Here is a 72,089-nt window from a genome sequence, read left to right as displayed (position 1 = left end):
ATAGGCTTTAGGCCCATTCGTATTGTTATCCATGTTTAGAATACTTTAGTTTACCAATTCTTGAAATGCCCTCGACTTGTAAAATTACCAAAGTACTCCGATTCTGAAATTACCGTTTTACCCTCGATTCTGAATTACCGTTTTACCCTCGATTTACAGAATTACTATTTTACCCTCGATTTTTAAAATTACCGTTTTACCCTTGATTTACAGAATTACCATTTTACCCTCAGTTTATAGAATTACCGTTTTACCCTCGATTTAAAGAATTACCGTTTTACCCTCAGTTTACAGAATTACTATTTTACCCTCGATTTATAGAATTACCGTTTTACCCTCGATTTGTAAAATTACCATTTTACCCTCGATTTACAGAATTACCGTTTTACCCTCAGTTTACAGATTTACTATTTTACCCTTGATTTATAGAATTACCGTTTTACCCTTGATTTGCAAAATTACCATTTTACCCTCGATTCTGAAATTCTTGTTTTACCCTCGGTTCTGAAATTACTATTTTACCCTCGATTCTGAAATTCTTGTTTTACCCTCGGTTCTGAAATTCTTGTTTTACCCTCGATTTACAGAATTACCATTTTACCCTCGATTTGTAAAATTACCGTTTTACCCTTGATTTATAGAATTACTAGTTTACCCTCAGTTTACAAAATTATCGTTTTACCCTCGATTTACAGAATTACCGTTTTACCCTTGATTGTGAAATTACTGAAATACCCCTGTAGGGTAGAATTTCCAAAATACCCCTATAGGGTAGAATTACTAAAATACCCTTATAGGGTAGAATTACAAAATACCCCGTAGGGTAGAATTATCGAAATACCCTTGTAGGGTAGAAATACCAAATACCCACAGAGGGTAGAATTACCGAGGTACCTTTGTGGGGTAAAATTACCATTTTGCCCCTAGGTGTTAAATGACTGTTTTGCCCTTGTGGGCAAGTGGTGACTTAGACCGTGTGGTTGTGGTTTGATTGTGAATATATCTTTGGTGATATGAATGACTTGACTGTGATTGTTTGATTCAAATATGGGCATGACATTCTGCATACATGACATGCTGCATGGGTTGGGATTTTGTTCTGGTGGCTATGCCATAAATATCTGTTCTGGTGGCTCTGCCACAATATCTGTATCTGGTGACTCTGTCACAATATTTGTTGACCGATCGATGGCTGAGTGCCGATCACGTTACCGAAGGCTGTGTGCCGTTGTTGTGGGCTTCGTGCCGATTATAGACCCGTTATTAATGGCTCTGTGCCAACCTAAATATGGCTTTGTGCCATCTTGACTATGGCTTCGTGCCAAACGTATTTACCTGTAGCTATGTGCCTAACATATTTGTTGACGACTCTATGTCGATCATATTTACCGAAGGCTGTGCGCCAGTTATATTACCGTCACTGATGGCTATGTGCCGAAGTTATTACAGTTATCTATGGCTTTGTGCCACGTATTCTGTTAGGTGGGTTTGCCACATTATCTGATTCTGGTGGCTCTGCCACAATATCTGTATCTGGTGACTCTGTCACGATATCTGTTCTGGCAGCCATGCTACAAATTCTGTGGTGTGTAGCGGATGGGTGGGTCGAGTTGTCTCCCCACATGGTGTAAGGTTGATGCGGGGTGTATCTGGTGGATTGGGTTGGGATTGTATTCACATTACGGTTACGATTACATCACGTATTACGATTACGATTACGATTACATTACTATCGATTCGATTACGATTACATTCGATTACGATTACGATTACGTCACCTAATTCGATTACGATTACGATTACATTACTAATATTGATTACGATTACGATTACATTCGATTACGATTCGATTCTCATTTTGGTTCCAATTCGATAATGTTTCTTCATATGTAATGGGCTAAGGTCCATCTGATACTTGTCTGTTGTAATGGGCTAAGACCCGATTGGTACTGAAATTGTAAGTAAGGTCAGGGCAGGACTTTTAATTCTTTTAGATGATTGACTTCCTTTTTATAGTAGGGATTTCTGCTGAGTTTTAGTAAACTCACCGGTTTATTAACCTTTCGTAATTTCCACCTTAGATGGATCGGGGTTGCTAGGGGCTCGGAGGAAGCCACACACTTGTTTATGTTACTGCTTTGATTATTACCTTTAAATTATTTTATGTGGGTTGTAGTAAAGCCGTTGTAATTTTCTGGATTTCAAATTTGGAATTTTATTTATTGTTCTTATAATTGCTAGTATTAAAACACGATTTTCCAAAGCAACTACTGTTATTCAAAATATCACGTAACTGCAATTGTTTTTAAAGTAAGTTTCTGCAACTACCAAGATTTTTACAAAGTTGTTAAGAATGTTATTCAGCTGAGGTTTTCTAACAAGGTTTAAAAAGGGTATAAGTTTTTAATTATTAAGAAGGGTTTTTTATGGAAACATGGTTTTCGAAAAACACTTCAATGTGACACGCCAAGTTCGAGCCAAACTTTCAGGCCGGGTTTGGGGTGTTACATTTAGTGGTATCAGAGCCTGGGTTACAACAACTCAGCTGTGGATTGGGTTTTCAAAGGTTGAATTTTAGAAAATTATTTTCAACCACGTGGTCTGTTTGAAGTATTTCTCTTAAAAAGTGTGGCACACCGAGTCTCCGGCGCCGAATCCGTAAGTCTTCTGAATACTTTTGTCTATTTAGAAATTGAAATACTATGGATTCCTTAGATATCGGTCTAAATTTAAATTTGGTATTTATTTTATGTGGATGTGATGTTTGGATATAGAAATTGTATATATGTGTGATAAATATGTGTCTACTTCAGTGAATAAGTGTTGTATGTATGAGATGTTTCAAGTTCTAGTTGAAGTGTGACAGTGATAGTAGGATCAGAGTGCGTAGTGGTAGCGTAGTGGGGTAGATGTTACACGACTACCCTGTTAGATGGAAATTTCGAGGACGAAATTTCTTTAAGGGAGGTAGAGTTGTAACACCCTAAATTTGGGCGTAGAAGTTTTGGGCCTTGAGCATGGGAGCGGTTGAAGGCAGCTTATAACATTTTGTTGTGCATGCAAATTTCGTTAATGAAGGCTTATTTTAGTGGTTAAGTGTGTTGAGAAGTGTTGGAGAAGTCCCGGTTTAAACACGGACTCTAGCAAAAATTTGGTTTAAGGTGAATCAAACCACAGGTGTAGTAGGTAGGCCTTAAGAATATTGTTGGAGAAATTGTGACACAAAAGCCTTGTGGCTTAGTGGCAAATGGCGTGTGGAGCATCCGAGGGGAGGCATGGGTTCGAATCCCATAGCAAGCAAAGAGCATTTATTTTGCTAACAGGGGACAAGAGTTGGTGTTGAATTTAAACTCGATGTTGGAGGATCCCACATCGGAAGCTAACATAAGAGTGGATGGGAAGTCGGCTTTAAATAGAGAGAATCATGAGGAGAGTAAAGGTACCTTTCTTGGTGATCCTTTCGCTTTATGGCGTGCTCGTTTGGGTGGGCGTCGGCTAAGAGTGCTCGGGCGTGGATTAACTCCATCTCCAATCGGTGTGTATTTATCACTACTCTTGTTGTTAGATGGCTACTTGGTCGCGATGGGCGAAAGGGGCCATATGGGCCCAATGGGCCTCTGAGCCCAATTGGATAAGTTGTTTGATTGTGTAGTAAATATTGGACTAGGCTAGGTGAATCGCATATCTGTGGCTAGGTTTGGGCTAAAAGGGCCATACGAGCGTATGGGCCCATTTGGGCCGAGAATAGGCTTTAGGCCCATTCGTATTGTTATCCATGTTTAGAATACTTTAGTTTACCAATTACTGAAATGCCCTCGACTTGTAAAATTACCAAAGTACTCTCGATTTACAGAATTACCGTTTTACCCTCGATTTGAAGAATTACTGTTTTACCCTCGATTTTTAAAATTACCGTTTTACCCTTAATTTACAGAATTACCGTTTTACCCTCAGTTTACAGAATTATTGTTTTACCCTCGATTTACAAAATTACCGTTTTACCCTCTGTTTACAGAATTACTATTTTACCCTCGATTTATAGAATTACCGTTTTACCCTCGATTTGTAAAATTACTGTTTTACCCTCAATTTATAGAATTACTGTTTTACCCTCAGTTTACAGATTTACTATTTTACCCTCGATTTATAGAATTACTGTTTTACCCTTGATTTGTAAAATTACCGTTTTACTCTCGATTTACAGAATTACTGTTTTACCCTCAATTTACAGAATTACTATTTTACCCTCGATTTACAGAATTACCGTTTTACCCTCAGTTTACAGAATTACCGTTTTACCCTCGGTTCTGAAATTCTTGTTTTACCCTCGATTTACGTAATTACTGTTTTACCCTCGATTTGTAAAATTACCGTTTTACCCTTGATTTACAGAATTACTAGTTTACCCTCAGTTTACAAAATTATCATTTTACCCTCGATTTACAAAATTACCATTTTACCCTTGATTGTGAAATTACTAAAATACCCCTGTAGGGTAGAATTTCCGAAATACCCCTATAGGGTAGAATTACTAAAATACCCTTATAGGGTAGAATTACCGAAATACCCCCGTAGGGTAGAATTATCGAAATACCCTTGTAGGGTAGAAATACCAAATACCCACATAGGGTAGAATTATCGAGGTACCTTTGTGGGGTAAAATTACCATTTTGCCCCTAGGGTGTTAAATGACTGCTTTTGCCCTTGTGGGCAAGTGACCGACTTGGACCGTGTGGTTGTGGATTTGATTGTGAATATATCTTTGGTGATATGAATGACTTGACTGTGATTGTTTGATTCAAATATGGGCATGACATTACGCATACATGACATCTTTGCATGGGTTGGGATTTTGTACGGAGGAAGCGTTACGTGGCTATGCCACAAATATCTGATCGGTGGCTCGCCACAATATTCAGATCTGGTGACTCTGTCACAATATCATTGACCGATCGATGGTGAGTGCCGATCACGTTATCAAGGTCGTGTGCCGTTGTTGTGGGCTTCGTGCGATTATAGACCCGTTATTAATGGCTCGTGCCAACCTAAATATGGCTTTGTGCCATCTTGACTATGGCCCGTGCCAAACGTATTTACACAGTAGCTATGTGCCTAACATATTTGTTGACGACTACGTGTCGATCATATTTACCGAAGGCTATCGCCATTATATTATCGCCACCGATGGCTATGTGCCGGAGTTATTACAGTTATCTATGGCTTTGTGCCACGTATTCTGTTAGGTGGGTTTGCCACATTATCTGATTCTGGTGGCTCTGCCACAATATCTGTATCTGGTGACTCTGTCACGATATCTGTTCTGGCAGCCATGCTGCAAATTCTGTGGTGTGTAGCGGATGGGTGGGTCGAGTTGTCTCCCTACATGGTGTAAGGTTGGTACGGGGGTGTATACGGCTGGATTGGGTTGGGATTGCATTCACATTCGGTTACGATTACATCACGTATTCGATTACGATTCGATTACATTACTATCGATTCGATTACGATTACATTATTGATTACGATTCGATTACGTCACCTAATTCGATTCGATTACATTACTAATATTGATTCGATTCGATTACATTCGATTCGATTCGATTCTCATTTTGGTTCCAATTCGATAATGTTTCTTATTCAGTAATGGGCTAAGGTCCATCTGTAATGCTTGTCTGTTGTAATGGGCTAAGACCCGATTGGTACTGAAATTGTAAGTAAGGTGGGGCAGACTTTTAATTCTTTTAGATGACTGATTGTTCCTTTTTATAGTAGGGATTTCACATCGAGTTTTAGTAAACTCACCCAGTTTATTAATCTTTCGGTAATTTCCACCTTAGATGGATCGGGGTTGCTAGGGGCTCGGAGGAAGCCACACACCTTGCTTTATGTTACGCTTTGATTATTACCTTTAAATTATTTTAAGTGGGTTGTAGTAAAGCCGTTGTAATTTTCTGGATTTCAAATTTGGAATTTTATTTATTGTTCTTATAATTGCTAGTATTAGAGCACGATTTTCCAAAGCAACTACTGTTATTCAAAACATCACGTAACCGCAATTGTTTTTAAAGTAAGTTTCCGCAACTACCAAGTTTTTTACAAAGTTGTTAAGAATGTTATTCAGCTGAGGTTTTCTAACAAGGTTTAAAAAGGGTATGTAACACCCCGTACCCGAGTCCGTTACCGGAGTCGAATACAAGGTGCACACAGACTTAACTTAATTGTTTTCACAGTCCATAAAAAAAAATTTCCAGACAAGCTGGTTACTGCTTGACTGTCGCCTTAAAAATCATATCTGGAGTTTCAAAACTTGAAAATCAGTTTCATAATTTTTCCCTGAAACTAGACTCATATGTCCATCTACATAATTTTTTCTAGAATTTTTGGTCAAGCCAATTAGTACAGTTTATTAGTTAAAGTCTCCCATGTTACAGGGGTTGACTACACTAACCTTCGTGCGTTACAACTTGAATATCTCCCTGTGCAGGGCTTCAATACTGATTTCGTTTATTTCTATAGAAACTAGACTCAAATAGGAATCTATACATATATGGTATGACTCCTAATTATCTCTGGTTAATATATAATGAATTTCCAAAGTCGGAACAGGGAATCCAGGAACCGTTCTGGCCCTGTTTCACGAATACTTAAATATCTCTCAATATACAACTCATATGACCGTTTCGTTTCTTCCGTATGAAAGTAGATTCATCAAGACTCATTTAAATAATTTATTCACTATTTAATTCCAATCCTGATATTTTTAGTGATTTTTCACATCCACACCACTGCTGCTGTCAGCATCTATTACTAAAACAAACTATGCCTATTTCATGACTTTTCCTTGATTTAACTAATAATTCATCATGCATGTCCCAAATTATAACCATGATTTGTGTCCAAACATCACAAAACCAATTCCAACCGAACATTTACGCCATTTTCGCATGGCTAAAAGTTTACATACCAAATTTCAACAAAGCATAACAGCCTATACATGCCGAAATGTACTCCTAGACCAACTACGAAGAAAATACCAAAAGTTGTTAGCCGGTGTGATGACTTCGATGACGGTCCCGAATACGCAAAAAGTCGAGTCCAAGAAACCTAAAATAGGTGACAAGCAAACACCGAATGAGTATATAACTCAAGAAGTCATAAGCAATGCACTACCAACCATTAATAACATTATCGCAAGAGGAAACAAAATGGAGCGAGGCTAATTACTCCATTCAAACCGAACTATACCATAGTTCCTTAGACCTTTCGATTCAATCTCATACCAAGTTACACATTCACATCCCATATACTAATCAATAGGATATTTGAAGCATTTTTATACACCATTTTGTTTTCGTTACAATCATACATCTACATGACCTTTCACTTATTCCACGATAATTCTTATGTACGTGACTTCAATTTAAATTGTCACATAGGTTCGAAACTTACCAAGCTCAACTCCAAATATAAACATAGCGCCTATTAGCCATGAACTCAAGGTACTTACTCGATCCGCTGTCCGTGATCGACTCAATAATGTCGCACACTCAGGTCAATAGTGATTCAAAAGCATATAGTGAGTCCGCACACTTAGTGCTATATAATCAACTCGCACACTTAGTGCTATATGATCAAACTCGCACACTTAGTGCTGTACAAATTTTAAACCCGCACACTTAGTGCCATTCTCATGATCACAAATGTTTATACCCGCACACTTAGTGCGAAATCAACAACTCAATACATCTCACCTCTTTTCTTTTCATTCAATACTTTCATCACCACATACATACATGTATATAAATTTATCATTCCTTTCGGCATAATTACATAGACATTATGTCTATTTAAATCAATACAAAATATATGCTTAGTGACCTACCTTGTGTGGTGTAAAATAATTCCAAGTCGGCTACTCGATGACCTTCGATTTCCCCTTGTTGGATGCCTCTCCTTTAGGATCTTGAGCTTAAACAAATAAATTAACTCATTCAACCGCTTTGCTACACATATTGATATTCACAATTTAATAATTTTATGACATACGGAACGGCATGGTAAAAATTTTTATCTTGCTACCTCATGCTCTTAGCTATTCGGCTCATAACCATATGCTATAGCCCTACTATCAATAATCCAATCACACATGCATATATACATATATGGCCGAATGTACAAAGCATAGACTCATCATCACCTATGCTCTTAATGTGATGGCCGAATATGCATACATGTATATACACTATTAATCAATCACTAACATTGCACTTCACCTTAATAGCTAGCTTAGCAAACCTCGATTTAACACATAGTTGTTTATAACACAACTTAAGCATACTCTCCATTCCTTCAATTCCAAAACTTAATGTCTTACTCAAAAATGCTAAAAAGAAAATCCAAGAGTCATCAATCCACCATCACATGTATCATTAACAAGCTTCATATTTAGCATGCAATGACATTAACACAAAAGCTACCTTGGCCGAATATCATCCCCATGATATAGCAAAGTTTTGAACCATGGACTAATTAGAACTCAAGCTAGCAACTAAGAACATGCATGAATCTCATGGCACAACCTCAAACATACCTTAATCTAGACACAAGTATGGCCAAACCTCCTCCTAATCCTCTTCCAAACCAAGCATGAAGCAAGAACCCCTTCCTTCTTCCTTAGAATTTCAGCTCAAAGAAATGAAAAAAAGGATGAACAACAAATTTTTTTCTTCTCTTTTCTTCAACGCACGGCAAAGGGGGGGACACTCACCATTCTCTTTTTTTTTTGTTCCTTTTCATTATTAAATTCCCATACTCATTATTTTATTTTTTTCTTACATACACCATTGTCCCAACATGTTTTATGACATGTTTTACCCATAATCCTTGTCATGGCGGCCACTAGCTATTAGGGGGGGAAATTTGACATGCAAGTCCCCCCTTTTGATTACATGCACTATTAGGTCCTTATAATTAGCCTATCACATTTCAAAAGTGTCACACAAGTCGTAATAACTGAATTCACATGCAATCGACTAAATCGAAGCTTGAAATTTTCACACATTCATAAATACATATTCTAGACAATAAATATTATGTTCAAACATTTCGGTGACTCGGTTTAGTGGTCCCGAAACCACTTCCCAACTAGGGTCAATTTTGGGCTGTCACAGGGTATAAGTTTTTAATTATTAAGAAGGGTTTTTTATGGAAACATGGTTTTCGAAAAACACTTCAATGTGACACGCCAAGTTCGAGCCAAACTTCCAGGCCGGGTTTGGGGTGTTACAGATTATGCTAAGCCCACTCTCACTGGGGCTGAATCGAGTATTGTTAGACCTGCTATTGCTGTAAATAATTCTAAACTGAAACCTAACATTATTCAAATGATTCAACAGTTTATTCAGTTTGATGGTTTGTAGGACGAAGACCCAAATACTCATTTGGCTAATTTCTTAGAACTCTGCGACACTTTCAAGATAAATGGTGTTTTTGATGATGCCATTCGCCTAAGGTTATTCCCCTTCTCGTTGAGAAATAAGGTTAAGCAGTGGTTGAACTCCCTACCATGAGGTTCTATCACTACTTGGGATCAAATGACCGAGAAGTTTTTGCTGAAGTACTTTTCACCGGCTAAGACAGCCAAATTAAGGAATGATATCTCGTCCTTTGTACAAATGGATTTAGAGACTTTATATGATGCATGGGAGAGGTATAAGGATTTATTAAGAAGGTGCCCTCCCCATGGGTTACCTCTATGGCTACAGGTTCAAACTTTTTACAATGGTTTGAAACCGTTTACTAGGCAATTGATTGATGCATCCGCTAGTGGGACTCTGAATAACAAAACACCTTATGAGGCTTATGAGTTTATAGAAGAGATGTCACTAAATAATCATCAGTGCCAAGTCATGAGGACAAAGCCGATGAAAGCAGCCGGTGTTTTTAACATTGATGCGATCACCATGTTGTCAAATCAAGTAGAACTTTTGAATAAAAAGATTAATGGTTTATATGGTTCTACGCAGGTGTATTCGGTGATGCAATACGACACAAATGAAGGAAGGAACCATCTAGAAAATCGATCCTACAACCTAAGCACAGAAGACGAACAAGTTAACTATATGGTAATAATTCTAGACCTCAGAATAATCCGTATAGTAACACTTATAATATGCAGATTGGAGGAACCATCCCAACATCTCTTGGGGAAGTAAAGGAAATCAAAGACCACAACCCCTTTCAGGTTTTCAACCACCTTACCAACAGAAGAAGAAGCTGAACCTTGAGGAGATGTTGACAAAGTTTATCTCAGTGTCAGAAACTTGTTTCCAAAACACCGAAACAACATTCAAAAATCAACAAGCATTGATTCAAGGGCTTGAGAATCAAATCGGTCAATTGTCAAAGATGATTTCAGAATGACCACAAGATAGCCTGCCAAGCAACACTGAAACTAACCTAAGAGAGCAGCTTCATGCGATCACTATTCAAGATGAAGAAGGGTTAGCTGAATCTGAATCTGAACCAAGGCAAGAAACTGCGGTAAGCAATGGTAAGGTTGAGGTAAGCCAAAATAAGCAAGATTCAATCGGTAAGGAATATTGTAACATCCCGAAAGAGGGCCTAAACAGAATAGTGGTTTTAAAACCACAAATCTGAGGTAGAAAATTTTATTTTATTAACATTTTAAGGTCTATGGCATGATTTCATGATTGTGTGAAAATTTTGTTTAGAAATTTTATCAATAGAGGGTCTAATTTTATATTTAGGACTAAATTGCAAAAGTTGTAAAATGTGTATTCTAGTTCACAAAGGTACTAAGTACTTGTGAGTAATGGGTTTTTAAAGTTGAGGTCCTTGGATAGTAATTAGACCATTATACTAGTTTGGACAAAAATACCTAAAAGAAGATAAAACACCATAGTTTTTAATTAAGGGCATTTTGGTCATGTAGTTATTAAAATGAATTAAAAACAAAATTAAAAGCCAATTTTTGTCCATCTTCAACCCCTTGCCTGGATTTCACATGAGGAAGACATATCTAGGGTTTTCAAGCTTTCAAGCTTGATTGTAAGTCCGTTTTAGCCCCGTTTTTAATGTTCTTTACGTTTTTGGAGTCCATATAACTTGATTAAGCTTATTCTAGCAATAATTTAACCTAGGGGTTTATATTTGGAAAAATACCCATAGGTGAAGTGTGTTTATTTTGATGTTTTATGGTAGAATATGAAGTTTTGAAATTGTGTTAAATAACTTTTTCTAAAAGATTTTACGTGAAAACAAGTAAAACGACATAATCGGTAAAAATACCTAATGTTCACAAGTACATGTTAGAGTGAGAATTTGATGTTTCCATAGAAGGGAAAAATTATCAGCATGTCATAAAACATGAGAAAATAGGATAAAGTTTAATTTTTGAGCCTTGGGGCGAAAGTGTAAATATGTAAAAGTTTAGGGGCAAAAATGTAATTTTTCAAAAGTTTGAGTCAAGGACTGTTTTAATAAATGTGAGTATTAAATAAGCTAAATTTTTTATTATAGGTCAAGAAGAACGAAATCCAGAGTTAGATTGGGGAAAGAAAAAGATAATGGACTAAATCGATATAGTTGATCGTATTTTGTTTCGAGGTAAGTTTGCGGTAAATAAATGCAATATTCTATTATTTTATGTTAATGTTGTTAATTTCCAGCATGTGTAAATTTATTTTATGAAATTATTCAAAGAAGACTCAAGCATGAATTGACGAAGAAGTAATTTTAGAAAGTCCCGGTTGAACCTTAGGAATGTGTAGGATACAAATGTCATGACATTAGGGTTTAAGGATACCATGTAAGACCATGCCAAGGCATGGAAATTGGTAAGGTTTCTAAGGCAAGGATATCATTTAAGACCATGTCAAGACATGGCATTGATAAGCTTCTATAAGGCAAAGGTCCCATGTAAGACTATGCCAAGGCATGACATTGGTGAGTTCATAAGGCAAAGATACCATGTAAGACCATGTCGAGACATGGAAATGGTAAGTTTCAAAAGGATACCACGTAAGACCATGACAAGTCATGACAATGGTAAGGTACCCGTGTATCCTTAGTATTTCAAGTGGTTCAATGGGAAAATTTAAAGAGAATATCAAGGTAAGGTAAGGTAAGACGAGTTATACTAAAAAGGGTAAGACAAGCTCATGCTAGAAGAGCAAAGGTAAGTATATAATGTTCACGTATGCTTGATAAGGAAAAAGGTAAGTAAAATGTATTAATAAAATTGATTAAGTAAGTAAGTATTTAAGTAAGTGAGTGTGACACCCCTAATGTGACCCTAGTCGGAAAGTGGTTTCGGGACCACAAAATCGAGTCACAAAAATAATTAGATGTTATATTCTGTGCTTATTGTATGTGGAATTTGTATGTGTGAATATTTCATGTTCGAATTTTGTTAATTGTGAGTGAATTTTATTAAATAGGACTTATGTGAAAGAATTTAAAAATGTGCTAGGCAAATGTAAGTGGCCTATTTATGCATGTTGCAAAATAATTGTACTTGCATGTCAAATTCCCCACTCTAGAGGAAGTGGCCGGCCATGATGGTATGGGATACAAAAAAACATGCATTTTGTGTTAATATTATAATGACTACATGGTTTTATAATAGGAAATAAGTATTAGAAAAATAAAATAAAAGAAAGCCATACATTCCCACCTTGTTCTTGCGAATGTTGGAGAAAGAAAGAAGAAATATTCTTTGAGAATTTCAGCAAGATAGCAAGCTAAAATCCAAGGTATGTGCATTGGGTCATAGAAAATTGAATCAAAAATTGGTTGATCTTTGTCCTCCATTGCCGTAGCCTAAAGGGAGGAGAGGAAAGTTTGGTTGCTTTGATTTTGGCTTAGAAGATGGCTAGAATGAGGTATGTATTGAATGATTCTTGAAAATCTATGCATGTTTGAGATGATTAGTTCAAACTCTACTCATCCCATAGATGTGTTTTGGTTTTGGTTTGATAATGATGTTAGTGATGGTGAGTTTCATCATGCATTAACTGAAATTGTAAGTATGATTTATGGTATAATTTGTGTGATGGAATGGTCTTGAGAGTTGGCTTGATTAAATGGGTAAAATGCTAAGTGTTTTAAAGATGATGTAATGGTTATTTCGGTTTATGTGAAGTAAATATAGATGATGGTTATAAGCTGTTTTATGATTTGATAATGGTGATTAAATCTTGTAGTTAAGTGTTTAGATATATATATATATTAATAATGAATTTAGTTGTACTTGCTATGTGAGAAATGTGCAATGCTATAGGTATTTGATTATTAGATATGGTTATTTTAAGTTGATTTGTGATGGTATGATTGCATTGATGAAGTGGTGGGAAGAATTAGCTATTATGCTTGATACTAATGCCGAAAATGAGAATGTTGTACTTGAAAAATGTAGGTGAACATGACAAGTGTATTCGGCTTAGGGCCTAGAGGATATGAAAAATTGGTATTTATTTTTGATTGTGTGTGTATGACCATGGATAATTGGCTGCACAAATATTATGAATACATAATGTATGATAAGTTCATTAAGTTACAAAACATTATACATGATCGGCTAATGTAAATTATTTGAGTAAAGTATATCTTGATGGTACATTTCGGCTAGTATGAAATGTATATGGATGTCGTATGACTATGTTTAATTTGGGAAGTAAATTGTTTGATCTAGCTCAAGAGCCTAGAGGATCAAAGTTGGATAAGGGAAAGAAAGAGGTGATCGAATAGCCGTCGTAATCGTTCGGCAACGTCCGAGGTAAGTTTTAAGTGATCAAACGTTGAGTAAATTCAATCAAAATAGGACATAATGAGTTGATTTAATAAGATATGATGTGGTCATGATATGTTTAAAACTCAAATGGTAAGTTCATAAGTGTTTGGACTTGGAAATTTAAGAGCAAATTGTAATAATTTGCTTAGGACAGCAGCAGTAACGTGATTTTAGAAAATCACCATAAATTGTTGGTGTCGAATTATAGGCTGAATAAAGTATGTAATCAAAGCTTAATTAGTCTAGTTCCTTATAAAAGAGGCCGTGTGAGCAAAGAAATTTCCTATAAAGAGATATTTAAAGTTGTGCGGGACAGTGTCGGAATGACTCCGAAATTCCCTATTCTGTTTTTGGAAAATCATTATAATTTGTACAAAAATGGTTATAAGATAAGATTTATATGGTTAGACTCCTTAATGAGTCTAGTTTCAAATGGAACCAAATAGAACACATTATGAATTCCGTACAATGAAAAATTTGATTCAGTAGTGAAGGGTGGTCAGATTAGTCAAACAGTGAAACAGGGAAACTTTAAGAAAAATCTGGTATTGATTGGCCAAACCTAAAATTCTGAAAATTTTATGGGTGGAAGATACATGAGTCTACATTCGGGGAAAATTAACGGCAATTGGTTTTGAGTTTTGTAGCTCCAGTTATAAACAACTTAGTGACTGTTGTTCAGGAAAACTGCTTGTAGTGAATATGTGATGTTGTTGCAAACTTGATGAAACTATTTGAGTTGCTTATAGGCTATTGCTGAAATTGATGTACAAGAAAAATATGAAATTTGTATGAGATATATATATGTGATAAGGCCTAATGGCCGATGTGATGAATTTGAAAGTGTGTATATATGTGATAAGGCCTAATGGCCGATGTGATGAATGTGAAAGTGTATATATATGTGATAAGGCCTAATGGTCGATGTGATGAATGTGAAAGTGTATAAATGTGATAAGTCCCGAAGGGCATTTGTGTCAGTACTATATCCGGGTTAAAACCCCGCAGGCTTTATGCAAGAATATTATCCTGATTAATGTCCGTAGGCTTCGTGCTCGTACTATATCCGAGCTTTAAAGACCCGACGGCTAAATGCTAGGATTCAAGTAAGACTTTGATATTGAGTATCTGCATTAAGTTATCATCAAATAAGTATTATGTATTTAAGATGTTCAGGTACGTATCACTTACTCATCGGTGGAGTGATTTCGAGGTGAATTATCAGTATCAAAGAGGTAAGGATTATGATTTGTAAGCTTAAGTATGGATGTGATTATGAACAAGTGGAAAGGATTATTGAAAGCTGATAATCGATGAAGCATGTGCTTTGGAAATATTTGACCATCTAGGTCATTATTATTCGAAAGTATATATGTGGCAGCCAAGTGTTGCATTTAATGACATTATAGATCGAGATGAAGCTCTAGATTAACTTCATCGAACAGTTGAAATGAATGACCAATGATAGTGATTGAGAACACTTTGTTTTGCTTAAAACTTACTAAGCATAAATTGCTTACTCCGTTTCTTTGTTCTCTGTTTTATAGATTTTGCTCGTTAGCTATCGGATTCGGGATCATTGAAGTCGAAGTCATCCACACTATCAAGCCCCCATTTTGGTACAATTTTGGTTGAACTTTGAAATGGCATGTATAGGACTACCCTTTTGTTGTAGGTCATGTACCTTTCGGTTTTGTGTAAACTTGGATAGCCATGCGAAAATGGCTTATATACGTTTTTAGCATAGTACTATAATCGTTTGTATGTTGATCACTATGAGGTATGGAATTGTTTTGAAACGATTAGCCATTGGAATGGTTAATCATGATCACACTTTGTGCTATGAATGCAAAAAAGGGCCAATTGAACCATGGAAATCATGAAATAGGTAAAGCCTACCTTAAAGGCAGATGCTGACAGCAGCAGTGATGTGGATGTGAAAAATCACTAAAAATAGTAGGAATGGTATTAAATAGTGAATAAATTATGTAAATTAACCTTGATGAATCTACTTTCATATGGAAGAAACGAAACGGTCATATGAGTTATATGTTAAGAGATATTAAAGTTCTCGTGAAGCAGGGCCAGAACAGTTTCTGGATCCCCTGTTTCGGCTTTGGAAATTCATTGTAAATTAACCAGAGATGATTAGGAGTCATGCCATATATTTATAGATTCCTCTCTGAGTCTAGTTTCTATAAAAACAAACGGCATCAGTATTGAAGCCCTGTACAGGGAGATATCCAATTCGTAACTCACGAAGGTCAGTGTAGTAGATCCCTGCAACAGGGGAGAATTTAACTAATAAACTGTACTAATTGGCTTGACCAAAAATTCTAGAAAAAAATATGTTGATGGACTTATGAGTCTAGTTTCAGAGAAAAATTACGAAACTGATTTTCGAGTTTTAAAACTCAAGATATGATTTTTAAGGCGACAGTGATGCAGTAACCAGCTAGTCTGGAAAAATTTTTTTATGGACTGTGAAAACAATTAAGTTAAGTCTGTGTGCACCTTGTGTTCGACTCCGGTAACGGACTCGGGTACGGGGTGTTACAGTGAGTAAGTGAAGAAGTTTAAAATATGTCTATGACAATTAATGAAGTTACATTAAGTAGTATCATGCCAAGTAGTAAGATAATTCTTATGAATGTTGTTATTTATTTGCATGCAAACTTACTAAGCTTAATGCTTACCCCCTTTTATTTTCCTTCTTTTTATAGTTTTTTCAAGCTAACTCGGGGATCGTAAAGTACATCGGAGGTCCGGGCACACTATCACAAGGATTATTTTGGTATAGCTAGACGTTTAATTTTGAGTATGGCATGTATAGTATCATAGCCATTTTGTGTGTATGATCTTATGATATGGCTAATGAATGGTATGTAAATGCTTCATAATGATTAGCTATTGGAATGGCTAATTAAGGACATGTTTGGTGTTAAGTATGCCTAAATGCTAGTTATTCCATGGAAATCATGAAAAAGGTGAAATTAGCTTTAAAATAGTATCGGATAGCAGTAATGACGTGAATTTGAAAAATCACTAAAACTTGTAGAAATGAATTTAGATAGTGAATGAGATATATAATTAAATTTTATTGAGTCTATTTTCATATGAAAGAAACATAGTAAATAAAATAGTTGTATTTTATGAGATATTTAAATTTTGGTGAGACAGGGTCAGAGTGATTTCTGAATCCCCTATTCTGAATTTAGAAATTCACTAAAAATTGTACAAAAATAATTAGAAGTTATAATTTATATGTGTATATTCCTTATTGAGTCTAATTTTAAGAGAAAAAAATGGCATGGTTATTTGAATTCTGTATAGGGAGAAGATTAATTCGTAGTGAATAGAGGTCAGAGCAGTTGAACACTGAAACAGGGGAAACTTTAACTAATAAACTATACTAATTGGATAGACCAAAAATTATGAAAAAAAACTAGTAACAAGATATACGAATCTAGTTTTAGATATAATTTACAGATTTGAATTTCAAGTTTTTTTACTAGAGGTATGATTTATTTACTAACTATGACGCAGATGGACAATTTATTTATGAAAGATGAAATAAATTGTTTTGATTTATTTAAGTGATCGAAAAAATTTTATTGATTTCGGTTTGTTCCCGAACCGTTTCAATTTCATGTTTTAGGGTCTTGAGGACCCTTTTTAGGGACATAATGAATGAATGAAACTATATTAATTTTATAAGCAAATTTTTATGCCTCGAATTAGTAAACTAAGTCTGGTAACGCCTCGGGCTCGACTCTGGCAACAGTCTTGGGTAAGGGATGTTACAAATATAAACCTCACATGCCATATCCAAATGCAACAAGGAAAGACCACACAAATGAAAAATTCGGTAAATTCCTTAAACTGTTGAAAAAATTACATATTAACTTACCGTTTATTGAATCTCTTCCACAAATGCCAAATTCCATTAAATTTTTTAAGGAGCTTTTAGCAAAGAAGCGGAGGTTAGATGATTCGTCAAAAGTGGACTTAAATGCAGTTTGCTCAACTATCTTACAAAATAAATTACCTAATAAATTGAAAGGTCTAGGTAGTTTTACTATTCCTTGCCTAATTGGTAGTTTAAATGTGAATAATGCTTTGGCTGATTTAGGGGCTAGTATTAATGTCATGCCCTACAAAATGTTTAAGCAACTAGGTCTTGGAAAACTGAAACAAACTAGGATGAGCATTCAACTGGCAGATAGAACAATTAGATTTCCTAGGGGTATTGTTGAAGACGTATTCATTAAAATTGATAAATTCATTTTCCTAGTTGATCTTGTTGTTCTAGACATGGATGAGGATAGTGACGTACCATTGATTTTAGGATGACCCTTTTTAGCAACTGTAGAACTATCATAGATGTTGGTACAGGTGAGTTAATACTTCGTGTAGGTGATGACACGTTTAAACTCCAAACTCGTGATTCTGTTAGGATATCTAGTGATCAAGATGATATTACGAGCTCTGTTAATGTTAATAACCTTGTGGCTCAACATTCTTTGTAGGTAACACCTCGGAAAAATGTGATAGAGCTGCAGTCCAGAACAAATCATGATGAAATAAGATTACAAATCGATGAACTAGATGATTGGCGGACACACGTCAAGTAGAAACCTAGAATACATGATGTACCAAAGTGACTCTATCACAAGCTTAAGGATGAGAAGAACCAATTAAAGATTGGCGATCAGGTATTGTTGGATAAAAGGGACCCTCAAATCACTACTTCAAAGCATAATGAAAACGGAGCACTTCCTTTTACGCTACTAAATATTTTCTCATACGGTACAGTTGAGGTAAATCATTCTAAATTTGACACTTTTAAGGTAAATATTACTCATCTAATACCTTATGTTGATAATAGAATTGACAGAAAGAGGCGTTTCGAATCTGTGAACCATCGTAACCATGCAAATACGAGGTAGGTCAATCTTAGACTTTAAATAAGCGCTTCTCGGAAGGTAACCCGAGTGTTAACACTGCTAATTTTCTTAACATTATTTCATGATTTTTTTAAATTACTTAATTTTCAAAATCCAAAAAAACAGTGTGTTTTTGACCCACATAGCCTGGCCACACGGGTGTGTGGAGCACACGGCCGTGCCACACGGGTGTGTGGAGCACACGGCCTGGCCACACGGGTGTGTGGGATCTCACATGGGCATGGGAAAAACGAAGGAAAACATACATGGCCTGGCGACATGGCCTTGTGACCCACACGGCCTAGACACACGGACGTGTCCTAGGCCATGTGAAACCTAAAGCTAATTTGTTTTCAAGTCAGAGAGTTGCACGGCCTGGCCACACGGGTGTGTAGAGCACATGGCCTGACCACACAAGTGTGTGGGATCTCACATGGGTGTGGGAGAAGTGAAGGAAAACACACGCGGCCTGGCGACATGGCCTTGTGACCCACACGGTTTGCACACACGAGCATGTCCATGGCCATGTGAAAACTGGGTTAACCACTCCAATTTTATTTTGTTTTATTTATTTTTAATTGTTATATTATTTATTTTATTTTAATAATTAATTAATTAATTAATTATTCTTATACTTATATTTTATTTTTTATATTTTAAATTTTTATATACTTTTATTATTTTAATTTTAATTTTTCTATTTTTCTAGTTTTTTCTTTCGTATTTTTTTACTATTATCATTACTATTACCTTTTAAGTTTATTGATATCATTGAGTTTATTATTATTTTTATCTTTCTTTTTAATTTTGTTTTAGTTGTTTTATTTTTTCTCTTCAACTTATTTTCATTATTATCTTTTGCAAGATTTATGGTTTTTGATCGAGTTATAACCCTTTAATTTTCTTTATTATATGTGTTTCATTTCGTGTTAGTTTGCTCAGAATCATGAGTTACATTTAAATTTGACTGCAATCCCGCTTTTCACTATTCTGAAAATTTCATCCAATATTCAGGGCAGTTTTAGTTTTCTCCCTCTCTTATGATATTTTGTTTATATTATATATGTTTGTACATTGAGGACAATGTACATCTTAAGTGTGGGGAGGTTATCTATAAAATTATTAGAAAATCCCTAAATTATGTCTTGTGTTTAAGTAATTTTCTCACATTACTATTAGAATGAATTTTTATTGATTTATGATTATCATTGATGTGTTTTAGATTAAATTCATAGGTAATTGTGCATTGATTTGTTAAACTTTAAGACATTAGAGAATCAAGCATGATAAGTCTATTTTTAAAATTAACAATTTTAGGTTGTTTCCCTAAATTTATGTATTACCGTAAAGTTTGAAATTTGCAAGATTAACATCAAAAGCCACAATTTTTGTGAGATTTTGAGCCTTTAGAGCATACATTTTTCTTGCTCACTTTATTATTGGTTATGAGTGTGTTAATATTGATTTGTTATTCTAGAACTTGCTTCAATTATACATGTAGAGACCATACATTTGATTTGATATACTGAGATGATAAAGACACCTAAGTTTTAACCCACTTATCCCATAAGTCTACCTCCATAATTAACCCTTAGTGAGCCCCCTTTAAGCCTAACAAACCATTTCTTGATTTACCCTTTAATATTAACCCATAACTTTTTTTTGATTAATTGAGAATTGTTTCCCGTTTTATTGACTCCCTTTTTGTTGAGATTTGATTTGGTTAGTTGCTTAACTATGTTCTTTTGTTTCAATTGTTAAATTTTATCTTATTATCTATTGTTCTCAAAAAAAAATGAAAAAAAAGTGAAAAAAATACATTTATGTTGAATTATTACTAGTTCTATGTTTTTGAGCTTAAGTAGTTAATTTCATATTCTGAGAAGAAGCTCGTGTTATTCTTTAATAATTTCGATTGATTCAATTATTTAGTATTAGTTTAGTTTTTCTAGTTAGGTAATTTATCAATTCAATCTTGATTATAACCTTGTTGTTCAGCCTTTATCCACACCTTTAACCCAAGATCCAGTACAACCCTTTAAAGACCTTTTGATTTGTATATCATCTCATTTTACAATGGTGGAGATTTGATTTTCATGCAAGCCTATGGTAATGACTTTTCATAATTGACTTTTGAGTGCTTAATTTTTGAACCTTAAATAGTTCGATTGATTTGAGTGAATCTTTAGTGAGGATGTAAAATCTTGTCGATTTTGAATTAAAGGTAATTACTTAGATAAGGGGAGATGCCTATGTTTTCATGTTTTAAAAAAAATGTGTGACTTGGATTGTTTGAATCTTTAGGGCTCTTTTAGTTGAATTACCAATGTGTGATTCTTTGTGAATTATGACAAAACATTATTGATGAGAATTACAAGTTGAGAAAGATTAATTTTAATTGTGAGTTGAGGATTTTTCTTCGGGACAAGCAAATGCTTATGTGTGGGGATATTTGATAAGCCATAAAAGTAAATGTTTTTTTATCCCATTCTTGATGTGTTTTTGGATGATTTATTATATGAATTAGTGAATTTGATGCTTCTAATATTTTAAATTCATGTTTCTATACTTAGGTGAGCATAGAGGAGTGAAAAGAGTGAAAAACGAGCCAATATCAGGCAAAAAGAGTTGTATCTACGATCCACACAGCCTGGGCATTTCCACACGAGCTGGCCACATGCCCATGTGCCAGTCCGTGTCGATTTCGCACCCAGCTTCCCTGTTACGCGGAAAAACCCATTTTTTTAGGGTTTCTGAGCATTCTAAAGTCTATAAATACACATTAGAAGAGGACCTAAAGGGGGCACACTGAGTAGAACACAGGAATTACTTTAAGAAAGCCAACAGATTAAGCTCAAAAGTAGGATCTCCTTCAAGACTGAAGATCTCCATTCAATTTCTCTCGAAGTTTTTGGGTTTTTTTTATGTTTTGTTGTTTTCCTACTTTTGAGATGTTTTTGTCGTAGCCCAAATTTGACCGGGCTAAAAATAGAATAAAAGAATTAAATAAATAAGTATTTATTTATTTAAAATGCCCATTTAAAAGTCCAATTACAAAGCCCAAGTGTTTTTGGTTCAATACAGAAGCACTACCCGTGTACCCAGTTACACTTAAATACTTAAAACCCAGCAACCCACTTACGCCCGTGACCCAATTACAGCTAACCCAACTAAACATTACATGGCAATTTTAACCTATCTACCAGGGTAGCCCAAATTTAAAACAGCCCAAAAGGCCCAAAGGACTTAAGGGAAGCAGAAAACCCTAGGGTTTCCTAAACACTGTGGCGCCACAATAGGTTCTAGAGGATTCGGGGAGCTTCTGTTCAGTCCTCGAAATCGAGGCCACCATTAATGCGCTGTCCCGAGGGCCTTCAATGCCTACCAGTGCCTCGGTCACCGGTCGTCCCTCCGTCTGGCCTCGAATCGTGTCACGAACAGCACGACCATCACCCAGATCTTCGGGGTACTTGCAAAATGGAAAAGGAAACACAGCAGATACGAAAAAGCAGAGCAAGAAAAAGGAAACTAAAACAAAGGAATCTCAGCAGATCACGGTCAAAGATACGGTGGATACAGTAGACAAGAAATGGAAAGAAATCGAAGATTTCTTTCCCAGCTTATGTAATGAAACACTGGCTATAAAGCAATCTTTTGTAACCTATAAGATAGGGATTTTTTTTTTCAAGAAAAAACACAGAGAGATATTGAGAGAAATAAAAACATCAATAGACAGATTAAAAATCTCAGCAGCATTTTTAAGATCAAAGGTGATTCTTTTTTCTTTTTTATTTGCTCTCCTATATCATTTTCAAGCATATACAATAACGAAAAACAACAAAGAAGCAGTTTATATTTCGCTTCTAAATAACAGTTTCTAAATCAAAATGAACTTACCATTTTCTTGTTTCTTTTAAGTTTTTTACGAAATAACAACACAAAAAGAAAAGGGGAAGATTTTACCGGCGAAAGGAGGAATTTTTGGACCTCCGACCACCGTATACGGTGGCGCGTGTGAAGGCCCGATGACCAGAGCTGTGACGGCTCTTGGCCGGAGCTCAGAGGATCCTTCAGAGTTTTTTTTTGGATTTTTTTTAAAAGAGATAGTTTAAAAAGAATTTTCGGTGGTTAAAAGGGTTTATATAAGGCCCGAAATCCGACCCGATCCGACTCGACCTGAAGGATCCGCGTGTTTTTAACTATTGGGATATTTATCCCTTTAGTCCTTTCGCATTTTTCTTTTTTGAATTAGGTTTAGTTTACCTTATAAATCTGGCCCAAATTTTTATCCCTGTTTCAATTTAGTCTCAACGGAAACCACTCTAAGGCCTATAACGAAACGATGCAGTTTAGGGAGAAGGGAAAATTTCCTAATGAATCCCTAGGGTCTTAGTGGCCGTTTCAATTAGGTCCGATTTCAGTCTTTTTTTTTAAGTAGCCACTGACTTTTATTTATGTTCAATTTTAGTCCCTTTTATCCCTTTTAAACTTATCTATAACCTATTTATTTTAAACATTATATATATTATTTTATTTTAATATAAATATATTATTATATATATTTTATAATTATTTACTTATATTTTATTATATTATATTACTTCATATTTTTCTACTATCATGTTAATATATATTTTAACATATATCATTACTTATTATTTATTATATTATATTTTACCACATAATATTTATATTTTTATATTATTATATTATTTTGCATTTTAACAGTATATTATTTCATATTATTATTATCTATTATATATTTTTCATGTATATCATTATTCACATTATTATTTTCATATTAATAAAATATTCTAATTCATACATTTTTTAGAAAAATTATTTACTTTATCTATATTTTAATATGTATACACAACTATTTTTATATATTATGTCAATATATTAAATGTTGGTCTCATAATTAAATGTTGAGTGTTTGGCATATTATTATTATTTATATATATGTGTGTCAAATTGTATATCATGTATCATTTTTATTAATATGTTTAAATATATGTTGAATTACATGTTTATGTGTTTTTACCTATTCTTCTTAAATATATATATTTTTATGTATATTTTACTTATTTAAAATTTGCCATGTTTTATTTCTTATATATATATATATGTTAGTTAATGTATGATATTTATGCTATTGTACTTTTATTTACCTATTATTATAACATGTTATCTTGTATATGCTCCTTCATGCATCGATTTTAAAATCAAGACTCTAAAGTTTTCAAAAAATAAAGGCAATGCTTGGTGTTTGGAAGTTTTGAGAAAAGTAGTGCCCTAACTTACTGGGTTGCAACTTTCCTCATTGAGTTCAAATAATCAAGCACCCTTCTAAGTTTTTAAGGTTTTCAAAATGCAAGCAACTGTCTTGGAATTTCAAAGCGTTGTGTCCTAACTTACTGGATATGACGTTTCGTTGTTTCGAGATAGGGATTTCCAAAAGGACTAACTTAGTGTCAAATGTGTTAAAAATATTGTGTCCTAACTTATTGGATGTAATATTTTGATTCATTTGATACAAGTGAACCCTAATTTTCAAAGTCAAAAATATTTTAAAAAGGATTGCATCTTAAATTTTTTAAATTTCTGACATTAAAGACATTTTGATAATCAATTAGGTACCAATTTTTGGGCGTTACGAGGGTGCTAACCCTTCCTCGTATGTAACTGGCTCCCGAACCCGTTTTCTGATTCCGTAGACCGAAACTAATGATTTTTAAACAAAATGTTTTAAAAGGTGATCCAATCACACCAAAAAAGATTGGTGGCGACTCCCGTTTTCGTTTTTTCTTAAAGTTGATTCCCATTTTCCAAAACTCGATTTAAAAATGGTTTCGACAGTTTTCCTATTACATTATGAACTAAACTCCCTAAATATTGAGGGATGATGAAACCTACGATGGATCTTATTATTTCATTATCTGAATTACACTTATTGTTCTTAATTATGTGTTCTTAATTCTTGCCTTAATATTTTCAAGATATTAATCCAAGTTTGATGTACTTATTCAGTGGAGCAAAAGTCCTTGTTTAAGAGTAGATCTAGCATAATTAAGCGGAGTTGCATGCAATCTTAGAGATAGGACGACATAAATCTATCGGATTAGAGTCAAATCTAATAGGGCAATCCATAGATTGAGTTATTACGACGATAGAGGTTTTAATTAGAAAGAGATTTCAATTAATCAACCTAGAGTCAGTTGTTCTTAGTCTCGAAAGAGATATTAACATAATTTGGGGATTTCTACGGATCAGGACAAGTGAATAAATCGTTTAATTCAGAGTTAGAATAATAAGTGAAGTCTAAGTGGATTCTTCCTTGGGTATTGTCTCTATCATTGGTTTATTCGATTATTTCCTTCACTCTCTGTGGCATTCATTAGTTAAGTAGTTTAGTTAATTCTAGATTAAATCAAATCCCTTTTATTTTAGGCTAAATAATAGAAAGATAGTTAATTCTAGTACTTTTAGTTCTTGTGGATACGATATTTTGGACTCACCATAGCTATACTACCATTTGATAGGTGCGCTTGCCTTAGTCGTGATCGTAGTCTAGTTTAGTGATCCATAAAATGGCTATCATCAGCCAAACAAGCAAACAAGGAGATTAAAAAATCCCAAAATTTAAAATAGACCAAAAAATCCAATTACAACCCTCTAAAAAATTGTTTTTAAATTGTCTAAAATTATCTAAGTCCCATTCCAAGCCTCTACATCCCCTTCTTGGGGTTTTATAAGCTCGGCACACATATTGTAGAAAGAAAGTTTGTGGGATGGATCATTGAACTACTGCCCCCCTCTTTATCCCGTGCACGACTTATCATGAAGGGAGAAGAAAGTAAAGAGATGAGCTCGAGAAAGCTCAGTGAATGCACATGTAAACAACACAAGAAAGACACATCAAAAATTTACATACTAAACAATATTAAAATTTTGAGTAATAAATAAATCGATAAAAAATTAAGTTTTCTTCTAAATCTAAACAAATGTTTAAAAAAATTTATTTTCAAAACTTTGATAGCTTACTAGGCCATTTTGGTGGCTAATGTAATCCTCCAAATTCAAGTCTAACATCTAGGCCGGTTTGGGGATGTTACATCTAGTGGCATCAGTGCCTAGTTTTTCTAAATTTGCACCGTAAAATTTTGAAATATGTTTGCATACATGCATCGAAAAAGGGTATTTTGGGAAAAACCATACCACAAGATTTTTGAAACTTTTATTTTTCTGTAGGAAATTAAATCCAAGAATACTGTTAAAAATTTAGACAAATTGTAAACTTTAAATTGTGAACATTTATAAGGATAAATAATGCTTCAGCTTTTGTTTGAAAAATATAGATATACTTTAGATTTAAAACTTTCAAAAAATCACTATGAACACCTAAGGTAGACGTGGTAGGGGTAGGCCACATAGGGTTGCACCTATAGAGTTGCCCATTGTCCAGGGAGAAAGCCCAATACTAGAGGAGGATTATGTTGAGAAAAAAAATGGTGACGACACGATGACCCAAGTGATGTTGAGGGTTTTACAAAGGGTTGCTGGAGTGCAAATTAGATCGGAGAGCCGGGATCCATTGCAGAGAGGCTTTGAATGAATGGTCTAGAAATGTTCGAAGGCGTTCCTGAAACAAATCCAACGGTGGTTGAGTACTGGATGGAGTCGATGGAGAGAATTGTAAAGGATTTAGACTGTACTTTAGAGAAAAAGTTGAAGAGCACTATGTCCTCGTTAAGAGAGGAGGCATATCATTGGTGGCAGTTTTCCATAAGAGGTATGCAAGTTGACCGCATAAATTGAGAATACTTTCAAGAGGCTTTCCAGAAAGAGTATGTGAGCACTAGGTATGCAGAGGCTTGGAGGCTCAAATTTATCGAGCTAAAACAAGGAGACAAGTCTGTGGTAGAATATGAGCCTAAATTCCTGAGGCTCAAGGTATGGTCACCATGAAATAGGATAAATGCTTGAGGTTTGAAAATTGGATTCGTTTTGACCTCAAGATTCAAGTTGCTCCACACTATGAATGCATGTTTTAGACCTTAGTTGAGAAATCCAAAATAGTGGAAGAGATTAAACTAGTGAATCACAAACAATGAGAGAAAAGTAAGGTCTAAGTTAAAAGAGATTTGGGTTCCAGTAGTTCAAACTCTCATCTCGTAAATCAAGCTAGAGAGGGTAGACCGCAGACAAGGTTTACCACTGTAAATATTGTGGAAAGTGCCACCTAGGAGATTGTTGGAAGAAAATGGGTGCTTGCTAGAAATGCGGATTAATGGAGCATTTGATGAAAGATTGTTCTCACTCAAGTAATCAAGCATAAACTTCGACCCAAAATCAAGGAGCGAGCTAGCTACCTCTGAGGGGCCGTTGGCAAAACAGGGCTACAAATACTATAGTAATAGGCATGATTAGAACTGAGGCTAGGCAACCAACCCTTGTTTAACGTCATTAGGGGTCGTGAGGAGAGGGATGCGTCTAATGTCATTACTAGTATTTTTACCGTTAATTCAATCTCATACTTTGTCTTAATTGAAATAGGATCCACCTATTTGTATGTTGCATGTAATATATCTGATAAATTAGGTGTTGTGGTAGAGGAAACCATAATTGATGTAACCATAGTAAGCCCCTTAGGATGGTCAGTTATTATAAGTAAAGTCTATAGGAGATGTCCATTGGAGGTTTAAGGGGTAGTTTTTCCAGTAGAACTTATGAAGTTACCTTTTAGGGAGTTTGATTTAATTATAGGTATAGATTCGTTATTAGAACACCAGTTCCCTTCTTAGTTGTTACAACCTATCAAAATACCTTAGTGGAAGTAAGAGCGAATAACGATAGACTTTGTCAGTGGGTTACCCATAACACCCTCTAAGAAAGATTCAATTTGGGTAATAGTAGATCGATTGACTAAGTCAACACACTTCTTTCTTATCCGTAAAGATTACTCATTGAAAAACCTAGTTAAGTTCTATATTTCTAAGATAGTGAGGTTGCATGGCGTGCCCATATCGGTTATCTCTGATCGAGATCCCTATTTTACTTCTCGATTCTTGAATAAGCTATAAGAGTCACTAGGTACTCATTTGGATTTTAGTACCACTTTCCACTCGCAAATTGGCAGGCAATCTGTATGGGTTATACAAATATTCGAAGATATGTTAAGAGGTTACATTATTGAATTTCGAGGCATTTAGGAAGAGCATTTCACTTTAGCCAAATTTTCCTACAATAATAGCTTTCAATCGAGTATCCTTATGGCACCTTATGAGGCCTTATATGATCGTAAATGCCAAACACCTTTGTGATGGACCGAACTGGGTGAAAGGAAAGTTTTGGGTCCTGAGTTAGTGCAAGAGTCTGTGGGGAAAATCAAACTGATTCAGGATAGACTAAAAGTGGTTTAAGATAGATAGAAGTCATATGCAGATTTAAAAGGAAAGACATTGAGTACAGTGTTGGCAATCAAGTCTTCTTGAAAGTGGCCCTATGAAAAAAGGTGCTAAGATTCTAAAGAAAGGGCAAGTTAAATCCTAGGTTCATAGGACCTTATAAAATCCTTAAAGGAGCCGATTCAGTTGCGTATCATTTAGAATTACCTCTAGAGCTGGATCAAATTCATGACGTCTTCCATGTCTTCATGTTGAGACAATACAGATCTTACCATTCCCACATTATTCCAATCGATGAGAATGAAGTATGACCACTTTTTTTCATTTGGGGAGGAACCTTTGGAAATTCTAGATCATGATGTAAAGATTCTAGGAAGGAAACAAATCCCTCTTGAGAAAGTACTGTGGTGGAAGCATAACACGGAGGACACCACCTGAGAATCGGAAGACGTATTTCATCAATAATATCCTCACCTATTCGAACCAAGAAAATTTGAGGACTATAACACTCCAAAATATATAAGGTTGGATGAAATAAATAAGCAAGAAATGCCTTAGTCTTGGTGGTTATGTAGTTAATGCACTCCTTAAAGATCCTCGGTTCTATCCACTCCTCTCTCATTTCTTTTCTTTTTATTTTTAGCAAACTAGGATGAAAGCCACTCTAAAATAAATATTAATTAGAGCAAAAACTTAACAAGTATGGGTACAAGCCCAATGGTTAAGCCTTTGCATTTCCCCCTTATATTCCTAAGTTCAAGTCACGCCAACCTTCATTTTTCTTTTAATTTTGGTAGCATGGGTAAATTACCATGTGGCCTCTTTAAGGTTTGTAAAAGCTAGCTACTTAGTTCAATCTTTATTAATTAGACATAGTTTTTTTATTTTTTCTTTTCAAACCCTAATACAATCCGAGTGTTTGATAAGTTATCATGTACTCCAGATGAATGCATTAAATGTGCTGTTTCACTTTTGAGGGATGCGGCATATCAATGGTGGAACACGTTAATATCTATGGTTCTAAGAGAATGGGTTACCTGGGAATTCTTTCAAACAGAGTTTTGAAAGAAATATATAAGCCAGAGATCCATTGACCAGAAATGTAAAGAGTTTCTTTAGCTGAAATAGGGTCGCATGTCTGTTACAAAATACGAGCGTGAATTTGTGAGACTGAGTAGATATGTGTGAGAATGTGTATCTACAGAAGCTATTTTGTGTAAGAGGTTTGAAGACAGGTTCAACAAAGACATCAAACTTCTAGTTGGGATTCTTGAAATTAAAGAATTCGTGGTAATTGTTGAACGAGCATGTAAAGCTGAAGAACTCGGGAAAGAAAAGAGAAAAGCTGACTTTGAAGCTAGAGACTACAGAAAAAAATTGACGAGTAAATCTTATCAGTCTTCAATAAAGAAATTTCGCGATTCATTTAATCATTCTAATATGCCAGTGGGATATTCATACAGAGATCGTGAAAGGCAACATTCGAGTTTTAAAGCTCTTGCTACCTTGATAGCTAGTGTGGAAAGTGCTAGACCAAACCAATCTGAATGTAGACAATGTGGAAAATGACATTTTGATGACTGTAGAATGAATGATCGAGCTTGTTTTAAATGTGGATCAACGAATCATTTTATCAGAGATTGCTTAGAGTTAGCTGAAAAAGATAATGCTCAGAGTATGAGACCGAGTAATACTACAGTCAGAGGGAGACCACCTAGAACTGTTGGTAATGTGAGTGGTAGTCAGAAAGCGACAAAAGACTCTTTTGTGAGGTTAGACGCCAGAGCACCTACACGAGCCTTTACTATACGCACTTGCGAAGAGGTGTCATCTCTAGATGTTATTACTGGTACTTTGACTCTCTATGATACTAATGTGATTGCATTGATAGATCCAGGATCAACTCATTTTTATATATGTGTGAACTTAGTATCCAATAAGACTTTTCCTGTAGAGTCTACTGAATTTTTTATTAGAGTATCAAACCCTTTAGGCAGGTGTGTTTATATTGATAAAGTGTGCAAGAATTGTTCTTTGATGATTCGAGAATTTTGTTTTTCGGCTGATCTAATGTTGTAACCATTTGATTAATTTGATATAATTCTGGGTATAGATTTATTAACAATGCACTGTGCTATAGTGAATTGTAGATGAAAGTCAATTGAGCTAAAATGTCAGAATAATGAGACTATTATAATTGAATCTGATGATCTGAATAGTTTTCAAATAGTGATCTCGTCTGTGTTAGCTTAGAAATTTGTGAGAAAGGGTTGTGAAGCCTTTCTTGCTTATGTACTTGATACGAAAGTGACAGAAAAGAAGATTGAATCAGTACCAGTTGTATGTGAGTATTTAGATGTATTTCCTGAAGAGTTATCAGGTTTACCACTTGTCAAAGAAGTTGAATTTGGTATAGAACTGGTATCGGGAACAACGCCGATATCGATAGCTCTGTACAGAATGGCTCCGCTGAAGTTAAAAGTGTTGAAGGCTTAGTTGCAAGAGTTGAAAGATAGACGTTTTGCTAGACTGAGTTTCTCTTCTTGGGGTGCTCCAGTGCTGTTTGTGAAAAAGAAAGATGGCACAATGAGAATGTGTATAGACTGCCGACAACTTAACAAAGTGACGATCAAGAATAAATATCCTTTGCTGCGAATAGATGACTTGGTTGATCAGTTAAAAGGGGCAACAGTGTTTTCAAAAATTGACTTGAGATCGGGTTATTACCAGTTGAGAGTTAAAGACTCAGATGTGCCAAAGACTGCATTTAGAATAAGGTATGGACACTATGAATTTCTGGTTATGCCTTTTGGAGTAACAAATGCACTAGCTATTTTTATGGATTTGATGAATTGGATATTCAGACCGTATCTAGATCGATTTGTTGTTGATTTCATAGATGATATTTTGATTTACTCTCATGATAAATTTGAGCATGTCGAGCATTTGAGAATTGTGTTACAAACTTTAAGAGATAAGCATATGTTTGCAAAGGTTAGAAAATGTGGGTTTTGACTTCGGGAAGTTAGTTTTCTGGGACATATAGTTTCAGCTGATGGTATCCGAGTTGACCCGAGTAAGATATCTGCGATTATTGATTGGAAACCTTTGAGAAATGTTTCTGAAGTCCGTAGTTTCCTAGGACTAGCTGGCTACTATAGACGGTTTGTGAAAGGCTTTTTGGTGATTGCAACTTTAAGGATAATGTTGCTTCAAAGATGTTAATTTCGAATAGTCTGATAAAGCCAGAAAAGTTTCGAACAGTTGAAAGTTTTATTGACTGAAGCTCTAGTACTAGTTCAGCCTGAGTTGGGTAAAGAATTTGTAATTTTCAATAATGCCTCGTTAAATGGTCTGGGTTGTGTTTTGATGCAGGAAGGCAAAGTTGTAGCTTATGCTTCGAGATAGTTAAAGCCATATAAAAAGAATTATCCAACGCATGATCTAGAGCTTTCTACGATTGTGTTTGCATTGAAAATTTGGCGTCATTATTTGTTCAATGAGAAATGCCATACTTATACTGATCATAAAAGCTTGAAATATCTGATGACTCTGAAATATTTGAATTTGCGACAACGGAGATGGTTAGAATTACTAAAACACTATGAATTGGTGATTGATTATCATCCGGGGAAAGCAAATGTTGTTGCTGATGTTTTAAGTCGAAAGTCCTTATTTGCTTTACATGCTTTGAATACTCAATTGAGTTTGTTTGACGATAGTTCGATATTAGCTGAGTTGAAAGCAAAACCGTTATTTCTACAGTAGATTTGTGAAGCTCAAAAGTTTGATAATGAACTGCAAGCAAAACAGATTCAGTGTGAGTCAATTTTTGATTCAGAGTTTCAAGTTGATTCTGATGATTGTTTGAGATTCAGAGATTGAATATGTGTTCTGAGAAATTTAGAGTTAATTCAGATGATTTTGAATAAAGCATATAATAGTTGTCTATTAGTACATCCGAGAAGCACGAAAATGTATAATGATTTAAAACAGTTTTATTGGTGGCGTGGAATGAAACAAGATATCTCAGATTTTGTTTCAGAATGTTTGATTTGTCAGCAAGTCAAAGTTGAGCATCAAGTGCCGTCGGGTTTATTGCAGCTTATAATGATTCTCGAGTGGAAATGGGGTAGAGTGACTATGGATTTTTTCGGGTTTGCCCCTAACTCCGAGAAAGAAAGATGTAATCTGGGTTGTTGTTGAAAAATTAACGAAACCCGCGCATTTCATTTCAGTGCGTACGGATTATTCACTTGATAGACTTGCTGAGTTCTATATTTTTGATGTTGTGAGATTGCACGGGGGTGCCTACTTCTATCGTTTCGAATAGAGATCTGAGATTTACATCGAGATTCTTGAAGAAATTCCAAGAAGCACTGGGTACAAAGTTACATTTTAGTACCGCATTTCACCAGCAGACGGATGGCAAATCCGAGCTAGTTATATAGATACTCGAGGATATGTTATGATGTTGCATTCTGGAGTTTAAAGGTACCTAGGAAAAATATCTACCGTTGATTGAATTCGCCTATAATAATTGTTTCCAATCGAGTATAAAGATGGCATCCATGAAGCTCTATATGGTAGTAAATGTAGAACACCGTTGTACTGGACAGAGCTTAGCTAGAATAAGATTCACGGGGTTAATCTGATCGGAGAAACAAAAGAGAAAGTGAAAGTGATTCTAGATAGTTTGAAAGCAGCCACAGATAGATAGAAGTCGTATGCAAGACTTGAAATGAAAAGATATTGAGTTTTAGATCGGGGATAAAGTTTTTTGAAAGTTTCACCATGGAAGAAAATACTTAGATTTGGCAGAAAAGGAAAGTTAAGCCTGAGATTCATCGGACCTTATGAAATTATTGAGCAAGTTGGACTAGTGGCATATCGGTTAGCATTACCATCTGAGTTAAAAAAGATTCATAACGTATTTCATGTATCGATGCTACGAAGATACAAGTCTGATCCTTCGCATTTTATTTCCCCGATCGAACTTGAAATTCAGTTAGAATTATCGTACAGTGAAGATGTAATATCCTGATTTTGGGGCTAGTCAGAATAGTGGTTTTGTGACCACAAAATCCGAGATAGAAATAATTATTTTATGATTATTTTAAGGTCTATGATATGATTGGATGATTGTGTGAAAATTTCGTGAAGAAATTTTATGCATAAAGTACTTAAATTGAAATTAGGGACTAAATCGAATAATTTGCAAAACTTGCATTCTTGAAGTTTCTAGTATGAAATTGTTTTGAAATATTAATTAGGAGGTCTTAAATAGAATTTTACAAATTTCTAAGTCTATGGACAAAAATTGGACATGGATGGAATTTTTGGAAAGTTTAGTAGTAAAGGCATTTTGGTCATTTAGGGGTAAAATGAATTAAAATACCAAATTAAAAGCCAATTTTGCTCATCTTCAACCCCATGGCCGAATATAGCAAGGAGAAACCATGGCTAGGGTTTTTCAAGCTTCCAAGCTCGATTAGCAAGGAAAACTAAAATTCGGGCTAAAATGGGGAAAATACCAAGTTGTGGACGAAATGGTAAAAGTAGCCATTTTCGCATACGAGGTAAGTTCATATGTAAATGTTGGTAACATAGTTATTATTTTAAATGTTTTTATGTTATTTAAATGATATGATAATTATTATGAAATATTATACTCGTGATAATTGTTTGATAATATGTCAAATTATGTGATATACTTGGAAAATGTGAAATACTACCGAGTATCGGTATCGACATTCCGTAGGAGATGGTTGAGACACATGATTGGGAAAAAGGTCCTGTTGAACCTTAGGAATGGATTAGGATACAAGTGAAATGTCACTAGGATGTTTGGGCATCTGAACTCGTTGAGTTGAGTCCGAGTTCACTTATGGATGCGAATGTCCAAACTCGTTGAGTTGAGTCCGAGTTCGAGAGATGTAACTAGGCATTCGAGCTCGTTGAGTTGAGTCTGAGTTCACTTATGGATGCGAACGCCCGAGCTCGTTGAGTTGAGTCCAAGTTCACTTATGGGCGGGTTACATGGTAGCTCGGCTACATATGTGGCACTTATGTTCAAACTTTCCATGTATCCAAATTATATTCCGATGTGTTCAACGGGTAAAATTCTACTCAAATGGAGGAATACTCAAGATGAAAGGAACTTATTGGTAAGTGTTGTGAAATGGATACTTTGAACAGGTATGTACTTAACCCTCAGGTTGAAAACTCGATATAACAACAATATGGTAAGATGATAAATGAAAATGTGATATGAATGTCTTGGTGATGATTATGCAAATGATGTTTTATGTCTGCTTATATGGTTATGTTACTTGCTATTTGCATGTGAACTTACTAAGCATTTATGCTTACTCCCTCCTTTTCATTCCTTGTATTTTTGACAAGCTAGCTCGGAAATCGGGAACGGTCGGAGGCACGCTCACATTATCCGTATACCATCTTGGCATAATGGCTTGTATATTTTGAGTATGGCATGTATAGCATTATAATCATTTTGTATATATGGTCTTATGATATGGTTATTGAGTGGTATAAAAATTCTTAGTAATGATTAGCCATTGGAATGGCTAATTATGATCATATTTGGTGTTATGTATGTCAAATTGCTAGCTAATCCATGGAAACCATGAAATAGGTAAAATTTACCATAAAATAGATTCAGACAGAAGTAGTGACATGAATTTGAAAAATCATTAAAAATATTAGAAATGGAATTAAATAATGAATAAGTTATGGAATCGAATCTTGATGAGTCTATTTTCATATGGAAAAAGCAAAACAAGTATATGAGCTATATTTTATGAGATGTTTAAATTTTTGTAAAACAGGGCCAGAGCAATTTCTGGATCCTCTGTTTTGATTTTGGAAATTCACCAAAAATTATACAAATATAATTAGAAGTCATACTTTATATGTAAAGATTCCTTATTGAGTCTAGTTTTAAGAGAAACAAATTTCATAGTCATTGAAATTCTGTACAGAGAGATATCTGATTCGTAATACACAGAGGTCAGAGTAGTCGAACCCTGAAACAGGGGAGAATTTAACTAATAAACTGTACTAATTTGCTTGACCAAAACTTCTATAAAAAAAATTAGTAAATAGATATATGAATCTAGTCTCAGGGAAAATTTATAGAATTGTTTTTCGAGTTTCATAACTCGAGATATGAATTTTTAAGAGACTATGACACAGATTGTTAGCTTGACTGAAAATTTTAAAAATAAATTGTTTGAGCTGTTTAAGTAATGAATTAAGTCTATTAACACCTCGTGTTCGACTCCGGCGACGGTCTCGGGTATGGGGCGTTACAGAAGAACCGATCCGAATTCTAGCTCGTGAGGTCAAAGAGCTGAAAAGTAAAAGAACAGTGTTAGTGAAAGTATTGTTGCATCGACATGGGGTAGAAGAAGCTACATGGGAACCCAACGATGCTATGAGAAAGCAATACCTAAACTTATTCACTGGTAAGATTTTTGAGGACGAAAATCCCTAAGGAGGGAGAGTTGTAACAACCCGATTTTAGCTTAATCAGAACAGTGGTTTTGGGACCACAAATCTGAGGTAAAAAAATTGTTATAATAATATTATTGGTGTTTTTAGCATGTAATTTTATATGTGCGAAAGTTTCGTGAAATAATTTTATCATTTGGGTGCTTAATTTGAGAAAAGGACTAAATCGAGTGAAATGCAAAAGTTGCATTCTATTTGATGAAGATGTCTAATTGCTATGATTTATTAAATGAAAGGTCCTTATGTTGATATTAGACCATTGATAGTGGAATTTGACATAAATGGTCATTAAATGAGTGTTTTAAATGGTATTTAATTAAGGTTAAATTGGTAATTTGTTTATTAATGTTAATTAAATAAAAAAGTGAAAAATTAGTCTTATTATCATCTTTCATAACTGAATATTGAAGAAGAAGAAGCCATTTTCTAGTGTTTTATGGTTCGGCTAGCATATAGCTTGATTAAGGTATGGTTTTTGCTCGGTTTTTAATAATTTCTATGTTTTTGTAATCGTTGCTTCGTGTTCTAGCTAGCTCATGGTTTAATTTTTGAAAGTATTGATGATTTTGGGAAGTGCCATTGATGAATGCTTGAGCTTTTGATTGTTTGATGATGAAAAATGAATATTTGTTGATAGTTTTACATGTTTGGAAAAGTGATTTTTGATGAAAATGCCTAAATAGGATTAAATTATGAAAAGTGTAGATTGAGGGGTTGAAATGTGAAATAAATAAAAGTTTTGGGCTACTAGGTGCCTACATGAAATTCGGCTAGGCTTAGGTGCAACGAAATTGTATGAATTTTGTGTATTTTTGAAATAGGGACTAAATTGAAAAAATATGAAATTTTAGGGGTTAAAGTGTAAAAATGCCCAAATATATGTTTGTGGATTGGATTGAATGATTTGATGAATCAATGAGTTAATTTTGAATGTATATAGATCAAGAAAGAAAGAAATCACAGATCGAGGAAAATCTATTCCGACTATGAGCTAAGTTCATATGCAAATAAATGCCTTTATATGGAATTATATATGTTTATATGTTGTTGAATTATTATGAATTTGAATGAGCAAATACAAGAAAGAATCAATAGAGTTGTGATATCTGAAAGTCCTGTACGAACCTTAGGAATAGTATAGGATACAAATGTAATAACATTAGGATTACTGAGATGTGATTACATGCAAGTCCATGTCTGGGAATTGGCATTGTATTGGGATTACGTGTAAGACCATGTCTGGGACATTGGCATTGTTATATGATTTTGTGTAAGAGCATAGCTGGGCTATTGGCATCGATATGAGGTAACATGTAAGACCATATCTGGGATATGGCATTTTATGAGTTGTACGATATTTTCGAGTATCCTTGTCAATTTCGAAAGGTTCAACGGGCAAAGTCAAGACAAGAAAGAATATGAGATTGAATTAAGTGACACAAGTTGTACAAGATTCATACGAGTATTGAAAAGGGAAGTATTTGATGAAATTACATGTGAATTTAAATAGGTATTCATTGAGAAAGGTTTGTGTATCTATATGTGCTTATTCATAATTTGCTTATTGATGGAAATGATATTGTAACACCCTTCACCTGTATCCAATGCCAGGACAGGGCTTGAGGTGCTACCGAACTTAAACTCAACCAATAATAGAAAATCAGGCCATAGAATTTTGATCAATTTAAAACTTTTCATTTCATATGCAAACTGTCCCTTAATTGCGCTTACGAGGCCCAAAACATACATTCGAGGAGGTTTAAGACTAAACCGGGCTCAAGAAAAACTTAGAAAATTTCGTGCTTTAAGGTTCCATGTGTGGGTATAAGGCACACGCCCGTGTGCTTGGGACACGCTCGTGTCCTGCACCCATGTGGCTAATTTAATTTTTACAATTTTTCATAAAACAAGTGCAGACTTCACACGATCTGGACACACGCCCGTGTCCTTTCACACGGCCACAACACGCCCGTGGTGCAGCTCGTGTCCAAAAACCTAGGTATTCTATTTCTGACGTCAGCATCACATAACCATGGTACACGCCCGTGTACTAGGCCGTGCCCTCCACATGGTTGAGACACACAGCCGTGTCTCTGCCGGTGTGACCCTTACCATGCATTCCGACTTGAAATTTCTAGGTGCAGGGGACACACGGCCTTCTCACATGCCCATGGGGTTGGCCGTGTGTCACACACGGCCTAGACACATGCCCATGTGTCTACTCGTGTGGACAATATGAGGCTATCTACCAAGCCTCTTTGCCACCCTAATGTACCTATTTTCATGTCAATACCAACCAATACAAAAAAAAAAAAGCATAATAGACATTCATTCAACCGTGAAGATGCATCTTTTATAGACTCAAAATGAAAGCCCTCATTCAAGGCTCAATGTAAAGAGTAGAATCTATTCTAGACAAACACATTTGATCAATTCTCAAAGACACAAAATAATAAGGCTAACCCTATTGATAAACCGTAATTTATACATGTTTTTATCCCATGCTTAGCACATTTATGTATGGATTCTCCTTAGATTTGGTGAATTTGATGCTCATAATTCTTTAATTTTATGTTTTATAGTTAGGTGAGCATAGGAGAGTAAAAAGAGCAAAAAACGGGCCGAAAACAAAGAAAATAGACCCACATGGGAAATCAACATGGCCTGGGCTTCCTTACACGGCCGTGTCCCTTTGGTAGGATTGAAGCACGACTTACACGGGTAGATTGCACGCCCGTGCCTATTCAATAGCCTTGACCACGGGCTAGAGTAATCGCACACGGGCGTGTCACATAAGCGTGTCCCTACCGAGCCCAAGTATAACCCTATTCAGAAAAGGCCAATTTTGAGGGCTCTTAGGCATTCTAAAGCCTATTTAAACACCTGAGGAGGCACTTAGGAAGGAGGTGCGGAGTAGGAGGCAAGGAATTACTCAAGGGAAACTGATTGGTCCATCTCAGAAGTTGGATCCATCATCAAGACTGAAGATCTCCCTTCAATTTCCATTCAGGGGTTTTGGGTTTTCTTTATGTTTTGTATTCATTATTCTTCTGAGATGTTTTCTTCTATAATTATGAACTAAACCCCCTAAATACCTAAGGGGAATGAAACATAAGACAAATATTGTTATTATTATCTTAATTCTTGTTTTAATATTCCAGGATATTGATTCAAGTTAATGCCCTTATTCAAAGGAGGAATAGACCCTATCTAAGAGTAAATTTGCCATAATTAGGCGGAGTTGATTGCACGCCTAGAGATAGTGTGATAAGATTTTATCAAATTAGAGTGAAACCTAATAAGGGGATCCATAGATTGAGTTAATGCAACACTAGGTGTTAATTAGAAAGAGATTTCAATTAATCAACCTAGGGTTAGACGTTATTAGTCTCTAGAGAGATAATAATATAATTTAGGGATTTCTACGGATCAAGTCAAATGAATAAATCGTCTGATTCAGAGTCAAATAACAAGTGAAGTCTAGGTGGATTTTTATTTAGGTATTGTCTTAATCAATTGAATTTTCGCAAAAGCTTTTCCCTAAATTCTCTCTGTGCACTCTCAGTTTAGTTAGTTTAGATAACCAAATCCCTTAATTTTTAGGCTAGATAATAAAAAGAAGGTAATTACTAGTACTCTTGGTTCTTTTGGGTTTGACAATCCGGTATTGCTAAAGCTATACTACTGTTCAATAGGTACACTTGCCTTCATCGTAATAATAGTTAGTTTCAAGAATGATTAATTATAAATATTTAAAACCTGTCGCGAATATCACGTATCAAGTTTTTGGCGCCGTTGCCGGGGAACTAGGATATTAGGAACACTCAATTTTTATTACTTTAGCCATTCTACTTTATTTGCAATTTAAACTTTTATTGTCTTATCTAATTTTTCTTTTCTTCGTTTCTGGCAGGCTTTTATAGTGTATGACTAGAAGAAACCCCTCGGGACCATTACTGTTTGATAGTAAGATTGATCACACAGTTCATAGAAATCGAAGTGAAATAAGCTGAAGCTTACGATACACAAAGGAAAAGCAAGAGGACGATACTTCAACCACAACTGAGGAGATGGCTGAAAACCAAGAAAATCCGCTACCTCCTGAGATTGTTGTTAATTAGAATCCTGCTCCACGCACTATGTATGATTATGCTAAACCTTCTTTAACAGGAACTGAATCAAGCATAGTTAGACCTGCTGTAGCTGCAAATACTTTTGAACTGAAACCTAACACAATTCAAATGATACATCAATTTGTTCAATTTGATGGTTTGCAGGACAAAGATCCCAATGCTCACTTGGAAAATTTCTTAGAATTTTACGACACTTTTAAAATCAATGGTGTTTCTGATGACACCATTCGCCATCAGTTGTTTCCCTTTTCGTTGAGGAAAAAGGCTAAACAATGGTTGAACTCGTTACCACGAGGGTCAATCACAGCTTAGGAACAAATGAACGAAAAGTTTTTACTAAAATATTTTCTGCCGGCCGAAATAGCCAAATTACATAATGATATCTCTTATTTTGTGTAGATGGATTTAGAATCACTCTATGATGCATGGGAGAGATGCAATGACCTCCTGAGAAGATGCCTTCACCATGGGTTACCACTTTGGCTATAGGTTCAAACGTTTCATAATGGCCTGAATCCTTCGACTCGACAGATGATCGACGCAGCCGCTAGCAGAACCATCAATAATAAGACACTAGAAGATGCTTATGAAATTATAGAAGAGATGTCACTGAATAATTATCAGTGGCAAGTCATGAGGACAAAACCAACAAAAACTGTAACACCCTGATTTTGTGCCTAGTCGAAATAGTGGTTTCGGGACCACAAATCCGACGATTAAAATTCTATTTTTTATTATATTTTTATGGTCTACGATTTCACAGAATAATTTTGTGAAAATTTCGTTCGAAAATGTTGACGCTCGGGCAGTTAATTTAGTCAAAACGACTAAATTATAAAAAGTGCAAAAGTTTGAGTTCTACATACTAGAGGTGTCCAATTGTTATGAAATTTTAAATTGAGGGTCCTTAAATGGTAATTAGACCATTGGTTAATTGCTGGACAAAAATAGACATGAAATGGGTGTAATAAAATATTTTTAAGTTAGGGGTATTTTGGTAAACTAATAATTAAAAGAACTAAAAAGGGAAACAAGCCAAATTAGCTATCATCTTCTTCATTCAACCGTTTCTACCAGCAGCAGCCATGGTTAAGTTTTTTTCAAACTCCCAAGCTCGATTGTAAGTGCTCCCTAGCCCCCTTTTTCAAGTTCTTTACATTTTTGAAATCCCGGTAACTTGGATAAGCTTATTCTAGCAATAATTTAACCTAGAGTTTATATTTGGAAAAATACCCATTGTTGAAATGTGTTTAATTTGATGTTTTATGGTAGAATATGAAGCTTGAAATTGTGTTAAACAACTTTTACTAAGCAATTTTACGTGAAAATGAGTAAAACGACATAATCGGTAAAAATACCTAATGTTCATAAGTACATGTTAGAGTGCGAATTTGATATTGCTATAGAAGGGAAAAATGATTAGAATGTCATAAACGATAAGGAAATAGGATGAAGTTTAATTTACGAGCCTAGGGACAAAAATGTAATTTTGACAAAGTTAGGGGCAAATTTGTAATTTTATCAAAATATGATTTTGGGTTAATTTGAATAATGTGAGTTCTAATTAGGCTATATTTGAAATGATAGAGCAAGGAAAAATCAAAATTTGGGCTAAAATCAGAAAATATCAGGTTGTGGACAAAATGGTAAAAATGGCCATTTTCGCATACGAGGTAAGTTCATATGATTTTTAATAATGCAATGTATAAATTAATATTATTACCTTGATATTAAATGAGATGTAAGTTCATGTGTAAATGTAGTAACATAATTGTCATTTTAAGTAATTTTATGTTATTTATATGATATGATGATTATTATCATGAAATATTATTCTTTGTGGGTTATTATTTAGTAATATGCAAATTATGTGAGCTATTTGATACATATGAAATGCTACCAAGTATCGGTTCCAACATTCCGTGGAAGACGGAAAAGATGTGTGATTGAGGAAAATCTCGTTTGAACCTTGGGAATAGATTAGGATACAAGTGACATGTCACTAGGATATTTGAGTTCCGAACTCGTTGAGTTGAGTCCGAGTTCGTGAGATGTAACTAGGCATCCGAACTAGTTGAGTTCAGTCCGAGTTCACTTATGGATGCGCACACCTGAGCTCATTGAGTTGAGTCTGAGTTCACTTACGGATGGGTTACATGGTAGCTTGGCTACACATATATTCCGTAAGTTATTGAGTTTGTCTAGCTGTGGACATGGCACTTATGTGCATGCATTCTGTGTATCCGATTATATTCCGAGTGTTCAACGGGTAATTTGGCAAAGTATTCATTGATGATCCCAATGAGATAAGCCATTGGTGAGTATGTCTTTGAGTTATGTTACAAGTTGGACAAGTATGTACACTAAACTTATACGTGATGCCTTGACATGTGATGATCTATGATGTATATAGTATTTGGTGAATATTATGAAAATGACATGATATGGAATAAGTCCTTGATACTTGATGACATTGAAATTATGGATTTATGCTTGTGAAGCATTATTATGTGTTCTTACCATTATGAATGAAATGATAGTGTATGGATTTGGTGAATAATAGTAATGAATGAGTAAATTTTGCCTTGGCATTTTTAGGTTACTGCAATGGTGCAAATTTGGAAATTCACCATAAATTGTGGAAATTGAATTAGGGGCTGAATAAAATATGATGTTAAATCCCAATGATTCTAGTTTCATATAGAAGAAACGGTATGTGCAATCAGAATTTATATTATGTGATATTTAAATTGTTGTGAGATGAGTCCGAATGAATTAAGTAATTCCCTGTTTCGATGTGAGAAAATCATTAAAATTGTATAAAAATAATTATGGGTTTTAATTTATATTATTAAAATCCTTAATAAGTCTATTCTCTAGAAAGATAGATGAGAGCATTATCCAAATTCTATACAATGAGAAAAATAATTTTTAGTGAAGAGAGGTCAGAACTGTTGGATAGCAAAACAAGAGAAACTTTAATGAATAAAATATACTAATTTTCAAAACTAAAAATTCTGGAAATTTTATGAGAGAAAGGTATATGAGTCTGGTTTCAAGTATAATTAACAAAACTTAATTTGGAGTCTCGTAGCTCCAGATATAAATGAATTAGTAATTGTAACTCGGTAAAACAGCTTAACCTGAACAAGAGTAAATTGTACAATTATGATGTTTTACCTTAAAAAAAATTGTGGGTAATTGCTTATTAACTTCATATGGACTTACTAAGCGTAAAGCTTACCCCTCCTCTCTACTTCTTCAGGTTTGGCAGTTCGGCTCGGGGTTGGAGATCGTCGGTGGCAAAATCACACTATTAAGCTATCATTTTTGGGAGAATTAATTCAAATATTTAAAATATCAAGTGAGTGGCATGTATAGGAAGTTTGTTTGTGATATGTATTATTATTATGACTTTGACCATACGTATCGGTCTGCATTGAGTTATCGTATATGATCATGAGATGTGGTCCTTATCCATTATGGTTTGTATGTTTAATTAATCATGCCATGTCCTATGTTTTGATGTGATGATATAGTTAGCTTTGTTTGTTATGCATGATTGGTAATACATCAAGTAAGTTAAATGCAGACCAGTGGATCATGAATTAAATGGAAATGAGTAATGTTGCCTTGAATATGGATGTTTAATGGACAAATTGGTAACTATATTATGATGTTCTAAAATGAGAATAAGATTTAGCATGTCTAGTTCTAGTTAATGTAAGAATGTATGTTACATACAGGATGGTAAGCAAATATGTTTAAAGTGAATGACATGTTATTGCATGATAACGGATGTGTAAGTGCTCATTTATGCCACGTTATATATCTTTAAATATGAGTCTATGCATGTGTTCGAAAAGTTTTGAATTAAATGAAATTTTATGGCCCGATTTTCATCTATGTGTTGATTAAGTCTTGTAATGCCTCGTACCCTGTTTCGGCCTTGGATACGGGTAAGGGGTGTTACATTTGGTGGTATCAGAGCTATGGTTTAGTCGATTCCCGGACTAACCTAGCATGTGTAAAAGTCTAGTTATACATGCCACGGATCTGTGATAATGTGATGTCTCCCGACGCGTAAAAGCATCGTCTTATTTAAACAAAGGTAGTCTCCAACTGAGTTGCACCGACGATGTTCAAGGTGATTGAAGGTATTTGAGTAAAATTATGATTATGATAAGTCTCGGTTCAGAAAAGTATGAATAAAATTTTATGATATATATGTGATAACACGTGATATGAAAGTTTATGTTGTGGTAAATATCTATATTTGCTTAATGCCCATATGATGTAGTGCACTTGGCTAACTTGACAAGTTGAATGGGATAAATAGAAATTCGTAGAGGTATGAGTAAGGTTTCATAATATCATGATACGAATGAAAATGTCATTGTCTTGATTGGACGTTGAATGTTGATGAATGTTAATGATATTTTTGTGAGATAAAGAATTATAATGAAATGAACTTATCTATGTTAAATTGTTTAGACTGAATTATATGATTGTAATGATATGTATATGATGATACACAAAGTGAAAGTTGCAATTGTGATGGAAATATTCATGTTTGTTTGGCCCTTATGTGATGTATAAGCATGACTTATTTGATTAAATGAATGGATAAGTAAAGCTATCCAAAAAACATAAGATGCATGCATAAGTATACTTGTCTAAATGAGATAATTGGAAAATTGGTGTAAACCAACATGAATGTTGCGTTGCCTGAAATGAATGACATGATTTTGATGATGTTGCTATGATGATGAAAGTTGTGTCATATGTATATGTATAAGAAAGTCGAGTCAGAGGCCCTAAAACCCCTCCCCCTTATTGAAGTGGTGCTTATAATGGAATTTCATGAGATTTGTATTGAATAAGTTCCCGGTTGAAAAACCAAAGAGTTCAATGATAGAATAATTATAAGTATGATTAGAGATTGAGAATGAGTTGATAAGTAAAGTCAGAGCTAGAAAAGTATCAGGTTGACATAAAGATTATTGGAGCTATGCATTGTTCCAGTTAGAGAATGAATTTACTTTGGTAAATTGAATTACTCAAGTACAAGGTCGAGAAAAGTGTAAATCAAAATTTATTCAGAACTGGTCTTCTTTAGTGAAAGGTCTAACATGAAATTTGTGATGGTAGAACTAGTTGTGGGAAATGATTTTTAAAATGTGTAATATCTGAGTGTGACGGTTACGGCTGAACAGATTTAACAGTTTCTTCTAAGATGTTCTATGTATTTATCCGTTCTCAGAAAATTTTTTATGGCTGTTGATCTTTTGAAGAAATTTTTGTTATATGGGAATGTTTTCTAATCCTGGTGTTAGATAGAAGCATTATAGTCTGACTGATTTATAATTTGTATTGTTGTATTTCCTCAGGCATTTTATTACATTTCATATGATAAGAATTGATTATGATATTATGATACTGTTTCTTCTACTTGATGCTCCATTTGATATATATGTATAGGAAGATACATTGTTCTTGTTATATTTGATTCCATTGGGATTAAATGATGTTTTCTTCTGGACTTCTTTTCTCTAAGGAATTTTCGAGATCTTCCATATTTTCCAATGAGTTTGGTTTTTGATTTTCTGGCATAGTATCGTATCTTGGATTTCTTTATTCGGTTTTCTTGTTATCTTTATTCCATAATTTGTCAATTATGACTTATGTTCGAAGTGCGTTCTTCAGTTCGTGATAATTATGACAAGCATGACTATACTTCCGATTTGATCTTGGTAATGTGGTGATTTTAGTATTGGAATTTCTCAAATTTCCGTGTAAGGATTTGACAACAGTAAAGGCATAAGTGATAAAAGAGCGAGTTTCAATCGGTATGGTGGATTACTTCTCTCAAGTAAGTCAATTATAATTAATGACTTTAATTGAGATATTTTGGTTACTTGAGCTAATACAATTGAAATGGTTTTGATTAGCGTAAGGAATGAATAGTAAAGGACTGCATGATAAATTATTTAGTAACTAGAAGAAAGGATTACTTGAAATGTCATTCAACGGTGTTTAGATCGGCTCAAGTGTTTAATCTCTGTGAATTATTTATTTGAAAGATTTCATATGACAATTATGTCAGGATCATTTTTCCCAAGTCTGACAATTATTTCATTTCTTTACGGGTAAAGGGCAAATAGTCTAAACGAGAAGTGTATATCTCTTAGACAATTTTGACATGAGTTAAAGCTACTAAGAATGATAAAGTTTTCATCTTGTGAAAGCTGAAAAGTTTATTACATATTAGCATGGTTTGGACAGATGAGAATATTGCTAACCAAGACATCTAAACTGGACTAGTCTGCATTGAGTAAAGATTTCCTAATTTTCAGTAATGCACTGCTATATGAAGGGTGATGTGTTTCAAGAAAATAAGGTAATGTGATAGTTTGGAGCATTTGATGTCATAGAAAATTTGAGTTGTTGATGGGGTTAAAGCCGAGCATCAGGATCTACAAGAATTATCTTTTCCAGTATTAATATTAGGATGAGAATGAGAAGGATTATTTTCGAGGCTATATCAGAATTATTTCCGTAGGGAAAGAGGAAAATGTGATAGTGAGTAGTAAACTAAAAGAGTACAGTGAGGATCAACTTCTGATGTTGAATTTCAGATTGGATCTGATTCGTGGTATTATTATTTCGAGGCTTATACAAAAAAAATTGTACAAAGCTCACAGTGAAAATTTGCCTATTCATCCAGAGAGTAATGACGTGTACTGTAGTTTGATTTAGATGTTATTGGATTGTGATTTATCGATGATGAAAATCTGTATGATTATTTCGGAAGAGTGCAGGTCCCTTTGATTGTTGGATTTCCTGGAATTCTACTCTCCATAAACCAAATTGAGATCCGGGTTTTATGTCATGATATCATGGGAAACTGAGAAGCCTTTGAAAATTTAAGAACAATTGGGAGTTGAGTCCGTAAGCTTTCAAATCATATGAGAAATTAAAGAGATGTATTGGAGGCACCGCCTGAGTGAAGGTACTTTGGTATCGAGTATAAGATTAAGGAATCTAAGTGAAGACCACTTTTCCGGTAAGATTTTCGGGGACGAAAATCCCTAAAAGGGCGGAGAGTTGTAACACCCTGATTTTGGGCCTAGTCTGAAAGTGGTTTTGGGACCACAAATATGACGATGAAAATTTTTTTTATTATTTTTTTATGGTCTACGATTTCACGAAATAATTTCGTGAAAATTGCGTTCGAAAATTTTGACGTTCGGGCACTTAATTTAGTCAAAAGGACTAAATCGTAAAAAGTGCAAAAGTTGAGTTCTACATACTAGAGGTGTCCAATTATTATGAAATTTTAAATTGAGGGTCCTTAAATGATAATTAGACCATTGGTTAATTTCTAGATAAAAATAGACATGAAATGGGTGTAATAAAATATTTTTAAGTTAGGGGTATTTTGGTAAACTACTCATTAAAAGAATTAAAAAGGGAAATAAGCCAAATTACCTATCATCTTCTTCATTCAACCATTTCTACCAGCAGCAGCCATGGTTAAGATTTGTTCGAACTCCCAAGCTCGTTTGTAAGTGCTCCCTAGCCCCGTTTTTAAAGTTCTTTACATTTTTGAAATCCCGGTAACTTGGTTAAGCTTATTCTAGCAATAATTTAACCTAGGGTTTATATTTGGAAAAATACCCATAGGTGAAATGTGTTTATTTTGATGTTTTATGGTAGAATATGAAGCTTGAAATTGTGTTAAACAACTTTTACTAAGCGATTTTACGTGAAAACGAGTAAAACGACATAATCGGTAAAAATACCTAATGTTCATAAGTACATGTTAGAGTGCGAATTTAATGTTGCTATAGAAGGGAAAAATGATCAGCATGTCATAAAACATAAGGAAATAGGATGAAGTTTAATCTACGAGCCTAGGGGAAAAATGTAATTTAAATAAAGTTTAAGGGCAAAATTGTAATTTTTCCAAAATATGATTTTGGGCTAATTTGAATAACGTGAGTCCTAATTAGGCTATATTTGAAATGATAGAGCTAGGAAAAATTGAAATTCAGGCTAAAATTGAAAAATACTAGGTTGCGGACGAAATTGTAAAAATGGTCATTTTCGCATACGAGGTAAGTTCATATGATTTTTAATAATGCAATGTATAAATTAATGTAATTTCCTTGATATTAAATGAGATGTAATTTCATGTGTAAATGTAGTAACATAATTGTCATTTTAAGTAATTTAATGTTATTTATATGATATGATGATTATTATTATGAAATATTATGTAACACCCTGAACCCGTGACCGTCGCCGGTGTCGGACACGAGGGGTTAACGGGCCAAATCCTCTCAAGGTACCAACCAATTTGGCATTTCCAGACAGGCTGGAAAACTGCGTCACTGTCGCCTTAAAATCATATCTCGAGTTCCAAAACTCGGAAACTGATTCCGTAAATTTTCCTGAATTTAGACTCATATATCCATCCATGGATTTATTTCTAGAATTTTGGTCGGGCCAATTGGTACAGTTTATTAGTTAAAGTCACCCATGTTACAGGGGTCGACTACACTGACCTTCAGCGTTACAACTTGAATATCATCTCGTACAGAGCTCTAATGCTCATGCCGTTTGTTTCTAATGAAGCTAGACTCAAAGGGGAATCTATTCATATAAGGAATGACTTCTAATTGTTTCTAGATAATTTATGGTAAATTTTCAAAGTCGCGACAGGGGACCCAGAAACCGTTCTGGCCCTGTCTCACGAGAACTTTAATATTTCTCAGTATACTGCTCATATGGTCATTTCGTTTCGTCCATATAAAAATAGATTCATCAAGGTTAAATTTCATAATTTACTCACTATTTAATTCTACTTCTACTATTTTTAGTGATTTTTCAATCTCATCTCACTGCTGCTGTCCGCAACAGTTACTGCAGTAGACTATGCCAATTTCATGAATCTTTCCTTGGCCTTAATCATCCATCATACATGACACAAATTATGGCCACCTTATCAAAATTAAAGTTTCTAAGACTCGTGGCTATAGGTTCTAGCATCCCACTCGACGACCACATAGGCCATTTTCACATGGCTTAAAGTTTACAACCCACAGTTCAACAAAATATAATAGCCTATACATGCCAAATGTTCTTCAACAACGAAGACAATACCAAAAGATTTCAGCGGTGTGATGACTTCAACGACGGTTCTGATCACGCAAACAATACGAGTCCGAGAGACCTAAAATGGGTGACAAGAAAACACCGAGTGAGTTTATAACTCAGTAAGTCATAAGCATTCATCAATCCACTGATAAAGTTACTACAACATGAACAATAAACGAGGCTAGGTACTCATCCATATCGAATCTATACCATAATTCCTCGGACCTTTTGGTCCAATCTCATACCAAGTCATACATCCACATTTCATATTCTACACAACAAGATATTTGAAGCATTTTCACACACTAACTCATTTCCACCACAATCATACAATTTCAATCATCACATAGATTTAAGGCTTACCAAATTCAACCCCGAGCATGAACGTATTTTCTATTCGTCATGAGCTCGAGGTACTTACCGATCCGCTGTCCATACTCAACTCGATGGAGACACACCCTCCATATATATAGAGTACGCACACACACGATGCTTAATACTCGATTTCGCACACTTAGTGCCACGCAATTTAAGCCCGCACACATAGTGCCATACCCTTCGAGCTCGCACACCCAAAGGTCAGTATTTTTCCAGCATGCACACTTAGTGCCATATATTTCCAGCATGCACACTTAGTGCCAATCTCACACCGTACACGCAGATTGCCCGCACACTTAGTGCCGAAAGCAAACTTTCTACACATTTCACTATTTCTTTTACATTCAACAATTGTCATCACTCCATACACATACAATTTCATTTATATATATATAGCATCCCATTAAATACAATTGCATAGATTTTACAATCATTTAAGCAATATCAAACATATGTGCTTAATGACTTACCTTGTGTTGGGCAAAATGGTTCCAACTCGGCTACTCGATGTTCTTTCCTTTGCCTTTGCTTGTTTCTCCACCTCGAGCTTCTTGAGCTTAGTCAATAAATTAACTAGTTTAACCGTCTTGCCAAATATTTATACATATATACATGACATCAACTATACTATCATCATTAATACATCAATTCACAAAATTTTATCTCATGAGCATATGACCCATTTTTATCCCATATGGCAATGCTTCATTCATTACCCAACTAGCCATTCAACAATTTTCAACCTCATTACCACCCTTTTATGTCTAATTGTCTAAATGAGATTATCAACATGCTTATCTATAGCAGAATGTGCTAAAATTGATCTAACATCACCTACACACTTGATTAAATGGCGAATACCTATACTATCAATTATGGCATCATTTTTTATTCTTTCAAACACTTAGTTTTCCTCCCATGAACACTTGGCGAATTTCTTTTCTCTTCTAGCATAGCTTCACACCTATTTGTAACATCCTATGAATCCACATACATCACATTTCTACATAAATTTCTTTTACTTTTCTTCTACTTCCATTCACAACATCAAAGACACCATACTCATATATCATTACAAAGCTTGACACTTAGCATGCAAATGACATCCACACAAACCCACCTTAGCGAAACTTAACTCATCTTCATGCCTCACCACCACAACATCAAACATCAAACATCAATGATACCAAGAAGACAACACCCATGGCGAATATCATCCCCATTTCATGGTAAAGGTTTAGACCATGGGTTAGGTGGAACTCAAACTATCAACTAAAAACATGCATGAATCTCATGGATAACATCAACATACCTTAGTCTAGCAAACTCCCATGGCTGATTTTCTCAAGCTTTCCCCCCCTTTCTTCTTAGTACATTCGGCCAAGCAAGGAGAAAATGAGAGAATGAACACTTTTTTTTTCCTTTTCTTTGTTTTTTCTTCATATTCTCTTTCTTTTTCTTTTTTTTTTCATTTCTTTATTCTTTCTACATAATCCACTAACTAAACATGTTGGCAACATGTTTCCACTCATAGCATGGCCGGCCATCATGCTTCATTTTGGCTAATTTGACATGCAAGGACAACACTTTCCCACATGTATTAATAGGCCACCTTACATTTGCCTAGCACATTTCTAAATTTTCTCACATAAGTCCTATTTGATAAAATTTCACTTACAATTAACAAAATCCAAATATGAAATTTTCACACATGCATATATGCATATAATGAGCATCAATTATGATGGTTAATTATTATTATGACTCGGTTTAGTGGTCCCAAAACCACTTTCCGACTAGGGTCAATTTAGGGATGTCACATATTATGCTTTGTCGATTATTCTTTAGTAATATGAAAATTATGTGAGCTATTTAATAAATATGAAATGCTACCAAGTATCAGTTCCAACATTCCGTGGAAGACAGCAAAGATGTGTGATTGAGAAAAATCTCGTTTGAACCTTGGGAATAGATTAGGATACAAGTGACATGTCACTAGGATATTTTAGTTCCGAACTCGTTGAGTTGAGTTCGAGTTCGTGAGATGTAACTAGGCATCCGAACTCGTTGAGTTCAGTCCTTGTTCACTTATGGGTGGGTTCCATGGTAACTTGGCTACACATATATTCCGCAGGCTATTGAGTATGTCTAGCTGTGGGCATGGCATTTATGTGCATGCATTACGTGTATTCGTTTATATTCCGAGTGTTCAATGAGTAATTTGGTGAAGTATTCGTCGATGATCTCAATGAGATAAGCCATTGGTGAGTATGTCTTTGAGTTATGTTACAAGTTGTACAGGTATGTACACTAAACTTATGTGTGATGCCTTGACATGTGATGATCTATGATGTATATAGTATTTGGTGAATATTATGAAAATGACATGATTTGGAATAAGTCCTTGATACTTGATGACATTGAGATTATGGATTTATTCTTATGAAGCATAATTATGTGTTCTTACCATTATGAATGAAATGATATTGTATGGATTTGGTGAATAATAGTAATGAATGAGTAAATTTAGCCTTGGCATTTTTAGGTTACTACAGTGGTGCAAATTTGGAAATTCACCATAAACTGTGGAAATTGAATTAGGGGCTGAATAAAATATGAGGTTAAATCCCAATGATTCTAGTTTCATATAGAAGAAACGGTATGTGCAATCAGAATTTATATTATGTGATATTTAAATTGTTGTGAGACAAAGTCTGAATGAATTAGTAATTCCCTGTTTCGATGTGAGAAAATCATTAAAAATTGTATAAAAATAATTATAGGTTGTAATTTATATTATTAAAATCCTTAATAAGTCTATTCTCTAGAAAGATAGATGAGAGCATTATCCAAATTCTATACTATGAGAAAAATAATTTTTAGTTAAGAGAGGTCAGAACTGTTGGACAGCAAAACAAGGGAAACTTTAATGAATAAAATGTACTAATTTTCAAAACTAAAAATTTTGGAAATTTTATGGGAGAAAGGTATATGAGTCTGGTTTCAAGTAAAATTAACAAAACTTAATTTGGAGTCTCGTAGCTCCAGATATAAATGAATTAGTAATTGTAACTCGGTAAAACAGCTTAACCTGAACAAGAGTAAATTGTACAATTATGATGTTTTACCTTAAAAAAAATTGTGGGTAATTGCTTATTAACTTCATATGGACTTACTAAGCGTAAAGCTTACCCCTTCTCTCTACTTCTTCAGGTTTGGCAGTTCGGCTCGGGGTTGGAGATCGTTGGTGGCAAAATCACACTATTAAGCTATCATTTTTGGGAGAATTAATTCAAATATTTAAAATATCAAGTGAGTGGCATGTATAGGAAGTTTGTTTGTGATATGTATTATTATTATGACTTTGACCATACGTATCGGTCTGCATTGAGTTATCGTATATGATCATGAGATGTGGTCCTTATCCATTATGGTTTGTAAGTTTAATTAATCATGCCATGTCCTATGTTTTGATGTGATGATATAGTTAGCTTTGTTTGTTATGCATGATTGGTAATACATCAGGTAAGTTAAATCCAGGCCAGTGGATCATGAATTAAATGGAAATGAGTAATGTTGCCTTGAATATGGATGTTTAATGGACAAATTGGAAACTACATTATGATGGTATAAAATGAGAATAAGATTTAGCATGCCTAGTTCTAATTAATGTAAGAAAGTATATTATATACAGGATGGTAATCAAATATGTTTAAACTGAATGACATGTTATTGCATGATTATGGATGTGTAAGTGCTCATTTATACCACATTATATATATTGAAATATGGGTCTATGCATGTGTTCAAAAAGTTTTGAATTAAATGAAATTTTATGGCCTGGTTTTCGACTATGTGTATGGTTAAGTCTGGAAATGCCTTGTACCCTGTTCCAGCCTTGGATACGGGTAAGGGATGTTACAAAAATAGTCGGTGTTTATAATGTTGATTCAGTCACCATGGTCTCTAACCTAGTAGAACTCTTGAATAAGAAAATTGATGGTTTTCTTAGTTATTCACAGGTTCACCCAGTAATCCAGTACGAAGCAAGTGGAGGTGGATCAAGCAATTCGGATTACCCACCCTATGGCCACAACATAGTGAACGAGCAGTTAAATTACATGGGTAATTATCCTCGATCTCAAATTAATCCTTATAGTAATACTTACAATGCAAGTTGGAGGAACCACTCAAATTTCTCATGGGGAGGCCAAGGAAATCAGCGACCACCACCACCTCCAGGCTTCCAACAACCACCCTACCAACAAGAGAAAAAATTAAACCTTGAGGAGATACTAACAAAATTCATATCGGTGTCAGAAACTTGTTTCCAGAATACCGAGACAGTACTTAAAAATCAACAAGTGTCGATCCAAGGGCTCGAAACTCAGGTAGGTCAGCTCGCTAAATTGATATCCAGACGACCACAAGGTAGCCTGCTGAGTAACTTAGAATCTAACCTAAGGGAACAACTTAATGCGATTACCACTCAAGACAAAGAAGGGTTAGTTGAGCCTGCATCAGAACCGAGGCAAGGGATTGTGGGAAGTCAAGATAAAGGTGAGGTGGACCACAGTGAGCAAAAAATGGTAAGTAAAGAGTACAAACCACGAGTGCTATACCCCAATGCGACAAGGAAAGACCGTACAGATGAAAAATTCGGTAAATTCCTTAAACTATTAAAGAAATTACATATTAACTTATTGTTTATCGAAGCTCTCTCGCAGATGCCAAACACAGTCAAATTTTTAAGGGAGCTTCTAGCAAACAAACGAAAGTTGGATGAGGTGTCGCATGTCGAGTTGAATGCAGTTTGCTCAGCCATATTACATAATAAGCTACCCAACAAATTGAAAGATCCAGGGAGTTTTACGATTCCTTATTTAATTGGTAGTTTAGATGTTCATAATGCATTGGTTGACTTAGGGGCAAGCATTAATGTTATGCCTTATAAAATGTTTAAACAGCTTGGGAAACCCAAACAAACTAGGATGAGCATTCAATTGGTTGATAAAACCATTAGATTTCCTCGGGGTATCATTGAAGATGTTCTTGTTAAGATCGATAAATTTATATACCCAGTAGACTTTGTTGTTCTAGACATGGAAGAGGATAGTAACGCACCTTTGATTTTAGGATGACCCTTTTTAGCGACTGCTAGAACCATTATTGATGTTGGTACAAGTGAACTCACACTTCGTGTGGGAAACGAAACAATCACCCTTCAAGTTCATAATTCAAGTAACACATCAAAAATCAAAGGTGGTTGTATAAATCGTTCTAGTAGTACTGATCATGTGGTGAAACCCTCTGTGCAGGAAACAGTTTCGAAGAGCGTATATGAGCCGTGTTCAAAGAACAACAAAGGACCTATCCATAAAGAACGAAGGCTACAAATTGAGGAACTGGATGAATGACAGACACATAGATCGAGGACACACGATAAACCAAAACCACGCCATGACGAGCTGAATGACGCACCAAATCAACTTAAGGTGGGAGACAAAGTACTACTGGATGCAGGAGACCCTCGCATTGCCATTTCTAAACCTAATGAAAAAATTCCTCTCACGGTACTCAATATTTTCCCATATGGTACAGTCGAGGTAATTCATCCCAAATTCGACACTTTTAAGGTAAACAATACTCGTCTTAAACCTTATATTGATGAAGTTGATAGTAGGGATGAGGAGTGTAAACTCCTCAAGCCACCATGATCACACACCAGAGCGGTAAGTCAAGCTTAGATTATAAATAAGCGCTTCTCGGGAGGCAACCTGAGCACTAACAGTAATGATTTATTTGAATTCTAGTTTTTGACATCTAACCTAATAACTGAGTCCTGAAACACAGGGTTTTCCCATCCACACAGCCAGGCACCCGGGAGTGCCTATAGCCACATGAAAACAGGGCAAAAGTTTTTCTCCAACAGAGGATGCGATAAGTTGCAACGGCCATGCAACATGGTCATGGGCGAAACTGCCAAAACAACACGAGCGTGAGACTCACCCATGACTTGAAACCGTGGTTGAAACTGAGAATTTAACACGGGCGTGCGACATGCCCGAGTCATTCACCCATGGTCAACACTGCCAAAAAGAACACGGACGTGGGAGAAGTGAATGAAGCTTGACACAATCGTGCAACACGGCCATGTGCTCCCACATGCCCAAGGAACACGGCGTCGGGCGAATGGCAGACGTGCCTAAATTTAAAAATCGGGAAACATACGTGTAACACCCCGTACCCGAGTCCGTTACCAGAGTCGAACACAAGGTGCACACAGACTTAACTTAATTGTTTTCACAGTCCTAAAAAAAAAAATTTTTTTTCCAGACTAGCTGGTTACTGCATCACTGTCTCCTTAAAAATCATATCTTGAGTTTTAAAGCTCGAAAACCAGTTTCGTAAATTTTACCTGAAACTAGACTCATAAATCCATCAACATATTTTTTTCTAGAATTTTTGGTCGGGCCAATTAGTACAGTTTATTAGTTCAAGTCTCCCCTAATCCAGGGTTTGACTACACTGACCCTCACGGATTACGAATCAGATATCTCCCTGTAAAGGGCTTCAATACTGATGCCGTTTATTTCTATAGAAACTAGACTCAGAGAGGAATCTATACATATATGTCATGACTCCTAATTATCTCTGGTTAATTTACAATTAATTTCCAAAGTCGGAACAGGGATCCAGAAACCGTTCTGGCCCTGTTTCACGAGAACTTTAATATCTCTTAACATATAACTCATATGACCGTTTCGTTTCTTCCATATGAAAGTAGATTCATCAAGGTTCATTTACACAATTTATTCGCTATTTAATACCATTCCTACTATTTTTAGTGATTTTTCACATCCACATCACTGCTGCTGTCAGCATCTGCCTTTAAGGTAGCCTTTACCTATTTCATGATTTCCATGATTCAATTGGCCCTTTTTGCATACATAGCACAAAGTGTGATCATGATTAACCATTCCAATGGCTAATCGTTTCAAAACAATTCCATACCTCATAATGATCAACATACAAACGATTATAGTACTATGCTAAAAACGTATATAAGCCATTTTCGCATGGCTATCCAAGTTTACACAAACCGAAAGGTACATGACCTACAACAAAAGGGTAGTCCTATACATGCCATTTCAAAGTTCAACCAAAATTGTACCAAAATGGGGGCTTTGATAGTGTGGATGACTTCGACTTGATGATCCCGAATCCGACGACTAACGAGCAAAATCTATAAAAGAGAGCCAAAGCAGCGGGTAAGCATTTTAATGCTTAGTAAGTCTCAAATAATGAAATCAGCTTTGACTAAAGTATTACATTTACATAACTAAATGAATCACTTTATTAATACACATTCTCATAATCATACTTACTTCACATTACCGACCCTTATGTTTATACACAAAAGAACAACTTAGCCAAAGGCGGTGGCTCGTTTATCAACCGGCGAGTACTTACTTGTAAGGGCTCAACTAATTCAAGCACATACTGAACATACCTCATTGCTGGAATTTTCACAAGTGTATAAACTGAAATTTTACAGCAAGATTGCTCATTTCGAGTCACGTACCTTGAGATTCAACCGGATATAACCAAAAGCACAATTGCCTTGGTCTTAACCCGGATTTGGTAACTTGCACAATTGCCTTGGTCTTAGCCGAATATAACAACTTCATACGAATGCCTTGGTCTTAGCCGGATATAATCACTAGCATAAATGCCTTGAGACTTAGCCGGGTATCATTCAAATGCTCATGTACACATATATCAATAATCACGACACATTCATATTTCATTTTAGTTACTAAGGCTCAAACACAAAATATTTATCAAACCTTTACAATTTCGGCTCAATAGCCACACACAAGGAGCATGATTTCAATATAATTCAAGTAGGGTCATTACTCAAGACTTACCTTGGATGTTGTCGAGCGATTTACGGCTATTCGATCACTTTTTCCTTTCCCTTATCCAACTGTGGTCCTCTAAGCTCTTGAGCTAATTCACACAAATTTAACTTATTAAAATCTCATTATGATAGCTTATGGCGAATATGACAAGGAGTTTAAATGGTCATATGGCCATCCTTTAGCTCAAATACACAATGGTCATGCACAATTTTTAATCACAACAAACAATTCAATACAATTCATTCAAACATCAAAGTGAAGCTCAAGGTACTTAGCCCGATATACATTAGACATTAGAGTCACATGTATGCGAAATCACGAATCAATTCAACACATTAGTTAGTACTCTCCTTAGCGAATTTTCCAAGCCAAGAATAGGCATCAATATGCTTGCCTCTAACCGAATGCATGCACACCAACCCCCTTCATGTGGCGAATATGCATGTCCATGTTGAGGCCAATTATACATAATACCACACAAAACAGCATACATTTTACTAACTAACGCATTACATATTGTAGCTCAATACACATCTCTCATGTACTTCATAACCAAACATCATCACAAGCAAATATATACCTTGAAATAGTATATATGTCATGCCAATACATCATGTGCAAACATATATACATATAGGTGCAAGGGCCGAAACATAAGGATGACTATGACTACCTCATATATTTTCATTATGGCCGAATGCTCCTTCTACCCCATTTACCTTCACAAAGCATGAACTTCATCATCCAACTTACAAGCTTACAATGTCATGAAGTTTAACCTCATGGGATCTATCAAACTCTCACTCAAAAGTGCTAAAAAGAATATTCAATAATCATCAATCCACCATCACATGCACCATTACAAAGCTTCACTTTGAGCATGCAAATGATATCAACACAACCTCACCTTAGCCGAATATCATCTCCATGACATAGTAAGGGTTTGAACCATGGCTAGTTAGAACTCAAGCTAACTACTAAAATATACATGAATCTCATGGCAAAACATCAAACTTACCTTAATCTAGGTACAAGTATGGCCAAACCTCCTCCTAAACCTCTTCCAAACCAACATGAAACAAGAATTCCTTCCTTCTTCCTTAGAATTTTCAGCCCAAAGGAAATGAAAAATGATGAACAAATTTTCTTCTTTCTTTCTCCACAACTCACGGCAATGGGCATGCCATTTTTTTCTCTTTTTTTTTTTTTTCATTCTTTATTACCCATACTCATTAATCTATATTTTTTTTTCACCCATGATGCACCAACAAAACATGTCTATGACATGTTTTGCCCATCCTCCTTTGTCATGGCGGCCATTAGCTAATAAAGGGAAATTAACATGCAAACCCTCATTTTGCATGCATGATCAACTAGTCATCACACATTTCCCCCTCATTCTTTTAAAGTTTACTACTAGGTCCTTTCTAGTGAAATTCACATTTATAACTCTAAATTAAAGCATCAAAAATGTCACACATGAGTTAACACATATTATAGGCATCAAAATAAATATCAAATTATTTTTATGCCTCGGTTTTGTGGTCCCGAAACCACATTCCGACTAGGGTCGTTTTAAGGCTGTCACAATACGGGTAAAAATTAGGGCACACAAGCGTGCCCCACGGTCGTGTGCCCTAAAATCTATATAAACCCTCACTATTCATCATCTCCCTCCCTAAAAATCCCTAACCCTAGCTACTGCAACTCCACACGCCTTACCTGCCACGCCCGTACGTCGCCTACAACACTGTTCCGACGACCCAAGCTTCTCCATTTTGTGTTTGTTTACTCTTTGCTCTCTATTTTCTTTAAATATTTTGCCTATTTCATGTTTTCTCTGATCCATTTGACTATTTTAAGTGAACATTCATAGTAGAATAATAGAAATACTCATGGTTATTATTAAAGAATTTTGCCATTTTTCATATTACATTCATCTATCTTTCTTGTTTCCATGGATTTTATGCTTACCCACATGCATTCATACATTAGATATACCCGTCTTGTTATTCTCATAGTCCCATTTTAATAACTTGATATATTTTTTTTAATTGTTTTAGATTTGTTCTCTTCATCTAATACGCAAGTCTCATGAAATATTTCTATTCAGTTTTGTTTTTCCATGCTATTCTTGGGACATATTGGTTGAGCTTCAACTTTTCAATATAGATATACAATGTCATCCTCACGTGGTAAGAAAACCGCTGTCCCCACCTCTAAGAAGAGGAAAGGAGCAGCATCATCCTCGGGTCCTACCTGTAACACCCCGTACCCGAGACCGTTGCCGGAGTCGGACACGAGGGGTTAACGGGCTTAATCCACTTATTTTCACAGTCCATTTGAAAATTTTCCAGACAACTGGCTAACTGCGTCACTGTCACCTTAAAAATCATAACTTGAGTTCCACAACTCGAAAATCAGTTTCGTAATTTTTCCCTGAAACTAGACTCATATATCCATTCACAAATATTTTTCTAGAATTTTTGGCCGAGCTAATTAGTACAGTTTATTAGTTAAAGTATCCCCTGTTACAGGGTTCGACTACTCTGACCTTCCTGCAATACGACTTGGATAACTCCTTGTACAGGGCTTCAATACTTATGCCATTTGTTTCTAATGAAACTAGACTCAAAAAGGAATCTATACATATATGGTATGACTTCTAATTATCTCTGGTTAATTTATAGAGAATTTCCAAAGTCAGATCAGGGGATCCAGAAACCGTTCTGGCCCTGTCTCACGAAAACTTTAACATCTCACAATATACTGTTCATATGAATGTTTCGTTACTTTCCTATGAAAATAGATTCATCAAGGTTCGATTACATAATTTATTCACTATTTAATTCCATTCCTTATATTTTTAGTGATTTTTCACATCCACATCACTGCTGCTGCCAGTATCTATTTTTAAGGTAAACTTTACCTATTTCATGATCCTCCATGGATCAACTAGAGTTTGTCATACATATACCAAAAGTGATCATGAATAACCATTCCCATGGCTAACCGTTACCAACATTTCCATACCTCTCGACGGACAACATACAAAACGATTATAATGCTATGATTAAAGTATATTTAAGCCATTTTCGCATGGCTATCTAAATTTACACAAAACCAAAGGGTACATGACCAACAACAAAAGGGTAGTCCTATACATGCCATTTCAAAGTTCAACCAAAAGTATACCAAAAGGGCTTTGATAGTGTGGGAGACTTCGACTTCAAAATTCCGAGTCCGATAGCTGAAGAACCAAAATCTATAAAGCAGAGAATTAAATAAGCAGAGTAAGCATTAAATGCTTAGTAAGTTTTGAGCAAAGAATTTAAGCACATCCAAGTATAGCATTCATATAACTAAGCGGATAATTCCATATATACATATTCTCAAATCATTCCTACTTCACATTCCAACCCCTATATTCATACATAAGGGATCATCTTAGCCAAATACCGGAAGCTCATTACTCGATGGCGAATATTATTCAAGGAATCAACTATTCCAATGCACATCTGAAACATACCTCATTGTTGGGATTTTACAAGCGCATTAACTGAAATTTTTACAGCAAGATCGCTCATTCCCGAATCACGTACCTTGAATTTAACCAGATATAGCTACTCGTTCAAATGCCTTCGGGACATAGCCCGTTATAGTAACTTCGCACAAATGCCTTCGGACTTAACCGGATTTAGTAACTCGCACCAATGCCTTCGGACTTAACCGGATTTAGTAACTCGCACCAATGCCTTGGGCTTAGCCCGAATTAGTAACTTCGCACAAATGCCTTGGATCTTAGTCCGGATATAGTCACTTAGCACAAAGCCTTGACACTTAGCAGGACATCATTCAATAACCATGCACATTTATCAATAAATCATGACACATCCGTATTTCATTTTCATTACCAAAGCTCAAACACAAGACACTTATCACACTTGCAATTTCGGCTCAATAGCCACATACAAAGAGCATGATTTTGATTTGCTTAAAACATGATCTAATCAAATCATAATCTAAGTTCCATTACTCGAAAACTTACCTCGGATGTTGTCGAACGGCTTCAACGGCTATTCAATCACTTTTTCCTTCCCTTTAATGGTCGAATATGACAAGAAATTTAATAGGTCATATGGCCACCCTTTGGCTCAAATACACAATAGTCATACGCATTTTTAATCACCTTAAGCAATTTAATACAATTCATTCGAACATCAAAAGAGAAGCTCAAGGTACTTAGCCCATATATACATTAGACATTAAAGTCCCATATGTACAAAATCACGAATCGAATTCAATATATTAGCTAATATTCCCCTTAGCCAAATTTTCTAAGTCAAGATAAAGCCATCAATATGCTTACCTATGGCCGAACATACACATCAACTTATGTACTCATTCATGTGGCCGAACATACACATCTATGCTAAGGCCGATTGCAACACTTAATACATTCTACAAGTATGCTCACTTGTATTGACTAAACACCATTTTGTTTCAAGTTCAAAACTTGGCTAATACACATATATACACTATTAAAGCATCCTCTCCCTTTCCATCAGTTCAACACATGCATTACTCATTAATATACAAAATTATATTCGGCCTTGGCACACAACTTGCTAGCCGATTCTTCTCCATCTAGCAACTAATGCACATATGTGCTCATTTGTTAGACTCTACTTCATCTAACAACAACCATATTTCCTTCTACTTCCTACCATGGCGAATGCATCACAACACCATACCATTTCAATTTTGGTCATGGTTAAACAAAGAACTTAATGTCTCACTCAAAAATGCTAAAAGAAGATTCAAGAGTCATCAATCCACCATCACATGCATCATTACAAAGCTTCACTTTTAGCATGCAAATGACATCAACACAAATCCACCTTAGCCGAATATCATCTCCATGACATAGTAAAGATTTGAACCATGGGCTAGTTAGGACTCAAACTAACAACTAAAAACATGCATGAATCTCATGGACAACATCAAACATACCTTAGTCTAGCAAACCACCATAGCCGATTTTCTCAAGCTCTTCCCCCTTCTTCTCTTTCTTCTATTCGGCCAAGAACAACCAAAGAATGAAGCCTTTTTTTTTTTTTTTTTCTTTCTTCCATTCACGGCAAAGGGGGGGCATGGATGAGACCATTTTTTTTTTCATCACTCCTCCCTTTCATTATTTAATTACCATGCTCCTTATTTTATTTTTCCTAACATACATCGCTAACATAACATGTTTGTGACATGTTTCCACCCATAGCATGGCCGGCCACTATGCTTTAATTTGGCTAATTTGACATGCAAGGACAAGCACTTTCCCACATATATTAATAGGCCACTTGAACACTTGCCTAGCATATTTCTAAATTGTCTCACATAAGTCCCTACTAATAAATTTCACATACACTGACCAAATTAAAGTATGGAACTATCACACAAGCATTTACGCACATCATAAACATAGAATATAACCTTTAATTATTTATAAGACTCGGTTTCGTGGTCCTGAAACCACTTTCCGACTAGGGTCAATTTAGGGCTGTCACAACTCTCCCCCACTTAAGAAATTTTCGTCCCCGAAAATCTTACCGGTAAATAGGTTTGGGTATCGCTCTTTCATAGAGTTCTCGGGTTCCCAAGTAGCTTCTTCGATCCCGTGTTTGAGCCATAACACTTTCACTAACGGAACCCTTTTGTTTCGCAACTCTTTCACTTCACGAGCTAGGATACGAATCGGTTCTTCTTCATAACTCATATCGGCTTGAATTTCGACCTCGGAGGGGTTTACTACGTGCGAAGGATCGGATCTGTAACGTCGAAGCATTGAAACATGAAAGACGTTGTGAATATTTTCAAGTTCAGGGGGCAAAATCAATCTATACGCAACTGGACCAACTCGTTCGGATACTTCATATGGCCCTATGAACCTCGGACTCAGTTTGCCCTCACGGCCAAATCTGAGTATCTTTTTCCAAGGTGAGAACTTAAGAAACACTTTGTCTCCCACCTGATACTCAATATCTCTTCGTTTTAAATCCGCATACGACTTCTGACGATCTGATGCTGTAACACCCCTAACCCGAGACCGTCACCGGAGTCGAACACGAGGTGTTAACAAACTTCAAACCACTTATTGATAATTTCCCAGACAAGCTGCCAATCTGTGTACTAGTCGCTTCAAAAATCATAACTTGAGTTCTACAACTCGAAAATCAGTTTCGTAATTTTTCTCTGAAACTAGACTCATATGTCCATCTACAGATTTTTTTCTAGAATTTTTGGTTGAGCCAATTAGTACAGTTTATTAGTTAAAGTCTCCCATGTTACAGGAGTCGACTACACTGACCTTCGTGCGTTGCAACTCGAATAACTCCCTGTGCAGGGATTCAATACTGATACCGTTTACTTCTATAGAAACTAGAATCAAAAAGGAATCTATACATATATGGAATGATTTCTAAATGTCTCGGGTTAATTTATAATGAATTTTCAAAGTCGGAACAGGGAATCCAGAAACCGTTCTGGCGCTGTATCACGAAAACCCAAATATCTCATAACATACAACTCATATGATGGTTTCGTTAATTTCCATATGAATATAGATTCATCAAGGTTCATTTACATAATTTATTCACTATTTAATTCCATTCCTACTATTTTTAATGATTTTTCACATCCACATCACTGTTGCTGCCAGCATCTATTTCTAGGGTAGACTTTCTCTAACACATAGTTTCTATGATTCAACCACCCCTTTTTCATATATAGTCCAAAATATAATCATGATGACCCATTCTAATGGCTGGTCATTGCCAAACATTTCCGTGCCTCTTAATGAGCATATACATACCAAATGATTATAACATTATGCTCAAAACATTTATAAGCTATTTTCGCATGGCTATTCAAAATTTTACATACCAAGTTCAAACAAAACATAATAGCCTATACATCCCGAAATGTTCTCTTAGACCATCTAAGAAGAAGATACCAAAAAGTCGCTAGTCGGTGTGATGACTTGATGACGGTCCCGAATACGCAAAAAGTCGAGTCCAAGAAACCTAAAATAGGTGACAAGCAAACACCGAATGAGTATATAACTCGATGAAGTCATAAGCAATGCACTACCAACCATTAATAACATTATCGCAAAAGGAAACAAAATGGAACGAGGCTAATTACTCCATTCAAACCGAACTATACCATAGTTCCTTAGACCTTTCGATTCAACCACATACCAAGTTACACATTCACATTCCATATACTAATCAATAGGATATTTGAAGCATTTCTATACACCATTTTGTTTTCGTCACAATCATACATCTACATGACCTTTCACTCATTCCACGATAATTCTTATGTACGTGACTTCAATTTACATTGTCACATAGGTTCAAACTTACCAAGCTCAACCCCAAATATAAACATAGCGCCTATTAGCCATGTGCTCAAGGTACTTACCCGATCCGCTGTCCGTGATCAACTCAATAGTGTCGCACACTTAGTGTCAATAGTGATTCAAAAGCATATAGTGAGTCCGCACACTTAGTGCTATATAATCAACTCGCATACTTAGTGCTATATGATCAAACTCGCACACTTAGTGCTGTACAAGTTTTAAACCCGCACACTTAGTGCCATTCTCATGATCACAAATGTTTATACCCGCACACTTAGTGCCGAAATCAACAACTCAATACATCTCACCTCTTTTCCTTTCATTCAATACTTCCATCACCACATGCATACATGTATATAAATTCATCATTCCTTTCGGCATAATTATATAGACATTATGTCTATTCAAATCAATACAAAATATATGCTTAGTGACTTACCTTGTGTTGGGTAAAATAGTCCAAGTCGGCTACTCGATGACCTTCGTCTTTCCCTTGCTTGATTCTCCTTCTTTAACTCCTTGAGCTTAATCAATAAATCAACTAGTTTAACCATCTTGCTAAACATTCATAATTCAATTACACATGCATATGTATGTTTGTATATTCGCAACCATCCTCACTTATTACCCATTTAGTCAATAATCTAAGCCAAGATAAGGCTTCAATATGGTTGCCTCTAACCGAATACATGCACACCAATCTACTTCATTTGGCGAATATGCATGTCTATGTTGAGGCCAATTTTACACTTAATACTACACAAAAAAAAACAGCATACATTTTACTAACTAACGCATTACATATTGTAGCTCAATACACATCTCTCGTTTACTTCATAACAGAAACAACATCACAAGCAAATATACACCTTAAAATAGTATATATGTCATACCAATACATCATGTGCAAACATATATTCATGTAGGTGCAAGGGCCGAATCTCAAGTTGTTTATATCCAAATATAAACACATATCCAAAGCTCAAATCTTACCTACCATGCAACATGCATGAATCATACTTATGGATATACCATGACCGAATACATCACAACACCATAATTTTGGTCATGATTAAGCAAAGAACTTAATGTCTTACTCAAAAATACTAAAAAGAAAGTCCAAGAGCCATCAATCCACCATCACATATACCATTAGCAAGCTTCATATTTAACATGCAATGGCATTAACACAAAATCCACCTTGGCCAAATACCATCCCCATGATATAACAAAGATTTGAACCATGGGCTAATAAGAACATCAAGCTAGCAACTAAAACATGCATGAATCTCATGGCACAACCTCAAACATACCTTAATCTTGATGCAAGTATAGCCAAATCTCTTCCTAATCCCTTCCAAACCAAACATGAAACAAAAATTCCTTCCTTCCTCTTTGGTATTTTCGGTCAAGAGAGAATGAAATGGATGAGCAAAATTTTTTCTTTTCTTTTCTTCAATGCACGCAGCAATGGGGGTTCACTACACACTTTTTTTTTCTTTCTTTATTACCCATACTTATTTGTTTATTGTTTCTCCCTAATGCACCAACAAAACATATTTCATGACATGTTTAGCCCATACTCCCTTGTCATGGCCGCCACCTCCTATAAAAGAGGGATATTTGACATGCAAGGCCATTGTTTTGCATGCATGCTTTAATTAGTCATCACACATTTCCCCATCATACTTTCAAAGTTTTCTACTAGGTCCTTTCTAGTGAAATTCACATTTATAACTCTAAATCAAACATCAAAAATGTCACACACAATTAACACATATCATAAGCATCAAAATGAGCATTAAATTATTTTTATGCCTCGGTTTTATGTCCCGAAACCACATTCCGACTAGGGTCAATTTTGGGCTGTCACAACTCTCCCCCACTTAAGAAATTTTCGTCCCCGAAAATCTTACCAGTAAATAGATTTGGGTATCGCTCTTTCATAGAGTTCTTGGGTTCCCAAGTAGCTTCTTCTATCCCGTGTTTGAGCCATAACACTTTCACCAGCGGAACCCTTTTGTTTCGCAACTCCTTCACTTCACGAGCTAGGATACGAATCGGTTCTTCTTCATAGCTCATATCGGCTTGAATTTCAACCTCTGATGGACTAATTACGTGCGATGGATCAAATTTATAGCGTCGAAGCATCGAAACATGAAAGACGTCGTGAATCTTTTCAAGTTCAGGGGGCAAAATCAAACGATATGCAACCGAACCGACTCGTTCGGATATCTCATATGGCCCGATGAACCTCGGACTCAATTTGCCTTCTGCCAAATCGAGTATCTTTTCCAAGCGAAACTTTAAGAAACACTTTATCTCCCACGATACTCAATGTCTTTTCGCTTCAAATCCGCGTCGATTTACGACGATCGTGGCCGCCTTCAAACTTTCACGGATTACCTTTACTTTACATTCAAATCTTTAATCAAATCCACTCGAAAATTTTACTTTCACCGAGCTCGGTCCAAAACAATGGTGTATGGCATTTACGCCCGTACAAGGCCTCGTAAGGCGCCATCTTAATACTTGATTGAAAACTATTGTTGTAAGCGAATTCAATCAAAGGTAAATACCGTTCCCATGAACCACTAAACTCGAGGACGCAACATCTCAACATATCCTCAAGTATCTGAATTATCCGCTCGGATTGACCATCGGTTTGTGGATGAAAAGCGGTGCTAAAATGCAGCTTGGTACCCAAAGCTTCTTGCAATTTCTTCCAAAATCACGAGGTGAATCTCGGATCTCTATCCGACACCTGGCAATCGGTACCGTGTAATCTCACAATCGAGAAACGTACAATTCAGCTAGTTTATCCAATGAAAAATCTGTACGCACGGGGATAAAGTGAGCCAACTTAGTCAGTCTATCAACAACAACCCAAATCGCATCCTTCTTGCTCGTTGACAATGGCAGTCCGGACACAAAGTCCATTGTGACTCTATCCCATTTCCACTCGGGTATCATGATCGGTCGAAGTAACCCTGAAGGCACTTGATGTTCCGCTTTCACTTGTTGACATATTAAACATCTCGAAACAAAGTCGGAGATGTCTCGTTTCATACCATGCCACCAAAACTGACATTTCAAATCGTTGTACATCTTCGTACTCCCCGGGTGAATTGACATTCGGCTACAATGAGCTTCGTTCAGAATCATCGAAATGAGTTCTGAATTTCTTGGAACACACAAACGATTTCTGAACCTCAAACAATCGTCATCATCAATTTGAAACTCCGATTCCTTGTTGGAACACACTCAAATTTTACTTTGCAACGAACTCATCGTCAACTTTCTGAGTTTCGCGAATTTGATGAGTCAATAATGGTTTGGCCTTTAATTCGGCTATTAACACATTGTCGGGTAGGATAGACAAGTGTACATTCATAACTCGTAAAGTAAATAGTGATTTTCGGCTTAAGGCGTCCGCAACCACATTAGCCTTTCCCGGGTGATAATCAATGACAAGCTCATAATCTTTTAACAGCTCGAACCAACGTCTTTGTCGCAGATTTAAGTCTCTTTGAGTCATCAAATATTTGAGACTTTTGTGATCCGAATACACATGGCACTCCTCACCAAATAAGTAATGTCGCCATATCTTTAAGGCGAATACGATGGCGACCAATTCGAGATCATGGGTCGGATAATTTTTCTCATGTGGCTTTAATTGTCTCGACGCATAGGCCACAACTCGACCTTCTTGCATCAATACGCAACCTAACCCAAGTAGGGAGGCATCACTATAGATGACAAACTCTTTGCCGATTCGGCCGTACTAGTCTTCGAGCTTCCGTCAATTGAGTTTTAATTGATCGAAACTTTTCGACACTTTTCCGTCCATTCAAACTTGACATCTTTACGAAGCGGTTTCGTCATGGGTGTGGCTATCATCGAGAATCCTTTTACAAACCGTCGGTAATGTAAGCAAGTCCCAAAAAGCTCCGAACCTCAAGAATGTTTCTGAGGCTTCCGCTTAAGTATGGCTGAAATTTTGATCGGGTCGACTCGAATACTCGATGCGAGATACCACATGGCCCAAGAAGCTAACCTCTCTTAACCGAACTCACACTTGTTTGAACTTAGCATATAACCGCTTATCCGTAATATTTGCAACACTAATCTCGGTGCTCGCATGTTCGGTCTCATCTCTTGAATAGACCAGATGTCGTCAATGAACACAACTACGAACCGATCCAAATATGGTCGAAGATCCGATTCATCAAATCCATAAATACCGAGGGGGCATTAGTGAGCCCAAACGGCATCACTAAGAACTCGTAGTGACCATATGTCGCTCAAGGCGGTTTGGGTATGTCCGAATCTCGGATTCATGAATCGGTAATAGCCCGATCTCAAATCTATTTTTGAGAACACCGAGGCTCCTTCAGTTGATTGAACAAATCATCGATCGCGATAACGGATATTTGTTCTTTATTGTCACTTTATTAAGGCGACGATAGTCGATGCACAACCTCATGGTTCCGTCCTTCTTTTTCACAAACAACACTGGTGCACCCCAAGGTGAAAAACTTGGTCAAGCGAAACCTCTATCCGTCAACTCTTGCAACTGAGCTTTCAACTCCTTCAACTCGGTTGGTGCCATATGATACGGAGCTATCGAAATTAGCGTAGTCCCAGGTACAAGCTCAATACCAAACTCTACTTCCCGAACAGGTGGTAAACCCGGTAATTCTTCGGGAAAAACATCCGGGTATTCACCAACCACCGGCACAGATTCAGGTTTTATTTCTAACTCCTTATCATCAAGTACATACGCGAGGTATGCTTCGCACCCTTTTCTTACATATTTCTAGGCCAACATTGATGATATTACAGTTGGCAACCCCTTCAAGTCCGTAGACTCAATTCGAATCATCTCGTTATTTGCGCACCTCAAATCAATAGTCTTGCTTTTGAAGTAGCTTCGTCATGGGTGTGGCTATCATCGAGAAACCTTTTACAAACCGTCGGTAGTAACCAGCAGTCCCAAAAAGCTCTGAACCTCAGTAATATTTCTCGGAGGCTTCTAGTTAAGTATGGCTGAAATTTTGCTCGGGTCAACTCGAATACCCGATGCAGATACCACATGGCCCAAGAAGCTAACCTCTCTTAACCAGAACTCACACTTACTGAACTTAGCATATAACTGCTTATCTCGTAAAATTTGCAACACTAATCTCAAGTGCCTAGCATGTTCGGTCTCATCTCTTGAATAGACCAAGATGTCGTCAATGAACAAAACTACGAACCGGTCCAAATACTGTCTGAAGATCCGATTCATCAAATCCATAAATACCGCAGGGGTATTAGTGAGCCCAAACGGCATCACTAAGAACTCGTGAGTGGCCGTATCTCGCTCGAAAGCGGTTTTGGGTATATCCGAATCTTGAATTCATGGCTCGTAATAACCCGATCTCAAATCTATCTTTGAAAACACCGAGGCTCCTTTAGTTGATCAAACAAATCATCAATACGCGGTAATGGATATTTATTCTTTATCATCATTTTATTCAGCTGACGATAGTCAATGCACAACCTCATGGTTCCGTCCTTCTTTTTCACAAACAATACTGGTGCACCCCAAGGTGAGAAACTTGGTCAAGCGAAACCTCTATCCGTCAATTCTTGCAACTGAGCTTTCAACTCTTTTAACTCGGTTGGTACCATACGATACGGAGCTATCAAAATTGGCGTAGTCCCAAGTACAAGCTCAATACCAAACTCTACTTCCCGAACAGGTGGTAAACCCGGTAATTCTTCGGGAAAAACATCCGGGTATTCACAAACCACTGGCACAGATTCGGGTTTCTTTTCCAATTCTTTGTCATCAAGTACATACGCAAGGTATGCTTCGCACCCCTTTCTTACATATTTCTGAGCCAACATTGATGATATTACAGCTGGCAATCCCTTTAAGTCTATAGACTCAACTCGGATTATCTCATTATTTGTGCACCTCAAATCAATAGTCTTGCTTTTGCAATTCACAACTGCATCATGCACGGTCAACCAATCTAAACCGAGGATAACATCAAATTCATCAAACGGCAAAAGCATCAAGTCCGTGGGAAAACAGAACCTCAATTACTAGGGGACATTTCTTACACACTTTGTCGACAAGCACGTAACGACCCAAGGGATTTGACACCGAATTACGAACTCGAGAGACCCAATAGGTAAAGTCTTCTTGGATGCTAAGGTTTCACATATATGAATGGGTAGAACCGTGGTCAATCAAAGCAATCACATTAGTATCAAAGAGAGTAAAGGTACCGGTAATAACATCTGGCGAGGAAGCATCCTCGCGTGCGTGTATAGCATAAGCCCTAGCAGGAGCACGAGCCTCAGATCTGGTCGTAGCATCCTTAGATCCTCTCTGACCACCACTAGCATTGCCTGTATTTCTAGATGGTCTACCTTGAGCAGTGGTAGCACCCGGTTTCCCACTCTGATTTGCATTCTGTTCAGACAACCTCGGGCAATCTTTAATGAAGTGGTCAACTGACCCGCACTTGTAACAGGAGTGGTCATGGAATCTACAACTCCCCGAATGCCATTTAACACAATACTGACACTCCGTTCTATCTCGACGATCATTTCCCACACTGGCGACCAAAGTGACTCGTGCACTCGCAGGGGGTCGATCGCGATCTCGTCTAGAAAAGCCCGAAGTGTCTCTAGACCGGCCTAAGCCATCTCTAAATTTCTTCGATGACTGTAGGAAAGGCTTCCTTGAAGACCTCTTACGAAACTCCCTTGCTCCCACCTCAGCTTTTCTTTTCTCCATACTGAGCTCCTCGGCTTTGCAAGCTCGCTCGACAAGTGCCACAAATTCTCGGATTTCTAAAATGCCAACATACAGCTTTATATCATCATTCAATCCATCCTCGAAATGTTTACACATTACGGCTTCTGAGGAAATGCATTCTCGTGCGTACCGGCTAAGCCTTACAAACTTTCGTTCATAGTCGGTAACCGACATGGAACCTTGTTTAAGTTCAAGAAATTCCTTCCGTTTTTGATCCATAAATCTCTGACTGATATACCTTTTTCGAAACTCGGTTTGGAAAAACTCGCAAGTTACTTGCTCTCTAAGCACAACAGAAGTCAACGTATTCCACCAATAGTAGGCAAAATCACGTAGCAAGGAGATGGCACACTTTAGGCACTCATCGGGTGTGCAAGATAGCTCATCGAGTACCCGGATAGTGTTGTCCAACCAAAATTCCGCTTGCTCGGCATCATCGCTGTCCATAGCTTTAAATTCAGTAGCCCCATGCTTTCGGATTCTGTCAACTGGGGGCTTATTTGACCTTATTTGGTCAGCTACCGGAGGTATCGTAGGTGCGGGGGTTGTGTTTTT

At 35.9% G+C, this 72,089-nt stretch overlaps 2 non-coding genes across 2 annotated transcripts; both read right to left on the bottom strand.

Moving 5' to 3' along the window:
• Window positions 1-9,641: 9,641 nt before the first annotated feature.
• LOC128289680 (small nucleolar RNA R71) lies at window positions 9,642-9,748 on the bottom strand. The gene has a single exon (XR_008279325.1). It is a non-coding gene; the product is annotated as a small nucleolar RNA R71 (small nucleolar RNA).
• A 30,451-nt stretch (window positions 9,749-40,199) lies between these two features.
• On the bottom strand, window positions 40,200-40,305 carry LOC128289950 (small nucleolar RNA R71). The gene has a single exon (XR_008279590.1). It is a non-coding gene; the product is annotated as a small nucleolar RNA R71 (small nucleolar RNA).
• Window positions 40,306-72,089: the final 31,784 nt, after the last annotated feature.

This window comes from Gossypium arboreum, chromosome 2 (assembly GCF_025698485.1).
Source record: "Gossypium arboreum isolate Shixiya-1 chromosome 2, ASM2569848v2, whole genome shotgun sequence".
NCBI lineage: Eukaryota > Viridiplantae > Streptophyta > Magnoliopsida > Malvales > Malvaceae > Gossypium > Gossypium arboreum.
The sequence above is the reverse complement of the archived record's forward strand: the minus strand, read 5'-3'. Positions and strand labels throughout refer to the sequence as shown.